Source organism: Stegastes partitus, unplaced genomic scaffold, assembly GCF_000690725.1.
Source record: "Stegastes partitus isolate 25-593 unplaced genomic scaffold, Stegastes_partitus-1.0.2 Scaffold320, whole genome shotgun sequence".
In the NCBI taxonomy this organism is placed as follows: domain Eukaryota; kingdom Metazoa; phylum Chordata; class Actinopteri; family Pomacentridae; genus Stegastes; species Stegastes partitus.
The window spans coordinates 119,773-176,926 of NW_007578051.1; the positions used below are offsets into that span (position 1 = coordinate 119,773).

Below are 57,154 nucleotides of genomic sequence, written 5' to 3' on the forward strand. Positions count from 1 at the left end.
GAGCAGAGAGGACACGAGTTAGAAAACAAATTAAAAAATAAAAGTAGTCAAATATCTACAGTATGTAAAGGCACCTTTTTTTCTCCATCATTGGTAACATGTGTGGAAACTTGGACAATTCTATGTTGATTCCTTTTTTTTTTTTTTTTCAATTTTTATAATATACATAATCAGAATTTTTTTTTTTAATCACTTAAAAAAAAAATTAAGGCATTATAATGGTGTCACTCTGCCCCAAAGACATTCTCACTACTTCTAGCTATTATTGTGCTGTTTCCACAGAGGTGCAGGACTTTATATTGCAGTAAAAAACAAACAAACAAAAAAAAGATCATAGAGGTAGAAGAGTAAAAAATGCCCGCAAACTGTTCAGGATCCAGAGGATAAACTGGGAGTTAGATTTTGGCAGACACTATGTCAAAATGTGACCTTTTCATCAAACTCCAGGAATTTAACAGTCCACACAGGGACTCTGCAGCTACTTCATCATCATTGCATAATATTCTGCAGCTGTGAAGTGTCACAGAGTTAAAGTTTAGTAATGATGGATATGAGAGGTCGGGCTGGGCTTTCACAGTTAAACTGGCAGCCTCTGACTTGAGTGGGTCAGTGTGAGACTTACTTATTTATCATTAGAATTAGGTTTATATCACAAAATCAATACACGTTGCAAAGTAAAATCGACAAACAGCCCAGTAATGATGTCAGCAATACTTCATAATGTGGTTTATTATCAGGCTGAGATTTATTTTGTGTGAGCGCCAACTGGTCCTGTGCCCTTTAGCATATCAAGCGTAGTAACTCTATCAAAAGAAGCAGATACAGAGGTTTGTTCTTTGAATTTGCTCCGAGGATGTTCAGTTAGTGACGACAAAAACATGACACATGTACTTGCAAACCCCAGCAAACAACTCTGCCAGTCTTTTAGCCAGTTCTGCCGTGCAACAACATATCGAACAGGGCGGCATGTATAGTCATGAACTTGAACCCGACTAGAATATGACGTGTTTGCTGGTTTATATCAGGCCAGCACGTCGCCTCGGGTGTCTCTCCAACAGCAGGTCGCCTCTTCTTATGCATAAAGGCAGCAGTGTTTCTAACAAGAGCAACCCTGTCTTTCCACTTCTCAGGAACAGATAAACATGAGCTTTGAATAAGTCACATTGGTTTTCTAATTTAGAGGAGGCTTCACAAAGAGACAAAAATGCAGTTTTCATGAATTGAACTCGTCAGAGAGTGTGATCAAAGTAAACTTTACGTTTAGTTAGCCGGCATGGATGTTGCTGCAAATGTCAGTGGATGTGTAGTTGTGTGAATCTCAGGTTTCTGGGTTAAAGGTGCGTTCATGCAGCCTGACCTCTGGGGGGGAGTCATGCTGTTGATGATATGGCTTCTGTCCTCAGGCACTGACAGCACAAATCAGCTCGCTGCTTCAGGGAGCATCTGATGGATTTCTGTTCATTTTAGAAGCTGTCCAAGGGAGAAAAGTTCAATTTATTCAGGTGTCCTGGTTCGCAGCGAGACTTGAAGTCAGCGAGGACAGAGCTGATGGCATGACAAATGATTTACACAAAACTTGATGTGACTGATGAGAGAAAAGCAGTTGTTTTTCTGACTCAGCAGCAACAGAACAGAAATAGATCATAATTTAAGTTGTCAGAGAGACAGCTAGTGTGTGTGTGTGTGTGTGTGTGTGTGTGTGTGTGTTGTGGGCGTGGATAAGGAGATGTGTCCTTCCCTGAAGCCGTTGAGCTGCGCGCTGCTGCTGCTGCCATACGAGCCCAGTTGCAATAAGCGCACACAGGCGAAAAATCCAATGAGTGAATCTCAGCGAGTTTTACTCACTGACTGGATTGTGTTTAAGGACTGACTGATTCCACTTGACAGCGAGCAACTACTTGGACATTTTTTTGTTGTTGTAATTACGCTAAAACCAAAAAGAATCGCGACAAAAAAATAAAAACAAGACGCAACGATGACAGCCGAGTTTATTTCACCTCGGAGTCACTGAGATCCGCATCCTCCCGCGTTTGCATCCGACCGCTGACCCCCCCCTGGAAAAGATGCAAAGGAGATACAGGATGAATTCGGCTTTCATGGCAGTGTTACTCGGAGTGGTGAGTAGCTTCTTACATAACGTGTGTCAAATGTTTGCCTTAAACTTCACTTGGACACATTCGTCCCGTCACGCTGTGCGGAGAGGACGCTGCGCAATTACGCACCAACCTAACGAGCGGCTAACACGCGGTGAGAGTTTGTAAGAAAGTTTATTACAGATTTTCTTTCCTTTCAGCTTTTTGTGCCTTTTATTTTTTGACAGGAAACTTTCCCTGTAGAGCTTTACGCGTTTCCCTGCATCATGCTGAGATTTGGACGTAAACCTATTGTATGGCAGCTTATATTTTTGTCTCCTCTTGGTGCATTACTCATAAAATAGATGTTTTAGGTGTAGAAAGTTAAGAGTCCGGGTTCTTGCACCTGTCCTGACTTCAGTTCTGGCTTGTCAGTGTAAAGCAGAGCGGATGTATGCAGCAGCCATTCAGGTTGATACTCTATAGCTCCAGTTGCTGGATCTGTAGTTCCACCCTTCTCAGTTACATGTGGCTCTACAGACAGCAGGACAATAACAGTGTCGCAGTGGAGGAGCTCACAAATAGGACATGTGTTATAGGATGGAAGGATTTGTGAATTTAATAGTTTGGTGTGTTTGATTGGCCACAATTTACAGATTTGACTGATGGGATGTGCAGCAGGACACATTCTGTCCACAGATCTTTGATTACATTTCAACAAAAAGCTTCACGGGGGAAACTGAGGAGAGGTTCTTCTTTCAGGTTGTGCAATAGATGTTATGTGTGTAGAAAAGCAACCTGGTAGATTTGCAGTGTGATCCAGGAGGAGCAACTTCCAGGTTCAAATTCCAGACAGGAACTGAGCCGACCACCATAAAGATCTGGAAAACGCCGTTCACGCATACAGGAGAGGGAAGCAGACGCAGAGTGAGAGAGATACAAGGACGACTTGTACACATGAGAGGAAGAGTAGAAATCAACAAGAGAAATCTTAAGAGGATGCATGGAAACTCTGGAGAGTCACAGTTTTTTAATCTCACTGATTTATCTGTAATTCTCTTGAGGCCATGCAGGCCCAGGAAGGAAATGTTTTATATGGGTTTTTTTTTCAGCGCCTTAAATCAGACAGGACGCGGTCAGTCAGTGCCGTGAGCTTGTCAAGGTCCTGGTTTTGGAGCAGGCCGCATCACTGATACATGACAGCTGCTCCCTCCGATGGGCATGCATCCTCTGCTGGCTCAGCACATGTAATATTGATAGAGCCTGAACCCCNCCCCCCCTCATCCTCACTCTTCCTCTCCTACTTTCACTTCATACTCACATCACTCTCTTCTTTATTTCCGTCTCTCTGCCCCCTCCTCTCACTTCACAAGGAGATGACGACTCAGTGCTCTTTGTTGTCACCTCCAGTGGTGCCCACAACAGTTGAGGAGCCATGTCCTGATTAAAATTAGGCCCAGCTTAGTAGGAAGGCTGGTTTAGTGGAACTCTAATGGCTTAACAAGTGCTGACAGCTGAGGTCCAGAGGTTAAGTGCCTCCAACTGAAAATTGACTGGAGCATTAGTAAGATTGGTGGTAGCGCTTGAAGTCGTGCGTCCAGATGCTTCTGCACTTGCATTTGCGTGTGTGATCATCTTGCCTCTTGCTTCTGGGAGATTAGCCGACAAGAGTTGAAGAGGGCAACTGCTCAAAGTCCCATCTAACAACTAATAATAGGAAACGTGCAGGTCGAGCTACAACTTGCTGAACGCTCTGCATCTTTCTTTTTTTTTTTTCAATTCCGCAAGCTATTTGCTCCAATCACATCTGTTTTCACAAGTTCACAAACATTAGGGATGCACTTAAATTTCAGTTTTTGGGTCATTAAGACAGTTTGCTGTTGCGCCCACACCCGGAGCTAGAAGAGGGTCAAAAGGAAAAAAAAAAAAAAGCAGACGCTAAAAGCTGAAACTTGGAGTCATTTCAAAAGTGCCAATTAGACATTTTGGAACAGGTTTGTTCACATGCGATGTTGTTAATGCGCTTGTGCAAATGTGTGAATGTGGATGGGCGTGCGCAGTACGTAAAGGGGGCAGATCAGGGGAAGCAGGGAAAGGAAGAGTGCTCAGTGAATCCTCTTTAAATGAACACTTTTTGCGTAAGGCAAGCGTGAGGTTGAGGAAGGTCAAAGAGGCATTTTAAATGTTTAAAATCGCTGCACAGGGAAAATCATCACAACTCAAATGTTGACTTTTCAAACACAAATGAAAACCATTTTAGTGCACATTTGGGTGAGACCAGAGATCCTCGAACACCTCTAGAGGACAGACGGAACAGATGGACCTCCTACAGAGTGGGTTTTTGTTTCTTATCAGTTTGAGGTGATAAAGCTGCAGAATATTTTGATATCATCAGGCGTGAAAAGTCGCCCCGCGAAGTCACATTCTCAAACATGGGCAGCACAGAGAACTGAATACCAAAGACTTAAAGGTGAATGAGCCATGACACCATCAAGGACAAGAGAGAGTGTGTACACTCGCATGCACACACACACAACCACACATACATGAACATTATCTGCCAGCTGACTCAGAGGTGCCTGAAGGGACACTTGACGTTTTGTAGAGCTCCTCTCTCTTGTCAGCAACATTCCTCACACACCTGAACCCTGACGATTTATGCCGAGTGCACCTCCTTCACACAAATTTCAACATACCCACATGTGGTCGCACACCGTCAGACTGTGTTGATAAATGTGTAACAGTCAGTCGGCAAAAATGTGCCTCACCTAAGAGGAAAGTGACTCAGATGTACCCTCAAAATCCTGCTTCTGGTAGTTTTCAAATGATTCAAACAAGTCTAAGATAGAGTTTTCTTTTGACCTTTGATCTGACGCTTGTCTGTCAAAGACGCCCAACAGCGGGACATCCTAACTTCATAAATGATGGCCTAAAACAACCCCTCCTCGCGATTCTGCAGAGAATGAAAGACAGGCCGCTCCTCGGTGTCAGAGGGCAATCGCTGCTTTTATCGCCGTTTGCTTTGGAGATCAAGGCGTGCGGAAGATAAAAAAACAAAGACTTGGCGTGAGAAAGGAAAGATTTAGTACGATATAATGGTAAATGCCACGCACAGTAGGGAGGACATGCAAACACAACCAGGCTTGGGCATGAGCATGCAAGTGTGTGCACATTCTCATGCATTTATGCATAAGCAGAGACAAGCACAAACATCTGCACCTGTCAACAGCTGAGATAAAGCTCTCAACAGGTTTGAAGAATGTAGCGAAAACCAGCTTTACTCCTGGTCTGGATGTGTGATTTTGTTTGCTTTCATTACTGCAACTTCACACATGCACATGCAGTATTTGTGTTACGGCTAAAATGAGTCTTAAGTGACTAAAGTTGTGGTTTCCCAACCTTTCTGGCATGTGATCATATAAAACAAAGCCGTGCCTTGTCGTGACCTCATGTTACAGGTTTCATGTGTCTACAGACTGTTAGCAGTTCAGCCAGAGACAGAGTTTTGTTCTGCAGATTGTTTCATTTGGATGCTTTTAGAAGCCAGATAAGGAAATTATTTCTGGTATTTCACAAAAGCATAGAAAATAGAAGACTTTGGAAAATGGGAAATTTAGTGTAACTATCTCATTAATCATCTCACAACTGTTTAAATTCATCTTGCTGACCTCTTGCAGGCTCATGACTCCATCAACTGGGAAGCATTGGGTTAGTGAGTCCAAAATAAACGTACTGGAATACAAGATGATTTAAAAAAAGGAAGTAAGAAAAGAATGATTTCTGCTTTACAGAGTATTGTTCTTGCTTTCTTTCTGTTGCCTTTTCTCGTGAAATACTCGTTGTTTTAGCTCTTTCCAGCCTCCAAAAATGGTCCAAATGAAAGAAAGACACTCTTTATCTGAACTTCTCACATAGCACAATGGTTCACATTGCTTCGATTGAGACGATGCTTGCTGTTTGGTTCTTTGTAGATGATAAATATAGTCATTTTTGTCTTTTTGTATTGACAACCTTATGTTTGCTGTTGGATGTAAATGTCATGTTGCTTTACCTTTCTGTACATCGGCAGGTTGGGGCTCTGGCCAATAAGGAGAAGTGTCTGTCGGGCCAGTATACGACCAGTGGAGAATGCTGCAAGCAGTGTCAGCCCGGCGAGGGTGTCGTCAAACCATGTGGAGCCACACAGACAGTCTGCTCTCCGTGCCTTGACAGTGAGTATAACAAAAAAAAAGCTGTTTGTGGACTTACATTCACACATACAGATGGGCAAAGACTGTTTGATGGACAAAAATGCACAATGGTAATATATAAAAGCCCATGTGTGTGTTTAAACATTAACGACGGAGCTGCGTCATGTGAGTATGTCAAATATTTAGCGCTCTGGTCTGATGAGCAGTGATGGTGATTTAGTGTTTCATGTTATTTCCTCTACATACAAATCGTCTGCTGTCCTTGCTGTCGCTGGAGAAGACACAGGATTGTAAATCACAGCAATGGCGCTGAAAAAATAGATTTGGTATGCAAAATCGTTCTGCTAGACCATCAGCAGTCATTTATTCTTGACATAATAATAGCTTTGTGTAGTTTCTGTGACACTACCTTCTATTAGCATGACATTAGTAGCTTTGTTAGGTTGCTGTACAGTTAGTCTGCAGGTTTAAGCCTGCCATTGGTTGCATATTTCACATGGCTTTCTCCCCTCTCCACCCCTATTTGCATGTTACCATTTCAAAATCTTCCTTGCTATTGAAAACAACAACAAATGCTGTTATTATTCCTTTTGTGAAGCCTTTTGTTACATGGTTGAGAAACTGCAGAAGCTAGTTTTATATTATTGTTATAATTACAACCTCGCACAAAAGCGGCAAGCTTTGATCGCGCATTAAGGCAGCCTTGCTTGGCTCTTTCAGCAAATGATCGTACAGAACAACAAACAATATATTTACAGCATTTTTTATCTAACAGAAATTTTCTTACATGTTTGACCATAAGTTCATAAGTTCAAAAGGTTCATTTTCTGAGCACGGTCCAGCAACACAGGTTCCCTCATTGAGCCTATTTTGCAGAGGCTTAGTGCCGCCTAGTGTGGTTGTGATTAGTTTAGGTGAATACAAACAAGTCAGAGCATTTTTTTCTCCCTATAGCAGAGTGATAATGAGTACAGCCAGACTATTCTTCAATACTGACACAGCTTTGGAGATAGGTCGAGCTACTACACTGTGTCTTTCTCTGGTCAAATCAGGTTTTTACTGGTTGTTAAAATGACCACATTGTGTATTTTTACATGTTAGAAGACATACCATGAGCAAAATAAGCCGTCATTTCCACCATGAAACTCCAGTGTACTGATGACCATCTCAGAAACACTGATTCAGACTTTCAGGATCTCATACGTAATAAACCTAAAGAACCATCCTGTCAACTGGTGGGGTGGAGCTTTCTGTATCATTATTCTTTTTCTGACTCGGTTTTACCAGGAATAGATAAATCAGTGAGCTGGTGTTCCTGAGCTGCAGTGAGTGGGGTTGGGGTTGTGGAGAGAGATGATGGGGGCTTCATAGATCTGCATATTCTAGAGGAAGTAACACTGTAGGATTACAGGTAAACCATTTTAAGACTAGGAGGGATTATTTTCAGGAAAAAACATCTACATGTGTGGCTGTGTTACAGAGAGATGAGGTTTTAGAGGTTGAATCTAACACTAGAGAGATGCTCTAATTGTAAGATAGGTTCTTTAGGGCTGTTTTGAAATACCATTTACTCGCTAACATGGTTCCAATGACATTTTTAACACGCTGATGTGGAGCAGGTAACATTTACTATGGTCATACTCTCAGTTTATCAGCATATTAATGCATGTTTATGAGCCATAATAAACACGCAGCAGAGACTGATGGGAATCTCATTAGCATTGCAGGTATTTGAATAATACCCCTACATGATAAATCAGGAGCTCACTGTGAAAGTATGAACCAAATTTCACTGCAGTCCATCCAAACAGACATTTTGTTTTAACTAAAAAAACAACCTCATGGGGTGCGAAAACTAAAATCAGGGGTCATCATTGTCTGGAAGTGGTGAAGTTATGCGACAGATTTTTCACCAATCTGTTGAGAAGATTTGGGGATTTTTAAAAAATGTATAAAACTTTAATCTTCAGGTTGCTACTTGAGGAAAAATCCAAGGATCACCAAAATCCTTGATAACCATCCTTAGGGTCTCTGACTTTAAGAGCATTTGTCTTGATACATCAGCTTGGACTTCAGTGTTGGACCAACTAACTGACTGATACAGTACAACCATCCCTAGAGTCATGTCATGCTGCTAAAATAGAGCACAGTTTGCTTGATTTCCCAACATAACAGAGCTCAACATTGGTTTGGATCAGATTAAAGAATAACAAATGTGGGTGTTCAGCAGTGCATCTGAGGCCTTCACTATTATTGATGTAAAACATCTGTGTTATTTCCTGATTATTATGCAGATTGAAGTACCTAATGTGTAACGTTAGACTGATTCAGCTGCCTGTTTGGAAGTAAACTAGATGCCAGACATAACTGTTTTCCACCATCGCTGCCCTCATCTTGACCTTAACCATGTAGGGAGAGAATCTGTGTCGGGCAGAAAGACTTTATGAGGACAGAGATGCTGAGAGGATACCAGAGCAGGATCGGCTCCAAGCGTTGTCACAGACAAAAAAAACTGCAGCGGAGATATTTCAAGCACTAGATAAGTGGTCGTGTCACAGCGATAGAGATGGTAGGCACTGTAGATTTACATTTAATAAACATGAAGCTGTAACTGAAGAGCTTGAGAAGATATTTCAGGTCTGTGAGGCGCATTTCTACTGGAGTGAAGGGAAAACGCATTGAAGGTTTTTTAGTGTGAGCTCAAAGGTCAGCTTGAGCTTGAAGTGGCCGAGGTTGGTTCACAGCCAGCTCCTGCTCTGTTCCCAGAGTTTTCCTTGTAAGAATTCCATGACTGTCCTGCGTCCAGGCCAGGAAGTAGCTGTAAACCTCAATGGGTCAGTGAAGGATGGCGAACCGTGAGCCAAGGAGCCCCGCAGTCAGAAAATGATTAAGTCCTCAGGGCATGAGAGAAGTCAGAGAATGTGGCCAAGGAGATATTATTTATTTGTACTGGTCGGGCTTCTTTGGAATGATGTACGCTTTTAAAAGTGATTCTCAGCTGAAGAGTTACACCTTGAAAACATATGGTTGCCACATATAGAAGCATTAAGACTGTAAATTATCTTCAGCTCTACTTGTATAAAAACGGATATTTTAGGCTCAAAATGATTTTTACTACGGGTGTCTTTGACGTTGCAGCTTTCAATTGCACAACACAGAGGTTTCCAGCGATGATAATTATCAGTCTTATGGTGCTTGTTCTGCTCAGACATGAACAAACAGACAGTAGCAGCCTCTCAAAACTGTCATGAGACCAGACAGGCTCTGCACTCACTCACAGACAAATGCAACACAGATAGCTGCCCGTCATTGTAAAGATATTTTAAGAACACATCAAACATAGTGATTACATCTGTAATGCAGGTGGATGGAGCATGTAAACAACTTGTTTACAGCTTGGTTATTAATCCCCAGACCTGTCATTTGATCATTCTCTACTCCTGCCCTGAAGAGTGATTGGTAAGGCTTTTATTTATTTTTTTATCCTCTTCAGAAGCAAAGAATCAGTAACAAAACATGCTGATTAAAGGGAGTGTTTGTCTGTTCTTATGTAAGCTGCCAATGTTTGCATGTTTGGCTAACAAGTTTACAGAAGTAACATGATCCAGCATTAATATTTTTCCCAAGGGAGTTTCACAAATTATTTGTGGAGATACAGAAAGTCCCCTTCACAACAAGCACATCTACTGTGTGGTTTTTCGGCACTGTGGTAGTCAGGCCCGATCCCAAACCTAATCCTGAAGCTGTGATGTATTATTAGACTGAAAGACGCTAAAATCACAGGATAACTTTGCCAAACATTTTGGTCAGTCCTTATCCAAAAGCATTTTGTCTTGTAATGCTAAAACTAAAACCACGCTAAAATACAAACAGTAAAGCTGTGGTAAGATTAAGATACATTTATCTTATTTTATCCTTAATATTATTTGATCTTATCTTAATCTTATTTGATCTTATCCTAATCTTATTTTATCTTTAACTTAATCCTAATCTTATCACGTTACAATGATAGGCATCCATTAACTCTGGAATAGCAGTTGGGTCGTACTTGTTCTTGATCATACTTACAACATATTAGGATCAACTAGCTTTAATTTAACCGATGCAGTCTCTTTATTTATATGTTTTGCACGTGGGGCCCCAAGGTGCCAAAATTGTTTGGTCCCATACTGGTCCAAATCCTGGGGACCAGAACAAATGACTTGGCCCAGCTACAGGTATAAATAGGTGACTTTCCACTGCAGGAACTTGGCGTGAGGTGGCACCAACGTTCACAGCCCGTAATCATCTCCTTCAGTCTTTCTGTTTGCATTGCGGTGCAGGATCCGGCAGCTTCAACTGACACTAGTGACACCAACTCTGAGTGTCCCAACGCGATGACAAATATTACTTACTGGACCCAACTCTACTTCTGTCAGCACAGGGGTAATTGAACAATGGAGGTTTATTATGTTAGTCAATATGGTGAAATTTCCGCTGTTGATGGTGATGTTTGAGAGGAGAAGACAGCTACTCAACAAGGACGTCGATAGTACAGAACAATGGCGCTTGTTGTGCTCTCTGAGTTTACCCAATCAGCAGTTGCCTTCTCCAGTTTTAACCAATTAGCATTAAGACCTGCACAGCAGGATGTAGGAGCCACTCAGGATCACCCACCCTGGATAGGTACCCCCCAAAATGGCCCTGGATGAGCTTCTGCAGGGTTTATTCTTGCAGTCAGAACAGGCACAAAAGTTCAGGCTGTCCTAGAACAGTGTGCATGTTCCAGCGTCGGAAAACAGGCTACTGACGCCAAAGGATCGGTCCAAGTACAGCAGCCCAAATACTTTTGCTAAAACTCAACCAGTTTTGTATCTTGTCTAAATTCAGGTCACCACACGTGATCCATAGTTGATCTGAATGTGAGTACCTGCCAATTCTCAGCCAAAACGGACCTAAACTGGTACCTCTTATTGGGCCAAAACGGGCTCACTGAAAGTGAACCACTGCCAGAACCCAGCTGAATGTCGACAATTAGCCTCGATCAGCCCAATTCTCCTCGATCTCTGATTGACATTATATCATGGAAGTTAAAAGCCCTTTGTTTGAAAGATTTTAAAGATCTTGTAGCAGTAAACCTGCTTCTGTTATCAGTGAAAAGCAAACATCTGCAACAGTGAAGGATCGGATTCATCAAAAAGTCTATGACTGTAGATTAAAAGGGTTAAAGTTGGGATTTTCACCAAGAGAGGTTTGTTTTAAGTATCTATTTCATGAACTATAACAATGGAAATATATATTGGCCTTTGTAGTATTTATGTTTTCATCTGAGGTAGAAAAATTAATGTGACAGAAACATTTTATTTCTGACAATCTTCCAATCTAATTCTCCATTAACATCGAGTTCCGTGAACCATATGTCCTCGCATATGTTGTTTCAGGCGTATTGCCCACAGCTGATTGCTTCTCATTGCACAAGCATCCATTTATACAGATTGTGGTTTTTCCACACAGCGTCCAGGCTTCATTTAGCACAGAGAGCTATCAGGGGCCTGGCTGAGGTGCTAAAAAGGACGGCCGGCCGAAACTCATGAAGGAGTTTGGATGAATGAGCAGATAAATGGAGATGAAACAGAACAAGTAGAGCTGTGCAGCTGGAACGGAGACAAGTCGAACTTCTCAGCCAGCAGCTAATGGCTCATAGAGACACACACGTACAAACATGTCCAGGAAAACTCACACACACACACACACACACACACACACACACACACACACACACACCACATGCTGCGCAGTAGCCTGAGCGGATAAAGTCAGGAGTCCTTTTATGGGTGTCGAAAACAAAGCGAGGGATTGAGCAGCAGCAAAAGTACTGCTATGATATGATATGCTGAGCCAGGAGAAGACCGCTTGCACTCCCCTCCCCCCCTCCTCCCGCCCTGCTGCAGGCTAGTGTTATTAATGTATTGACTTGCATTATTGATGGATGGCATTATGATAATGGCTCTGAGAGCACTCATGAGGAGGGGGGAGAGGGGCTCGTCTGAGTGTGTGTTTGATGGGAGGGAGGGAGGATGCTGCAGGACATAACGCCGTGGGGGGTAACAGCACAGAGTGGACGCCAACGGGCCCACGTAGACTAGAAGAGACGACGCTCAGTCCACGTCTAATTAAACAAAAATGTGAAGAACCCACATTTGACACCATTGGTTCAAGACAGAACTGCACACACGGATTCATCTCAAATGACACAGTGGCTGCTTTTCTTTTCTTCTCTCCGTCTGTCTGTGTCTCTGTCTCGGTGTCTATCTCTCCTCATCTCTGTTTTAATCTCTGCATCATCAGAGCGTCCACCGTGGTTGGTGGGCCGGTGACGCAGACCCAAAACCTGATACGCTATGAGACACTGAGCTGCAGAGGGTCTACATGGAGACTGCATGCCAACAGCCTCCTGTCTCCTACCACACACTAGTTTAGTTTAGGTTAGAGCTGAAAGAAAAACTGAAATTATCATAATTTACAACAATTTTGATAGAAAGAAATCCTGATTATAATCTGACATGAGCTTCAGAAATGTGAATATTTGCAGGTTTAAATGACAATATATCAAATGTTTCAAGATTCTGAATAGTGCAAAGATATTCTTTGGGCTCTGGAGGATCGTGATTGATGTTTCTTTTACTGTTTTCTGACATTTTACTGAGAAAACAGTTAGTTAAAGGCATAATGAGCAGATTAATCACCAATTAAAATAGTAGCTGCAGCACCAGTTTAGATTAAAGAGGGACTCTCCCACTTTAACAGTAAATACTCTAGTTTAGCTTAATTTAAAGTTGGGCCGCACTTACTGATTGCGTTCATTGTTGATCATTCTACAGATTATTTTCTTGATTAATCCCACAAGAAGAAACGAGTGAAAAACGCCCTTTGCGATGTCTTAACAATCAACATTGTCGCAACGGATTATACGGCTTTCTTAAACTAACATTAAAAGACTTAAGAGATTAAGTTTATCATCACATTAGACAAAGAAAAGCAGCCGATTAACCAGTCAGAGGCTGAACAAAAGAATATTTAGGCCTTTTTGCCCACAGAATATGCTTGTTCACAATTTGCACACACTCTGTTGCAGAGATTTATTTTGAGGTCATACTTTCACAGTCTATCGCCTACCTCCCTCACACACACACACACACACACACGCACACACACGCACACACACGCACACACACGCACACACACGCACACACACACACACACACACACACACAGAGGCTGCTGCTCTTACAAATGGGTCTGTTGCATAATTTAGTGTGTTTCCCAGTTCTCTATCCAGCCGAAATACAATTCCATAAAACATGCAATATTGATTGCGCCCTTTGCAGATATATCTGTCCTAGGAAGTCTTGCAGGTACACAAACCATTTATGAAACATAGGTGATGTAATGATGTTCATAATCATAAAAAAAAATACTTTCGAAACAGATGTTGTGGTTGCTGCTTGTGCGTGCTCTCGGAATCGTTTCTTTTTCTGAATGACCTCTTTGCACCTGCATAAGCACATGGGGAAATGACCCGAAAGCTACATTCCTGTGTAATTTTAGAAAACTGAATCCACTGTTGGGAAGAGAAGCCAGCTGTTTCCATGATGAGAAACAACATGCTTACTAATTAAACTTCTTGACAAAACAAAATACATTAAAACATTTTAGAAAATCTAAAATGCATTTCAAAACAACAAGAAACAAAGTATCATCTAAGAAGGTGTGACTAGTGTTGTTCAAAACAGATTTTAAATACTTATTTAGACACTTTTATAAACTCTACAACTAAAATAAAAATGCAACCTTCAAAACATGTAAAAATAAAGGGAAAATCTTCCAGACAGAGGTAAATTACAATATCCTCTGTCTCAAGCTAACTGTTCAAAGAACACAATCGGTCCAGTCTGACTGGGACTTCTACCAAAACAGAGAGACTTTTGGGTGGAAGTTAAAATAAGCAGAATAGGAGCATGAAGTGGCTTAATGCAGGAAGGTTTTGTGTTTACTTTCATTGAAATGGGACAGTTGAGATGAGATAAATGCATGTCTTATCTAAATAATAATAATAATAATAATAATCAATATTATTATTGGAAATTATGTTTTTTTATGAGAAGGTTATTATCTTTTTTTGGGGGGTACAATTTTGGTGCCTCAGCTGCTGGAATATTGCTGTTTTGTTCTTTCACTTTTTTGTAGCATTTTTTTTTGCCAGAACTGTCTCGTTTCTATTTTTTTATATGGGTATTTGACTAACACAAATCTCTAAAATGAGAAACCCATTGTTGCATTTAAATACCCATCTGAAAACAAACAAAAAAAAGATTTCTTGCTGAGATGTGTTTTGTTTTACACCAGCCATGACGGAATATGGTCCATATGCTGTAAATGATCTCTACGGGATATTAAAGAAACAGCACTCATCTCTTGGACAGTTAAAAACGTTAACATCCGTTTCTCTCTTCCCTTCTTTTAGGCGAAACCTTCTCAGAAACCTTCAGCCACACAGAGAAATGTCAGCCGTGCACCCAGTGTACAGGTCTGTACCGCATGGACACGCCCTGCACCGACTCCAACGACGCCGTCTGCGTGTGCAAATATGGCTACTACCTGAATGAAATATCTCAGCTGTGTGAACCCTGCACCAAATGCCCTGAAGGCCAGGGAATGCTGCTGAGCTGCGAGCTCGACCACGACACGGTGTGTGAGGAGTGCACCTCGGACACCTACTCGGACCAGGAGAGTTCCCGAGATCCCTGCATCCCCTGCACCACCTGCGATGACGAGGAGGTGTTGCAGGCCTGCACCCCTGTCAGTGATACAGTTTGTCAAGGTAAGACACAGGCTCATATTTTCACAGTAAAGAACATAAAGTACCTGCATGTCCTGTCAGAATAAGGTGCTTATATACTTAATAACAAATCATCTGCACGAATATCGGCCAAGGTGAAATGTTCCAGCATGTGTATTTGGCTTGTTGGCCACAAAATGTATGTCGTACGAATTCTTGCAGCAGTGCAAATGAGCGAAGTTTAAGCAAAACTTTGACATTGTAGGAAATACAGTTAGTTAAATGAATAGATTGACGCTAGTTCTAACATATACAGTAAAAATGAAGCTATGTGTGGTCGTCTCATAGGTTAGGTTAGGCATAGTAAGCATATTTCCTGAAATGTGAGAATATTTCTTTTACCTTTAGCGTACAAAATCATCACAATCTCACATTTATACCCCTATATGGAACAAAAACAAGGAATTGTGCTCTATGGGATATTTACACTAACAACTTTTTTTCAGAAACATCCTTTTGCCAGTGAGTTTTACAGATTTTTTATTGGTTCAATTCTTTTGGCATTTTTGGTGAACTGGACCTCATACAGTAGGTTACCAAGTTCAAACTGCAAAGGGATGAAGCATCCATCTTTGTGGTGGAAGGAGGAAAGTAAAGTTCATCAAAAACTGATCCATTCTTCTAACAAGACAACTATGGTCTTGTTCAGAGATTTATTTTTCCGCTGTGTAACAAATGGCTGTGGGATGACCCTATGTAAACACTGGGCAAGTTTATCATGAACTTCTGTGCAGAGTAAAGTTGAGTGATGGGGTGCGTTGCCTAGGGTCAAGACGGCCTCAATAGAAGCACATATTGACTGTCCGGTGCTGGACGGACAGTACAACGTGCTGGACGTCCACTTTGTCAGTCACATAATCGGATCATCTCAGTTCCACACTATAGACATTGTTGGCCCATCGACCTAAATGCCACGTCGAAGCTGAAGTCTCATTATCTTCACCGACTCATCCCATCCAAAGATACAAAGACCACACTCTTTCTGTGGTGCGGGTTTAGTAGGAGGTCATATCTCTGAACAGGGTTCTGAATTTCTTTTATATCATTGCACCCTGTGGGTATCACATCCAAAATCACGAATTCCTTATGACTGCAGTCACTGCTCATTCCAATGATCTGATGCCTCACAGATTAAATCAACGCTTTTGTGAGATGACAATAAAAGAAGTCTGTTGATCAGCTATGCAGTCTGTTGGGGCCGCGGTTTGAAGGATGTTGTTATCACAGTGGTGAACACAGAGCTGGTCTCAGGCTAAAGGGACTCTTTTGTACGTCTCCCATGATCCTGTTTGGCCTACGAGAGCTTTTGGTTTAGCCCATGGGGCTACTTGACGCAGCTAGTAATGACTAAAACAGACAGAGAAACTAATGTAAACTTAATTCAATTTACTACATTTATTTCTGGGTCTAAACACAGTGATCTGATTTTTGTTTCCTGTTTAATCAAAGAATGTCCTGTCCTGATCTATAAACTTCAGTCACACTGGAGTAATAAAGGCTCAGATATTGAGATCTTGTGGATATCAGGCACAGTGGGCTGCTTACACTGATCTAACTGAATAATATGTTAATTATTTGATTTTTCAAGTACCCAATATTGTGACCAAGACATAAAAAGATAACTACCACGTGGAGTAATGCAATGTACAGACTGCTGTTATACTTGTGTAGGGGATCCTATTGGAAACTTCATGTGAAGAACCTTTTGATTCTTCTTTCAGATCAAACAAATAGTCAAAACTGAACTAAGAGCTTTATCCAATGTCAAACCCAACCTTTCCTTCACAGATCTTGAGAAGGTTGTGTTTTTACCACCAAAGCTGGACTATTTCAATGATTTGTTTGTTAGAATGATCCAGACACTAACATTCTGGCTGCAAAATGCTGCAGCTCCACTCTTGATTGGTACTTGTAAGCAGAGGCATATTTCGTCTATCCTGCAAACCCTACGTTGGCTACCTTTTTAGTTTCAGTCCAGTTCTAAAAATGTTTTATTGTCTAGAAGTGCTTGAATAGATCTTATGTGTCCTGCTTAGGTCATTAGATCTGTTCGTCATTCTTGGATGTAGACTGGCGCTAATCTTTCTCCTAAACTTTGGAACAGCCTCGCAACTCGTCAACTTCACTACCAGTTTTCCAGTCCCAGTTAAAAACATATGTTTACTGGCTGGCATTTCCTGTTTAAATCCACTGTCACATCGTCAACGTTTTGTTGTGTTTGAGTGTGGTATATAGGTCAACTAACGTGACTTAAACTTTCAAGGATCTGCGAGAGTCAGAGCAATATAAATTGAATTATCAGAAGGTTAAAAAAAACAAAAACCTTGGTGTCATATTTGGCTTTTCTTTTAAACCAGACCCGCAGATCAAACCAGTAGTCAAAGTCAGCTATTCTCTGTTTAGAGCTTTATCCGTAGTCAAATCCTTCCTTTACTTTAAAGATCCGAGAAGGTCGCTAATGCTCTTATCACTTCTACTATTGCAATTACTTGTTTGTCGGAGTGGGCCAGGCACTAACATCCTTGTACTTGGTGCTTGTTTATAAGTGCTTAAATGCACTGGGCCCAGCTTATCTGTCAGAGCTGTTAAGGCCCACGTTGCCTGCTTAGGATATTAGATCAGAATCTCTTAGTACTTCTTTGTTGGAGTCTGACACTTAAGGCCGACTGGTCTTTCTCAGTGGAAGCTCTAAAAATCAACTTCACTACTTGTTTTTAAATCCAATTAAACACATATTTTAACTTGCTGACTTTTCCCAGTAGATCAAATTTATTTTTTCCTGTTCTGGTCTGTTTATGTAAATCCCTAATGACAGCTTTGTTTTATACAATACAATGATTTAGATTACTTTTGTTGAAGTGTTTTTATTGTTTAATGGCTTTTATTGGACTTATATGTAGACGCTGATCTCCTGCACTTATGCATGTATGAATGGAACTCGTCCTCAAGCAGACTAGATGGTCGTACAAACAGGAACAACTACGTGTCCCTGTGGTCTGTAGCTGTCCATGTGTGTGTCCGTAATCGAGTACAACCAGGCCCTAATAAATCGTTCAGTGTCTGCCCAGGTTTTAAAGAACCTTAGAAAATACACCACAGACAAAGAAGGTTATTTGATAAGCAAAAGTGGACACAACGTAAATCGATGTTTTCTTCCCTGCTGCTGCAAAAACCATCCTCTGCTGAGGATGACGCTTTAGAGGAAGCTTGATTGAACTTGTGGTCTGAATAGGAAGTGTGGTGTTCGGGGGAGATGATTCATTCGAGATCAAGATATAAGGAGCCAGAACTCCAACACTAAAACATCCTTTAGATAACTAACAAAGTGTACATCATGATGAATGTGAATTTGCTGTGTTTTCCAGGCCAGATGATTTACAGCCCACCGTACATGGGCTTCATTGTCATATGTTATTCTTCACTCTAACCCAATCATGCGCCATTTACTTCTAATGTAATCTTTTTACCGAAGCACAAGCGTTATCAGCGCGTACAAATCTGTAGCGCTGCCAGACGTCCGTATCCATTAATGCTGTGGAGTCGGGCGACACAGGCCCGAAGGCTAAACACAGTCAGGAAGGTGGAGGGACTGAGAGGAAGACACAGAAGGCCGCTGCCCATGAAAAGACGAGTTGTAACTTGAGACGTAATTTAAACAGAGGCTGAAAAGGACCAGAACATCACCTTGACTATAATGTAGGTTATTTTTAGAGAGAAAACTGGATTTAAAGCTTTACTGTTCAGATTATGTTTGAGTTTAGGATAACGCTGAATTTCCCTTTGTGATGGTTTCACAGCTTTTTATGTGGATACAAGCTCAGCTGTTACATGGGGTGAAAAACCAATTTCCTCCAACTCTTCTAAAGGGATTAATTCTGTTGTTTTGAGTCTCACAAGTAAAAAAAAAAAAACTCACTCTCTTCAAGTCTCACTGATGGTAAAACATGCTAATACTGACCAGATTTTGTCAGGCTCGACCCACGGAGTTGAGGATTTGAAGGCAAGATGCTTATCTAAAGACGCGTGATATGACTTCTACCGTCCTGCAGGCCAGCCAGCAGGGCCAGAGGTCGAAGGTCATGGGACCCTCGTATGTGAAGGGGGTGTTTGAGGGATGATCAGCTCCTCTTGGGGATGTGCACTGAACAACATGATATAATCCCCACAATCCTTCCTGGGGTCACAACAACAGCGAGACAAGCGAAGTTGATTATTAAACATCCCATCAAAGTGGCATCTATCATGTTGTTATAAATCAGCAAAGAAAGCCAAGAAGTTATGTGCATATATATACCCAGCTTATGTGCAACTGCATATGTTTAGAAGAAAATTTCATGCTGGCCAGTGTTGGAAAAAGTATTTTTCACTTAACCCTTTAAGCCCGAGAGACCCCCAATTCCTCATCGTACCTTTATCTGCACAAACCCGTGTGTGCTCTGAATCCGCCACAAATCTCTTAACAGTACGATGATCACGCTTAAGTTTTTGCGAAATATCTAAGGTGTTCATACCTTGTCCAAGGCATTCAACTGTTTCACACTTTTCGACAGCAGAGAGATCCTTTTTCTTTCCCATATTGCTTGAAAATGGTGGTCTGCTTAATAATGTGAAGCGTCCTTCTTTAGTAGTTTTTCCTTTAATTGGGTTTACCTGGCAAACTAATCATCACAGGTGTCTGAGATGGATTTCAGTGATCAAAAGAGCCCTGAGACACAATACTATCCATGAGTTTAATTGAAAAACAAAAAATGTAATCTTTATGACACTTACATACAATTTGCATAATAATTTGGAACACAGTGTTGAATGACATAAAATACTAGTAATAATACGATTAAATACATGTAAAAATCCTGCATGAAAAATCCCCCTCAATTAAATGCACACTACATACCAGTGTAGTAATGCAGTGAAAGTAATAAAGGAAAAGTACTGGTTTGCTTCCTCTGACTGATCTATTATTATAAATGACATCACTGGATTATTAATCGTGAATCATCAGTGTGTCAGCAGCATGTTGACGGTGCTGCAGGTTAAGCTAGTTTGAACTACTTTATATCCAGTTTTATGTACAGAGAGCAGATAAATCTGAGGGGGCGTCAGATAATTAATGTGAGAGAAGAAGAAGAAAAAACAAAGCCCTGACTTTTTCTCCAAACTTTAATTTTTTGGCTTAGACATTGGATCATTTGAACATTTCTTGAAATTAAACTATATGACAAGTTTAGAGGGAAAAATCTCCATTTGGTAGTGCTTTGAACACATTCCTAGACATGTAAAATGTGACCCCGACTACATGCTGCTTTTAAGGAGACATCAGAAGCTAAAAACATTGGAAACCACTGGTTTAGTCTTTAAACAATTTTTTTTTTTGTATTTTAAAATCTTGGTATGGTATCAATTGGGCAAAATCTCCATCCTAAAAGTAACTAAAACTGTCAAATAAATGTAATGGATTGGAAATATAAAGTAGTATAAACTGGACAATCTCAATAAAGTATGAATACCCTAAAATTGTATGTAAACACTGTACTTGGATAAATGTTCTTAGTTACTTTCCACCACAGAGGCTGGCAGGGCTGTAATTTTGTAATAATGTAATCTGGTAAAACATGAAATGTCCAAAATCTGACTGTCCAATACACGATCCACTCACAGCACCGACAGCATTGTTAGACAGCTTTAAACACTCAACCTCCATGTACTGTAGAACGTACTTCACTAACTCAGCCAGCAAATGTTTGCAAAAACAAGTTAGTGCTCTCTAAATGAGACAGGGTTGGTGTGAGTGACTGTAATTACCGTCATCAGAGACACAGTGGTTTGTTTGCCAAACACAGATATGGTTTGGGTTTGAAGGTGGCATGCAGTCTGGCTGACAGGATTGCTTACAAGGTGACGCCCATCAAGCCCAGACAGATTTATTTCCAAATGCATTATCAACAGGAGCGGCCAGCCATGCTAACACACTGTGACAAGGTCCTTTCGTACCACGGGTAAAGCCGAATGAGCAGTGTTTGAGTTTGACAGAACACTTGCTGCCTGCTGTTATCAGCCTGAGGTTTTGGCTAAAAGCCCTCGAGGCTGAACGGAGGGTTTCGATCCGTGACCCTGTTCTTCCTTGAGATTGTACCCAGCACTGAGAGGACACATGTGGGCCGACCTATCGCCCAAAGCCTGGTTCTGTGGCAGCGAGGGCAACATATGCAGTTGTATTATTCATGCACATACACAAAGAGAGAGTTGAAAGCATTACTTGAATATGAGTCACAAAATAAACACAAAGAGCGTGTGTGTGCTGACGGGCAGCGATAACTTTTATGCGCTGATTAAAATCAATCAGATAGGACGCAACAGATCTGAGATTGCATATATAGTTAAGAAGGCTGGGGGTTGCATCAGAGAAACAAGAACGAAGGAGGTGATCGGGCCAAGTTAATTTGGTTACTGAGTTGATAGGTGAGTAGGAGGAGGGAGCTGTTTCCTTCCTGAGTTTGGTTGACCTTAACAATCGACAGGCTGCCCTCCAGGAATCAGAAAGCACGATCTGCTAACCAGCACCAGCACTCAGGGCCTGACCAGAGAGGAGGACAGAAGACGGGAAAGCATGGAGGGACTGTAGAAGGAATTAAGGGAGGATGGGAATCAATGAGGAGGGGTGACTTTCTTTTCCCGGTTTGTGTCTACAGCTTGTGTGCAGTTGACCGTTTGACACTCAGTTTGCTCAATAAAATTGTAGATTCTGGCAGATTGAATAAGCTATAACCAGCTCGATGGCTGGTTTCACAAACTGGATGACGTCTCTAAATACATGTAAGCTGATTTTAAAACTAGAATCTTGTAACTACACACCTTGATTGCTACACGTCTAAGGCAAAAAATTGGTATCCTTTATGATGAAGTCATGCCAATTAAAAATCAGTTTGATATGACCCTGTTTAGAGCTCGAACATTTCGCAGGCAGACAGAAATTAAACTAAAGCTTTGTTTATCACATTTGCAAACAGCATGTTTCACTTGTTATTTTTCACAATACAAATGGACTGACCAAGCAATGGGTTTAGTTCATGTTGCTGCAGTATAAACTTCTCTAAACCCAATCAGAAACAGGACAGAGCTGCTAGGTTGTAGCCTTCATTCAACACAGTGGGTAACTGCATAACCATAACTCCACATTGTATGAAATCTTCCTTGCCTTTGGAAGTAAGTGGGGTTTTGCATTATATCAGAATTATATTTTTCCTCTTGTATTTTTTGCTTTTTGAAGGTGAAAAAAGACACCACTTTGCTTTAAATATCAATTTTCTTGAGCAGCACATGAAGAAATCCAAAGCTTGACTGGCTCCCCATGCATAGTTGTCAATGCTAAGCTATTATCAATGCTAAGCTAAGATTGGACGATCCTACTGCGTGGGAGGGGTTTGATCGATGCCAAAAAGCATTTGACAGACAGATAAAGAGCGGGAGACAAATGGGGAAAAAGATAAAGGACAAAATGCCATCGACATTCCTGATTTCCTGTGTCCAAAGCAGGAACGCAATCCACATCAATAGCTGCGAAGAATCCCCAACTCCAGGCTGACTAACACTGCCTTTGTGTTGCACAGTCACTCATTGTGTGGCCGAAGCTCGGTCCCGTCACATCTACTGACTTATATCTCAACTGAGTTGGACTGGATGACCACAACTGACCTTCTCTCTTTAACCCGTTTGCTCCCTGCTCCACACAGTACGAGCATTGTAGCCATGAAGGAAGTTTTAAAGTCGACTGTGTCTCGGTCTCCTGAAGTCGCCTGCCATCCCTTTAGGAATTTGCCCCCCGGCATTCCAGGGAAAGTTTTCAGAGGTGCTTTGGCATGAGTGAGCGATTCTGGTGGCAAGGGTGACCACAACACTTGCGCTTTCGCTCGTGCCGTCCATTCACTGCCAAAAGTTCCGCTCGGGCAGTCGAGGTTTTGCCCTCGTGAAGATTTACGGTATGTGTTGGGGAATTGTGCCTTTGCCAAGTCAGGCCTCTCTCACTGATATTATCTTTTAATCTGCCACGGCTGCCTGGAACTGAATTACTGCACGACAACATACAGAAGAGGGAAATTCATGGAATTTTGTGATGCTCGTTTGTTGCGTTATTTCCCGTCAAAGTGAATGACAGCTTAACAGTTTTCTATGCGTATTGTCATTCAAAATTCTTTACAGATTATAAGATTCATGAAATTAGGATTTAATTGTTAAGTGGACAGCAAATGCAAACCGATCATACAGAGCTGCTTCTTTCTTCTTTCTGGTTAATGATAACAATACGAATAGGCAACAGTTTAAACTATATGATCATAACTATTATTTAGCCCATATGAGCTTAGTTTAGTTTTCACATTGACATGTTTATTTGTATTAAAAACTAAAGTGAAAAACAATTGATTTTGATTCTGCACATTTCAGTTTCAGCAAAATTTGTGCTGTGTTTTTGTTCTTGCAGTTTCTAGATATTTTTTGCTCCTTTTTTTCATCACTGTTGTCTCACTGCAATTTAAAGTCCTGCATCTCAGTGGAAGCAACACAACCATGACTAGAAGTAGCGAGAACGAAAAATGTCTTTTGTGCAGTGTGACACAGTTATAATGTCTACTTCTCAATTTACCTGCACCAGGAAAAACAGCATGCAGCTCAGTTCAGTTCAGCCGAAACATCCTGAATTTTGGTCACATGACTGTTGCTTGCAGCTACGTCACGAATTACTTGCACTGAGGAAAAGCAGATTTTTTTTTGTTTTTTTTACAGAATCTGGTTCGAGCAAACAGTTTATTTTTGGTACATTTTTAAGTGAGACATGTAGAATAGGGAGATTTTAAAGACTTCACGATTTTAAGCTTAGTCATGTCACGTATGGTAAGTTCAAGGACTGCTGGAAAAAAGAAAATCCATTGATCTTTGATAAATGGGGTCATTTTGGCAATTTTTTGAAGATACCTTTCAAACTTGCAAGTGGGTTTTGAGGTTTTGGGGGTCAAACATGAGGCTTTATTGATGCCTGATGAACTGCTTATTAATGCTTCCAAAAACATGTTCTTACTGAGGGTTCATAGCTGATCTATAAGGCAAACAAGAATCAATAGTTACAAGAAATACATTGTTTACTGAAGGTCTGTTATGGGAAAGTGGTGCATAAAAAATGCAGCAACTGCAACTGTACAAACTGTACAACAGAAGCTAAATGACAATAAGAGCAGCGCACATGAAGGCGAATAGAGAGCTGCAGAACAGAAAGAGATGGAGAAGAAAGCCTGTGAGAGTGGAGAGAGGGAGCAGATGCTGAGAATGTGGCCCGGTCGATAAAAGCGATGGAGTTACTCCTCTGCACTCTCGGGTTTCTCTGGTTGACCTCTACGAGTGCTGATCACATTCTGCCGCAGAACAGACACACACACACACACACACACACACACACACACGCAGCCTGTATAACTTCACGTACACATTCATACACATTTAGGGGTGTGTCTGAAGCACGTGTGCAGAAAATCGAGATGGGTCACGTAAGGTAGGAACCGATGTGGGGGGGACTCAAGGGGAAGAGTGTGAGAAAGAGAGAGGTGGTGAAACAAAGAAAATCATCAGAAAACAGATAACAAAATGGTGTTCACTAATGTTTAACGTTTATCTTTTCATTTGTGCTTGTTGTAACAGAGCATAGTTAACATGGGGAACAGTATAAAAATTCCTCTCACTGCTGTAGGCATTCCAGGTTTTGTTTGGCACAGACTGGCAGTAGTTGCAGCTGTGCTCCAGTTTAATGACATGTAATTAAAAAACACAAGCTCCTCCTTTCTCTGCGTGTTCGTCAGCCTTTAAAGTACACGGTGTTGAAACAGCAGCAACACCTGTTTGCAGGTGGCTGGAATGACGAGTTCAGCTCAGGTGTGGTCGCGGCAGAGAACCTCACACATACACAGTAACGCTGGCTCACCTTGAGCACAGTTTACTCACACAGTGCTGCTGCCTACACTCCTGCAGGGGCACAGAAGAAACAAACTCTTTCTATATAATTACTCACTTTTGTTAGTCAGCACACGTGTGCTCGGGTTTCCTGTCACAAGTTAATCATTATCAGACAAAGCTGGGAGGAAAATTCCAGTAATTTCTCCAACAACCCGATAATGCTTAACACTAAATATAATGGATGTTTTGTTGACAGGAGCTACACTTGACCAAACCTGTAATTTTGTCAGTTCCACTTCGTTCAGTTTTTTTAAAATGATTTTAACGACAGGCTTCCGATATTCTGACCTGAGCAACACCGACAACATTAGACGCAGTGCCTCCAGATTTGAGCTGTGTGTGTGTGTGTTTGGGTGTTGAGGTGAGAAAATGTTTTATTGTGATAAGACGTGATATACAGTATGAAAGTTAGCGCTCATCCATCTATCCATTATCTATACACTGCTTAATCCTCACTGCGGGGGGCTGGAGTCTATCCCAGCTGACTCAGGGTGAAGGCAGGAGACACCCTGGACAGGTCACCAGTCTATCACAGGGCTACACTTAGAGACAGACAACCAAGCACACTCACATTCACACCTACGGACAATTTAGAATCACCAACTAACCTCAACATGTTTTTGGACTTGTGGGAGGAAGCTGGAGAACCCGGAGAGAACCCATGCTTCACGGGGAGAACATGCAAACTCCACACAGAAAGATCCCGGGTGTCCTGACCAGGACGTGAACCCGCAACCTTCCAGCTGGTGCTAACCACCGAGCCACCTTTAGGCCCAAGTTAGCGCTCATGACATACATAAATAAATGAAGACGAGGTGCACACAAAGGGAGCAATGACATGTAATATTCAAGTTGTTGCTGTCCATTGTCAAGTGTGTATCTCAAAAAGTCTTTGTTTAAAGCTTTGTGTGACGTGGAAGTATCGTCTACAAAGGAGGCTTTAATTGGTCATCAGAAGTCAATTCCACCAAATATGGATTATCATGGCTTTCACTGGACAGACACACAGAGGTGACAAAAATGTTCATTTATTTCAATTAACCAGAAGGGGGCGACTCCTCTGGTTGCAAAAAGAAGTCTGATTGTACGGCAGTCTATAGGAAGTGAATCTTATCTCACTTGATTTTTTACATCAATGAAAATTCCTAATGAGTTTATGGTCTCAATTACTAGTTTCAAGTCTCCTTCAATACAGCAAGATGTTCATTTTGTAAATTGTGGTCGCATTGAGAGTAAAACAGACACTAAAGCATGCTTGTAAATGACTAGTCACTACTGTACGGTCAATTGTATGTCCTTCAGTTCTCAGTCAGATACATTGCTCACTCGTCAGTCCAAACCACACGTTGATGACCTTCAAACTTCAAAGTAGTGTTGAACCCAATTTTAAGCATGTTGTGACAGAATTAATTTTAAACAATCTTTTTGCATCACATTTCTTGTCATCTCAGAGTTTGAATTCTATAAATTGACCTCTCTATGCACATTTTCTCCTTCTCCTTGAGTTTCATGAGCTTGGATGCATCTCCTGCTTTCTTGCTTTATGCTTTTTCCTAAAATGCATGACTTTGTGTGTTAACTGTCACATGTGGATGCATATCATTCCTCTTTTTCTTTCTTTCAAATACAAGCAAATATTCACCCATGGGTACAATATAAGGAAACGGCTGCTGCGTTGATCATTAAGATGTCTCTGTTTTATAACTCTCTTTGACTGAGGGCACTGGTCCAGTAACCACTGAGTACTGGAAACAAGCTGAGCTCAGCAGGAGAAGGTCACTCCCCTCTGAAGCCAGAGCATCTTACATGCGAAGGCCGAGCTAGTGGTTCAGTAGAAGCACTCAGAGGCAGTTTGTTATTGCTGATCATATGAAGAGAGAAAGGGAAGGAGAGCAAAGTAATGGTGTGGGGCTGTAGAGAGTGAAGGGGATGATGGATGGATGAGATGGACGCATAATGAGCTAAAACAATTAAAGATTTAACCAGGCAGGTTAGACAAGATCGATATTATGTGAAAAAGGGAGGTTAAAGGGATGAAATGGGGGGGAAGAGTGCATTCTAAACAGCTGAACAAGTGATTGACAGAAAAGGAAATGCCTCATAGGAGCGAGCAGGAGCGTAGCCAGAGGTAAAACGGGGAGCGGATTGAGGGACGAAGAGAAAAGATGGGGAGGGGACATTTGTGCTGGACAAAGAGGATCTCTGTCAATGGATGGGGTCTGATTTCATGTGTGTGTGTGTGAGTTGGAGGGTAAAATATAGCTGGGGAGAGACAGACAAGCCATGGTGGCAGTGGTGTGGATGTGGCCTGTGTATCTGTGTTTGTCTACATAGTATTGAAGAGGGCGGGAAGCAACTTGATATGTTCTAGTAATTCATCTCCAGCCTGTTTGTGTGTAATCTGTTTATTAGACGCTTCACCCAAAGATAAATATATTGACTATATACTGTAAATAGCATCTGCCAGTTTATAACACTGTCAAACACACAATGGAAAGTTTAAGAAAAAGCCTAAAAACTGATGCAGCAGAAGCGGACCTATGCTGCTTCGGTTTTTCTTCAATGTCAAAGCCAAGGATGCATTGTTAACCCTCTGAACCCCAAAACCCATCAGCAGGTTATCTTTAAAAAAAGAAAAAAGAAAATTGCACCATATATCACAACCTGGACTATCAATGTATGATATGCAGTTCTGTCAGAAAACGTAACCAAATATAGGCTTAGAATCACCAATTAACCTCAACATGTTTTTGGACTGTGTGGGAGGAAGCCGGAGAACCCAGAGAGAACCCACGCTGCACGGGGAGAACATGCAAACTCCATGTAGAAAGATCCCGGGTATCCTCACCGGGACGCGAACCGGCGACCTTCTTGCTGCGAGGCAACGGTGCTAACCACCGAGCCACCTTTCAGCCCCATGACAAAAATGTTTCGACTAAACTTGGCAGAACTAGGCTGAGCTGCAGGCAGTGTATACATAGAGCAGAGGGGACACAAGTATGGAAACAGAAAAAAAGTAAGCTGTAAAATATCTATAATATGTAGAGACACCATTCTTTTCACAGTAGTGGTAACAACTGTGGATAATTGGAAAATGTTTTTACATTTTTGAAAAATAATCAAATAATCAGTTATTTCTCTTTAAGAAAAAAAAAAAAAAAAGATTTATAGCTTTTATATGGCGCAGAATACATTTTGAGTTCTCGCTACGTCTAGGCATACTTGTGCTGGTTCCACAGAGATACAGGATTATACCAAATTGAAAAATGAACATACAGTAAGTAAAATTGTGTCAGGAATGTGAGCAATATGACAAAGAAAATGGGCCCATTTATATACCGTATTACAACACAGCCTCATTTAGTTTTTTCCTATTAGCAGTAAGAAAGAAAATATAAGATTATTAGTAATATAGAAGAATTACACAACAAAAAAGTATTATTCATTTTCATTAGCTTTGAGCCACAAGTTTTAAGCAGACATTAAACTTGCAGCCTTCAGCCACAACCGACACTGAATCTCTTAAGGTAGTTGATCAGATTTCATGCAGCTCCCTCAGGTGTCACAACGACCTTACTTATACATGCAATAAAACTTCCCAAGATCTTTGTATAAACTTTAGTGTGTTAAATCGGTGCACTTTCCCATTAAATTTACAGCTGACAATACTGACTTTGGCAGTAGGAGAGAGAAGGTGTGAAGACAGGAAATGTTACGGCTAACCTTTTATAAAAGTAGGTTTTTGCTGTGCATGAGTGAACTGAAATAACCTGGAGCTTACTTGACATGAGCACATGGCTTACTGAAGCGAGCAGGATGCGGCTCAGTGATCTGGCACTCAAAAATGTAAAGCTGGCTAACGACCAATGCTAACAACGTAGCAGGAAGACAAACAGTGACAGTTCTGAGGACCCAACACTTAATAAACACTGTGCAGGAAACAAATTTATTAGCCACCTGTCACATGTCACAAAACTGGCACAGTGAATTAGATAACCCTGCAGGGCAACATGTTTCCCGATCCACTTCAGGTCAACATCACACCAACATCATCCTAAGAGAAGGTCATAAAAATAATCACTGGCCTTACAGGGGAAGGATTAAGAATGACAGACGTAGCGCAATAAGTTGACAGGATGTTCGGTAAATTGGTGTCGCCATAAAGCACTCATCACGTCTTCAAAACAGCTCCAGCTAAAAACCCCCACGACAGCTCTGAGCATCCATCTAAATAAGATCTCATTAAAAATGTTTTCGCCTCATTACTGAAAAATGGCCGCTTTGCACTCAGTGGCTCTCCTGAGGTATTTAGAGCCCTTGTGAGCCAACAGGGTGATTTCCTGTCAATGATGTGAGTAACTGTAAGTAAGTGACAGGCGAGGATAGGTTTCCACATCCGCGGTGAGGAGCGAACATGTCTGCTAATGGTGGGAGGACTGTGGGCAGAACTGGATGGACAAACTTGCTCTTACCCTGGTTAATGGCTCCCCGGGGAGGAGGGGAAATGACCGAGTGTATGCGGGATGTAATGTGTGTGTGGGTGCTTGTTGTATTTGTCAGCATGACAAGCATTTATGATTACACTTGATTTGGTGGGCAGAAGCTAAAAAAAACGTAAAAGAAGCTTGAAGATATGTGACCTGTCTGTCTTTTCTGTTATATTGACCATGTTTACGCTTTGGAAACAGTTTTCCAATCATATCTCTAAACCTGGAAATATCCTGATCAAAGTCAGAGTAGTATATGAAGAGGTACCCTTTAGGCATAATTTTCCTGAGGCATCCCTCCCCAGCAGCATTTTCCAGTCCGTCCTGGGAGATTCCAAGGTGTTCCCAGGCCATGAAGTTCTGGGTGTACCCAAGGTCTCCTCCCAGTAGAAGAACCTTTCAGTGAAGGTAATTAGGAGATCAGATGCCCAAACCACCTCAGCTGGCTCCTCCCAACATGAAGCAGCAACAGCTCTACTCCAAACCCCCTTGAGATGTCCGATCTCCTCCCCCTTTGTCTAAGGTTGAGCCAAGCTAACCCTATGAAGGAAACCATTTCAGCCCCTTGTATCTGCGATGTCATTCTTTTCTCACTCTCCAGAGCTCATGACTATTGGTGAGGGCTAAAACAAATGGCCTGCATTACTGCTGATGCTGCCCCTATCTGTTTGTCCATCTCATGATCCATTTTCAAGTTACTCGTGAACAAGACCGTGAGATACTTCTGGGGTTGCAACTTACTTCCAATCCAGGAGGAGCAATCCACTCGTTTCCAGGCAAAGAACCATGGCTTTGGACTTGGAGGTGCTGACTCTCATCCTGGCTTAGTTGCTGAAGGTCATCACCTGATGAAGCCATTGAGTCATCTGCAAAAAGTAGAGACGAGGTTGTCAAACTGCACACCTTCCTCACCCTTGAGATCCTGTCCATGAGAATCACAAACAGCATCGAAGACATGAGATTCCAAGATATAAAGTTATTTTTTGAAATTCATTTATTTTGTGAGTTCAGATTCAAGAACTAAACATATTTACTGCAATTTACTCCAAATATTAACCAATGCTCAATTTTAGAGAGTGGCTACACAGGTTGAAGCTGCAAATCTGCTTGTGCTGCTCGACAAAAGCACAGAAAATTATCCTCCGACTCTCCAGTTCTTTTCACCTCTACAGGGGTTTTTCATGTCTTTTAGTTACTTCTCTGGTTTGGCTCATTCTCACAACTCTTATTTGGGTCGTTGCCTCACTGGCGGCTCGGGAATTAGTCGAGCTAAAAGGAACATGAATATTGAGTTGATTTTTGGTGGCCGGAGTGCTTCATGTTTATTGGGTCTGGAAATTAACAATTATTTGCTTAAGTCATAAAACTGCCTCAGATGTTGTGTTTACCCCAAGTGACCAAAAACATATTTAACTAGCCCTTTCGTGCAATGCTGCTTTGTTTTCACATGTTGTGGAGACTCATAAAGATTTTTTCTCCTTGCCTGTTTGTCCTTCACAGTCCAGTACTCCTCAATGTTTCCCACAATTATTGGATCCTCCACGACCACTGATGTAGTCCCCACCGAGGACCCTGCAGACAGCACCACCACGACTAAAAACACTGACTCCCAGGAGCGGCTCTACCAGGGTCTGAACGATAAACTCATCCCCATCTACTGCTCCATCTTGGCAGCCGTCGTCGTCGGTCTTGTGGCCTTCATCATCTTTAAGAGGTAAGAACACAAGAGAGGTGAAATAGGAATCTGATTTCAAGCACATAGCAACAAAAATGACGCTTCGTGGTAAATGATGACATACTGATGGATTTTAGACCAAAACTCTGTTATGCTATCGATTTGACTTTTTTAAAATTATTGTTATTATTGTAGGCTATAAACATTCTTTATTCATTTAGCTTTGGTCCAAGGAAACAGAGCATCTATAAAAAGCAGTCACCCTACTTTCTGTGTTACTTTGTAGAAATCTGTTTTCACTTTGACACGAAAAATTCATGTAAAAAAAAAAAAAAAAAGCCAAGTTAAACTGACCATGATTAAAATTGAAAAGCAATGAAAGGGGGAAACTTCCAAAGGGGATGAATACTTTAGGGACCGTAAACTTTAAATTATGTATGGCAATGAATCTTGACTGGAACAAAAACAGCTCTTAAAAATAGGAAATGTAATGGTCTCCACTCAGATTACAAGAAAAGAAAATTTGAGAAAAGGACTAAAAATTATTAGTGTAATTAACATACATGTTATACTTTCTTCATTGTCTTGTGATCTCTAAGATTGAGCTTTAGACCCCATTTGTGACCCTGTATGATTTGACAACCGTTAGTATAAGGAGCCAATCGTACATCAAAAATAAAAATGTGAAATTCTGCTTATTACATGTACATTTGGACAACAAAATCCAAACAGACTCCAAATCTCTGCAGTTTCATATTTAATGAAATCATCTGCTGCTTTTCTGAGCACGCTGTTGTCCTGTGGGTGACAATATGGTCCATGTGCTTTCTTGCTAAATATTGAATATACAATATGTTTATTCCACTGTGCCGTATAGCAAGCCAAGTTTACATAATCACACACTTCAAGACAGATCCAAGGCCAAACTCTGAATCAGCAGTTTGACCAGCTGGTTAAAAGGCTGCTCTTCAGACTGCCCTTATTAACATCCTCAGGAAAGTCTGACGAATTCACCTCAGTTATACCCTATTTTCATTACCATATCGATTGTCTAATGTTCTTTTAAAGCTGGCGTCAGAGCACTATATTGCGGGTTGCTCATCTGTTCTTGGCAGAGCACCCAACCACAGTTCTTTATAAAGTTATACACCTACTCAGTAATTGTAATTATGTGGGTTAATTCCAAGGAAGTGTCTTCTATTTCTACGTCGAGCTTCTCTTTATCGTGATCTGAGCATACAGACATGTTAAATGCACGGTTGATTTTTATGTGAGGTGAGAGAATTCAGCCTTCTTGCCCAGTCAGTTAAAGGTTCATTTGGTAAAACCAGCAGATAAGACTGACAAAATCCATCAGGTGGAGTTTGCAGTCAGCTGTGTTATTGCATGGTCCAAATCTTTGTCAAAGGTTTAAATTTTCAGTGTGCAAGTTACAAGTTCAGAGGTATTTGTTTGGTAAGGGGAGTGAAAAGCTGTGTGAAATGAATAAACCTAAAGTATAGATCTAGTGAGTCAGATTAAGTTGCACCTAATGGTGACTCAGCAAAACTCAAGGAAGCCACAACTCCCTGTCCAAGTGGGGTGAGAGAATCTACAGTGGCTGTCAACTCACATGTCTGCAGAAACATGGCGTTCTAACAACTCCACGGAAGAGAACCCGCTCAAGTCGTAGTTACAGGTGTTTAAACAATAATGAAAACTCAAATTGCATTTCTGCTAATATATCCACTGATATGCTACACACTGGTTCTTTAACTAAGATGACAACACTATTGTGCGGATTTTCAATAGTGGTGAACAGTGATGGATTCTGCAACTTTTTTTCTCATCTTTTTCGTGTCATTCTCGTTCAGGTGGAACAGCTGTAAGCAGAACAAGCAAGGAGCCAACAACTGCACAGCCAACCAGAACCAGACACCATCACCTGAGGGGGAGAAGCTGCACAGCGACAGCGGCATTTCTGTGGACAGCCAGAGTCTGCAGGAGCAGCAGGGCCAGACTCAGGCGCAAACAGGTAACACCGACACACACAACACCCACAATACACCTGCATGCTGCTCCTGTAATAATCAAAACACAAAAACCCTCATTTATCAAACTATTGGGCCAAAATTGCGTGCAAGCAACACAAAAGTCAGCATTTATCTTGTACTGAATTCCTCCAGTAATGAGTTTCTTCTAATCCACGAATAAGCCTGATGGATAGCAAACCTGAATTTTAGGTTTCAATGAATGTATGTAAACTGCGGGCTGTAGCCTGAACTGTCCCACCGTGTCAGTCAAAAGAATAGAATTTCCCCTCAGGAATGAGCTGCCTCCTGGCTTCATCGGCTCCACCTTGACTATGACCTTTCAAACTTACTGTAGCAAATCAGCAAACAAGGATTACAACAGTGACGGAGCCTTCGGTGTTTGTTTTCTTTGCGGCAGCACGTGCTGCTGCTAGTTTCCAGTCCTGTCCCGACAAACCAGTTTCAAAGAATTCAGGACTTTTAAAAACACAGGTCTACCGAGATAATGGTAAAGGGAAACAAACAAAGTAGTGCAAACAGGGGAAATAGTGTTCAGACAGAAGTCCTGTCTCTAGGTCTGTAATCTTAACGCTGCAACGATAGATGCTGTTGACTGCTGACAGTCAGACGTAACGCCCAAAGAAGCCTCTTTAACTTTGATTTTCTATCATGATGTTTTAATGGAACCACAAGCTATTGGCGCTCTTGCAAAGCAGCTGTGCAGCACTTTCCAAAACAAACCAGTGTATCACTACATCTTTAATAGTGTTTGCAGCCAATTGAAAAGCTCATGAAGATGTTGTAAGTTGAATCTTTATCGCAATACATTAGTCAGTCATAATACAGTAAAAACTTATGTACAATATGGAGGGTTTCTCAGAAAATTTCTATTATGTAAATCAAGTCATTCATTTATGAGAGAATTCAACATCTGGTAAAAGTTCAACATAGTGACACGAATGATTTCTGACAGAGAAATTAGTTTTGTTTAATGAAATCATCCATACAACCTATTTTGAGCTGGGGTTGTCCAATGAGAGAAGTTTCAGTCATTTGCATGAATACACCGTGTCCACAGGTCCACAAAACTAAATTCAATGCAAACCAAACAGAAAAATGGCATAAAGTCAAGTTAACTTCTACACTTGATTCAGATGGGACCAGAGTAGATTTCCAGATGTTTGGTTGACCTCTGTCAATAGATTTCCTATCTGATTACTGTATGTGTGAGCTGAAATAAACATAAAAGAATTGAAAGAGATCTAGAAAAACATCTGACCCATCACTGCATGTATATGACTGCATAAATATGAAGAAGTTATTTGTGACTGGTGGCCAAACATGTAGGCAAGGCATGATAGAATCACTTGCTGCTGGAGTTAAAGGCGTTTTTTTTCGTTGCTTCTGCAGTTGTCACCATGGATGAAGAGCCTTGCTTGCTGCTTCCTCTCCACACTAGAGAGAAAGTAGAGAAGCTGCTGTTCAGAGGCAGCGAGGGAGAAAACTGCAACCACATGCACGACAGCGACTGGTGCAACCTGGCAGGTCTCCTCGGGTACGAGGAGGAGCGCATCGCCACCTTCCGGCAGGAGGAGCATCCTGTTCGTGCGCTCCTGTCCGACTGGGCGAGCAAGGACTGCGCCAGCATCGACACACTGTGCACGGCGCTGCGCAAGATCAACCGTGACGACATCGCGCAGAGTCTGGTGCTCAGCCCGAGTGCCGCGAAGCCGACCGCCACCTCTGTGGTGTGATTTTGAACTGTGAGCAAAACTTTAACACCTGAACCTTAAACTTTACAATATTCTAGAATCGCTTGAAACTATTCCCCCATGAAGCCACCGATGACGAAATCCGACAAACCACGTTCAATCAGGGGAGAAGGCAAGAAATCAGACACTGAAAGAATATCAATATACATAATCAAAACAACGCGAGGTAAACCAGAACCCTTTACCGAACCGTCAGGATGTCCTTGCCTCCGTTTATTCTCACATTTTAAAATCCACACAAAGAAGCAAACATCACGATAATCATTCCATTTGGAGCTGGGATATCTACCTGCCTTTCCACACTATTTGACAGTCAGCTGATCTAATTAACAGCGGAGCAGCAGTGGGCTGACGTTATCGTAGATACCTGGCTCCCTCTTTCATTCCTCCAACTTCATCCTCTGCATCTATATCATCAACATCTCTAAACATTCATAGCCAGTGTGGCCCTTACTAACAGCCTTCTTAAGCCTGTGTTGTACTTCTAAATGTTTAAAACGCTACCAAAGAGGAATGTTTTCAGACCATACCTGAGATTACTTACATGCCACGTTAGACTGTCTGAATTCAAGATAACAAACGGCTCGCGTCTGTCGCTGCTGCTGGATGACGCCTGCATACATCAGACTGTCTCTACAACTATGGCAACCTGAGGAAGGATGCTTGGACACATTTCAAATGTAACAAAGGCCACGTCCAGCTATTTACTCTTACTTTAAATATTTGTATTAGATTTAAGACGTGGAGCAGCAGCGCACGTGGACTTTATCTCAACTTCAGCTTCGTCTTAAGTGATTCCTGCAAATGCTTCCTTTTTTCCAACAAGTGCTATAAGAACTGCTGGCTGGACTTTGCCAACTAGGTGGTCTGTGGGGCAGCGAGGCAACATGACTCCAGTCTATGTGCTCGGGCCTATCTGCATAACACAGAAGCTCGCACACAGACTCCTTCATACTGACCCAGAAAAGGGAAGGAACGTGGAACTTAAGTTACCCAGTGACAACCATGTATACTATATGTACATAGTGAGACAAGTGCACACACCAAATACAGACATACATATAAATACACACCTACAGTATGTAGCCATGCATGCATGTACTGTACTATCCAAACACAGACACACACACACACACACACACGTATGCATTTACATTCTTATTCATTGTAGAGGACACAGAAAACTTCACATCCTGCCATGTATGGTACGGAGCACTCTCATGAGGGGACCATATACTGTTTATTGTCCATATTAGTCGCCAATATAACGTTACTCTGTGTCTACTTATGTCTAAAACCATATGATTTGAAATGTGTGCTGTAGACGGTGAATTGCTATCTTGACAGTAAACAGCATGCAGAATCTAGCAACTCATTGTCAGCCAGTGCACAGAATTTTAAGTTTAAAAAAAACAAAAAAACCCACAAACTGTAGCAAACGATCAGGATGCAAACAACTATCCAGGGTTTTAAATCTTTTTTGCTTGATTTCTCAGGGCCTCTCGAATGATCGTGTCAATACACAAATATTACACCTAATATTGCACCATCTATGATTAACCGAACAATCTGTAATTGTTCAAAAGCCACTGTGTTTTTCCAAAGCAGCGACTCTTGCGACTGACAATCCTTCAAACAGATGAATAAGAGAGAGAAACGGGCCACAGAAAAGAAAGGTGGTGTCTTGTTTCTTCTTTGTTTGGAACAATGACCTCTGAATAAAAGGCCAGTCAGTGGAGACATAAGTCCGAAAGGATGTGAGATGAATTCAGACAAGGGAGCCGGAAGAGTTTTGGATTACTTCAATGTAAAGGTAAAACCCAGGAATCTGCATTTACATTAATCAGCTTGTTTAAGTGTAAGCATGTGTTCCTCTCCTCATGGCAGACTGTGCTTTCTACATCGTGCTGTGTTGCACCTACTTGGTTTATCAAAGCATCTTCAGCAGTGTTAGCGTTGACACCATTATGCTGACAACTAAGGACCTACAGGTTCTACACTTTTTGTTTTTCTTCACTGTTAATGGAAACATATTGAAGGATGAAGTAGTTTTCTATGTTAAACTTGATCTATATCACCAACTCCAGCTGTTACTCTTGAGTACAGGTTGCCACTAACCACTAGCAAACTGAGCTTCATGCTGTAGTGTTACTTTAAATGAAGGTATTCTTACTACTCTATAAGGGTTGTTTGTATTTTAATTCCCAAATAACAACTGTAAATGGTATTTTTTTCTGTTTTTGTCTTACATTGGAGCACTTAAATGTGTAATTATGTGTCTTTTTTGCATCACAAGTGCCTGGGAACTATTTCAGGTGTCTGCTGATGTTGTACATTGTTTGTTTTTAGCTGTTTTGTAAGAATATCTTTTTTTTTATTTCCTGTTAACTTGTAAATAATTTGTCTTTTTTTTATTTTTTAGATTTTATTTTAGTTAAAGCCTTGAAGGCGCCACTGTACAGTATCTACGTAAACAGGCCTTTGTTACACTCTCAGTACTGTCAAGGAAAGAAGGGCAAAGGGAAGAGCGTTCACCATCAGGTGTTTTTAGATAATGGGTCATTAACAAAACTCAATTTAAGATAGCTTTAAGATTAATCAGATATGGAAAAACTCTAAGTTTGTATTTAAAAAGCACCATGTGAGTAGAAATCAAATTCAGTCAGAAACATTACACTTTGATTTCAGTGCGTATATTTTAAGTCAACCTCTTTCACATAGTTTGACATTTTGGGAAACACATTTATTTGCTTTCTAGCTGAGGGTTACGTTCAAAGAGCAATGCTGCTGTCATTTCTATCTAATAAATGAAGCTGTAACTAAGTCTGGAAACAGTTAGCCCCTGAAAAATGTATAAAAATGACCAGTTGTGGTCGAGGGCTACAAGGACGACGGGCCCTTTCAGACAGAATGCGCTCTGAAACCTGTCATTTTCAATAGTTTGCACTACACAACCACGGTTTGTTGCTGCGCTGAGCAGCTAAAAGCTTAGACAGGTCAACTTTGGCTGCAAATATTTGTCACACTGACAAATGCTAAAGCAACCAGCAGAACCAAGACCTCCAGCCGGGCGTGGAAGGCAAAATGTAGGAAAAGCTGATGTATGCCTGAATTCCCCCGATTATACCACACAAGTCTACATTTGTAATGAGACCTCAGGAAACAGGTTTCTGTCCAAGTAGGCTTATCAGGTGTGTTTTAATCCCATTATGTACAGTCAATGGTTTTAATAGTCAGCTTGGTTTATGTGTTCCCTCTGAAAGCTTTACAGACCCATTAAAGCTTCTTAATTGGGGTAATGAGGTTTAATTTCCATTCAGAATAATTTATTGATTTAGTTACGTGGTCTTGGAAGAAGTTTTGAAAACTCCACCTATTTTGCAGTGTGCTCAACATAGTGACGGCCACAAACCGTGCTGTGTCTAAACGGGCCTTATTTCCACCATTACCTTCAGATAGAGCCCAGCTAGCTGCTTCCTCTTCTCTATTTTAACGTAAACTAAGTGGCTGCTGGCATGATACGACAGGATCCTCAATTGTCTTTTCTTCAAATAAGCGTATTTCCCAAAATATCGGACTGAAACACCCCAATAAATTTCTACATTTGAGTATCATTTTCAGCAGATGACAGTCCTATCAGTCACTCTTCATACAGACGGTATCACGTGTCTGTAGCATGCAACACATTTCAACATACTTCTTTAACAAACATGTTGCAGGTTGCCTTGTAGGTTAAAAGATCCACCTTCTTGTGAATGTCCAAAAAATTTGCACCAGCATGATTTTAAGTTGCTTATCTGCTAGTTGAAGCTCTGTGCCTTGGACCTGATGAGCTTTTGTGACCGATAACAGAACGAACAATCACATAAAATCATGTTACTCTGTGTTACCGGACGCTTGACACACTGCAGGGCTTCTTCTCCACTTTGGTTTTATGATGCCCCAGATGATTATTTTGGTTAATGGTTGTGTTCAATAATCTCCATCACTGCAGAATGACCTTCCCTGAAAGCCCTCAGTTCATTGCACCATGGGACAGTAAACGCGATCTCTTTAGGGTCTGTCCTCCTGTCAGAAACTGCAGCTCAACACGGAGGCTTTTCTTCGGACAGTATTTCTTTAGTCTTAGAGATTTAATTGAGTAACAGACATCGATTTGCTTGTACAATGAACCGATTTGAAGGTGAACGTGTCGTGATATTGCACTTGGGAGACAAAATACAAAGTAATCCTGCAAATTGGGGTTGGGCTCAGGGGTGGGAGGTAAAAGACTGTCTTCAGAGGGTGTGGTTTTAGGAAAAGCCCTGGTGATGTAGCTCACAGTGGCACGAATGACAGTGCACCAGGACTGAAGTGTACAGATGTGAGAAACACTGAATGTTCCTTGTATACTAATACATATACTGTTCTATACTTAATGTGAATTTGCTAAATTCCTACAGCAGACAAGCAGTAAAATGAATAATAAAGCTCTTGAATCCAATCATTCTCTCTATTGATCCAACAACACACAAATATGCATGAGTATGGAAACACAAAGTGGTCAATAAACACATGAGACATGAAGGTGAATAAATAGTAAAGTGTTTAGATCAGCTAATAAATTCTGAAATAATACATCAAATTGTTAAAATGTATTATAATGAAATGTTGCTTATTCATTCTTAGTTTGTGTTACTGGAATATTCATTTAATCACATATTTTAAATTCAAGATGGTAGTTTTAATTTTGTGTTTTTTTATATATATAAAGTCACATTTTTATTATTCGGTGGTTATCTAACAATGGGATCACCACTTCTTTACTTTTAATGTTTTTTTAAACAACAAAATACGAACAATAGCTAATATTTTCAAGCTCGCACAGCAGTCTTGCTAGCTAGCCATGAAATAATGACTTGTGAAATATTGTTTGATACTGAAGCTAGAATAAAAGTAAAAAGGTTCACTGAGGGTGAAGTGGATGGAAGGATGGTGTTGAACATGTCGAGGCAGTTTTAGATGCTGAAATCATTTTTCCAGAAGAATATAAGAGAGAACCTGTGAGCATGAGTGTTCCTGGCCACAGAAGGAGCAGTTAAAAGGTAAGAACAAAAACTCCAACGAGTGACATGAGGGAGAATCAGTCGGTACACTACCAGACACGGTTATCTGACAATCTGGCGAGGCGTGACTTCAGGGCCGGTGCCTTCATAATGTGGAGGACGATCGGTGGATCAGGATCAGGTGAGTTTGACAGCTGAATGCAGCGCAGGTGATGAAGCAGCCAGCCGGAGGAGGGACACACCTCCAGAAGAGCGGTGAGAGGGGGAGGGAGGCAAGGAGAGCAGAAAAGAGACACAAAACACTCTTTAAATACAGACATCACAGCAGTTATCACGACCAACATTATATCCTACAATATTATAGAAACTGATACACACATTTATCAGACTAATTATTAATAAAAAATATTATATACTTACAAATTACCTGAATAATGTTGATGTTTTTAGGTTACATTATATGTGGAAAACCCAACAAGTCCAAGGATTCACTATGAGCAGCACATTGGTGACGTTGGAGAGAACCTCCAGCAGAACCAGACTGAGGAAAGACATCTGCCCCGACTGGTTAGAGTGAAGGAAGAGAAAAGAATAGCAGAAAGAAACAGACAACAAACTGAAGAACATAAACACTGGACAGGTTGGTGTAGCTGATATAACAAGATAGAGGGCTAACTACAGCTTTAAGCTAAATAAATGGTTACTAGCTGTGTCTGTATATTGTGTTCATTCACAGCAGCTGTGTTTAGTTGGTGGATTCAAAATTCAGGAGAAATTTGACATGAGAAGTCCATTTATGGATGAAAAAATAAATAAATCTTAGCAGTAAAATGATTAATGTGAAAATTGCAATGATTCAATAACATTTAAGAAACAATAAATAAATTCTTTGATGATTTACAATTTGTTGGCAAGTTTCGATCCCAACATTTGGGGCTCCACATGTACAGTCACAGCCTGGTTTGATCCTGAAACAAGTTTTTTTTTTTTTTTCCTTCTTGTATTTTGCCTCAGGATTGAGAAGGTCTGTGCATTTTCCCCTCAAGAGTCTCTAAAGTCCTTCTGACATGTAACTGAAGCCAAATGAGACAGACTGATTACTGGAGGCTTCAACAGTTTCAGCACAGTGAGTGAAGAAAAGAGGAAAAGAGGGGCTTAAAAGGGGGCAAAAGCAAAGAGGGCAGGATGGACCAGTTCCTCTTTAGTTTCATCAAACTGTCTGCATGAATTATGGCGCATTGCGTGTGGTCACTGTAGAAATGGTAACACCGCACTAGCATAACAGATAGCATCAGCCTGTCAACACAATGAAACTTATTTTGGTGAGTGATATGGTGATATAATAGTGCATGAAATAACATGTGCCTGCATGCTGGCTCCCACTGGCTTCATATTTTTATGTCACTGTGGACTTCACTCAGTGGTCGTGTTACAAGTGTGAAAACACTCTGATGGATTAGTGTAGTTTACAGTCAAAACAATTGTTTTTGGAGGAATTCACACATGTGCTATAAAAACTTAACTCATTGTCCACAGATTTTACAACAACATGACGTGACACGACACAATAACAAATTAAAATGACACTTGAGAGCCATTTACACAATACACATATTGATATATGTGTATGTTTACATAGAGCAGATAGCTGTATTAGCTGCATGTTGTGTACTATCTGTACAAAGATAATTAATCTAATATGTCAAAGATAATTCATCCAATATTTCAAGTTCCGAGGCCTTTCTTAGGTAGAATTGTAATGCTTATTTGCATAATATTAAGTGGAAAGTATATTAAGCATTCAGCAGTAATACATATGTACATATTAGAATTTATATGTAAAACATTTCTTCTTTCTTGTGTGTCAGTAAAAAATTACATCCAAATTGTCAAATATTCCGCTTTTAAAAAGACAAACCACCCACAACCTTCTCCTCTGACATCCCCAATCCAATTAAAGTCGATGTAACCGTCTTTACTCAGCGTCTGCTTCTGCTTCTGCTTATTCAGATCAGAAATGGCATCAGCAGGTTCTGAGACGGTGCCAGTACCCTGTATCAGTTTCTAAGTGAACCAGGGTTCAAATGGAAAACACATTGCCGGGCTGACTGCCGCTAACCTCCAGTGAGTCGTTAGCGAGGAATGCTGGATGTGTGAAGAGAACCATGTGTGCACAAGTGACATGTGGTGGTGAAAGAGGATCAGCCACGTTGAGTTTAGGTGACCGGTTTGAGTTTTGGCGTGAAGAAATGCTGCAGTCGGCTCTGTAGGCGCACCACTTATAATCTGTTTATGTATTAACATCTTGATGAAAACTTACAGGAGCTCCTCTTAAGGGCTCACCCCCCTATGTGGTTTATGTCACAGAAAGATGGACCTGACAGCTTCTGAAATTTTGCAACATGTGAAGTTTAAACATTCAGCTTCCATTTAAAAAAATGCAGCTTTAATGATTGGGTGGAAAAAATGAAGGAAAAAAACCGAGATGAGAAATCTGTCTTGCAACAGAAGCAGCAGGTAGATCAAAGTGTCCTTATAGAAAGCTATAAATAAGAATCAAACAGGAAAAGAAAGGAGCAATTAATTCAGTTACAGGTGTGGGAACATAAGAAGGTGATGAACTTGTGCGGTTTACTCGGCTAAATTACAACATGTTACGGTCAGTTTTATGGCTGAACCTCAGCGTGACCTAAGAATAGCATGCTTATTTATTCTACAAATCACCTCTGGGATGAAACGAGAACGTGGAAACGAGACTCCCTCAGGACTGCAGAGAAATGGGAAGTTGTGAGACCTTTGCATCCAACAGAACCTGTCCACAGGTCTGCAGAAAGAAAAAAGCAACAACAGCAGAACAATAATAATCCCTGAAGAACGATGATATCTGTGGGGAACAAAAAAAGGATTCAATCACTTAGGTTGGTGAGCAGGTGATAAAATATACTGATCCAGCCTTCAAGCAATAGTTAATTTGCTTTCTTGCTAGTTAGCTTAGCTTAAGCTTGTTAGCTTAGCTTAGCTTACAACAAATTTGTGCAAAGCATGTGTAAAGCTCACAATCAAACACTATTTTCATTTTTTTTCTACAGATCAGTGAGCATTCAAAGCTGGCTGGACCCTAAATCTAAATGTAAAAAAACAAATATTTGCCTGGGAAGCAGATTTAATAACTTAAAATTTAAGGTTATTTGTATTTTAGACGCTCATTTCTTTAACACACTGTTATCAGAGAGCTTTTCCTGATTTTATTCAGTTTTAAGTCATGTTTTGTGGCTTCTTGCTCTATTTGTGTGCTTTTTATTTTGCTGTGGGTTTATTTAATTTAAATTTTAATTTATTTCATTGGAAACCAACTCATAACATTTGTTCTGAAAAGTGTTGTAAATAAAAGTTATTATTTTTATTATAGACTGACATGAATGATCAAGTAGATTTTTAAATGTTTTTAAAATCATCTCTAACCATTAAAATTATGAAAAAACAATCTAATCTATATTTAATCTAGACGTCACTAAAATGTAGAAAATCTCGCATTTATTTGCCTACAACACAGAATATCTCTATAAAACTCTCTCAGCATGCTGCTCCTGAAACATTCATGCTATTTTTGCTCAGAATCTGTACACGGCCCACGAAATGTCTTCACGATCAATTTCAAGTATTTAACCCCAATTACGAAGCCTTCACGCCTTTTGTGCCCCGTACCATACAAGCTAACACAACCTTCTTTAAAAATGCAGTCACTGAGCTGAAAGGTCAAAGGTCAGAAGCGGCTTCATTTTTACGACCAAGCGACAAACATCTCAGCAGACGTTCATGATGATGAACGACTGACTGTAACAAGTCTGCCCGTCATTCCAGACGAGGGCACACGTGTTCTCTTTGGTCACGCTGGACCGAAACAGGAGATCAAACACAAGGCGTCGCTGGGTGGGACAGTAGAGAGGAGGTGACTGATCTCCTCTGAGGTCAGAGGTCAGTGTGTGACAAGGTAATAGAGGTGGAGCAGGCTTTTTGTCTTTCTAATTTACAAATGAGTGCGAATTGGAGGATCGGTTTCAATTTGTGTCCTGTTTTGTAAACAATACATAAAAGGACGGTTTGAAACACAGTCCTCCAAACATATCAAATGAATTCAGACAGTTTCTCCTTTAACATGGACGCGTTAACCCTCTGAACCCAAAGCAGTCGCACCACATTTTTTTTGCTTCTGTCCTCAAGCATTTTTCACTGCAATGTAAAGTCCTGCACCGAGTTTTCATAGGTGTTGAAAATACAGGAGAAAAAAACAATGACTCTACATACTATAGATGTTTTACTGCTCACATTCCTAACAACCTTTATAAACCAGGCGTTTTTCAAACTTTGCACATCAACTCTAAGAAAGATATAGCGTCATGCTGAATGTGTCTTTCAACAACGTGCTCCTCTGTGGACCATTTCTGAGCCATGATGCATTTATTTTGTTCAATCAAGAATGTTTTTTTTTTTACCTGTCTACCTTTTTTCTTTTACAAAATCTGGTGCACATGATTTATTTTAGGCAAATGTTTAAATAAAACATGTTGACTGAGTTGATTTTGATGAAATACCGCAATTTTAAGCTTAGAATTGGTTATTTTTTTAATGAACTGTATGTCACGCAGTTAACTCAAGGACTTCCAGAAAGCTAAAAATGTAATGACTCTCTCTGTTTTTACAGGTTCAGTCTCTGATAAACTGCTTAATTTTGGCAATTTTTTAGAAGGGAGAACACTTTTCAAACCTACCAGTGGGTTTTGGGGTTCAGAGGGTTAATAAACAGGACGAACCTAAGCTGGTATTAACATGCTTTTACATCAACAATACAAACTGTTGGCCAGGACAGATCACTTCCATTTTCTTTTCTTAACGTGACACACTCAGCTTATTTTACATTTCAAGGTTAATTTAGTTTATCTCATTGAGCAGACTTTATTTTTTCTTATCATTTCATCTCATCTGGTGAAGTCACTCGTGTGTAAATAAGGCAGTGATTATCATACGTCTTCATTAGCCTTGTAGGCTAACGATGTCTTATATTTACTTGAGCTCAACACAAATATTTAAATCTGCTGTAAATCTATCTCACACTCTCTCCTGTATGACCAAGTGTTTCTCTGGGATCCCGCTCAGCGTTCTGCTGTGTTTACACTTGACTGCTCAGAGGGGACCATGTAACCCATCGCTTTTACAAGCTGTCCATCTATAAAAATGAAGTGATGTGGTTTCCCACTCTGTTCTATTATTCTGCTCCTCTTCCTCCTCTCCCACCTGCCTGTGTTTGCTGGAACAGAGAGTCGGGCTCTGCCAGCAACGCACACAATTAAGTGAAGAGTGATGAAATTATATCTCTGCTATGAGCAAATGGAGGCATGAGGGGATGGGGAGGCAGAGTGGGAAGGAGGGAGAGTCCATTCTGTTTTCCTCTGGGAGCAAGGGAAATTCTATTAGGCCCATAATAGAGCCATTTTTCACCTCCTTCCACATCAGTCTATTATACAATTCTTCCTCCAGTCCTTTCCTCTCTGCTCTCTCCTCCTCTTTAAAGACAGCACAGCCCCATTTAGAGTCTTATGTTCTTCCCTGTAAACTGCCTCGTTTCTCTGAACTCTATTTGTGTTCATCTTTTTTTAAACTGCCACGTGATACGAATAAGAAAAAAAAATGTCCTAAGTGTGTTCTCAGAGTATTTAGAAACTCATGAAAAAGTCATTAAAGGTCAAGTACATTCTAATCCTGTTAAAGCTGCATTAGGCAGAAATCTGGAAGAGGCAATTTAAAAACATCTATCTGGCCTAAGTCCCTCCCACCAGATGAGCAAAGAACTTCAGATGCACAGAAATAGTCAACGTTCATATTCAACTTGTAACAGGATTCAAACCTAACTCTTCTGACTGAAAGTCCTCTGTTTAAACCAGTCATTATGGATGTTATACCATCAATAAGCATTTTCATTGCACATCATTGCCAAACATATGGGCCAGTCGGGACCTCTTTCCCCTTCTAGTAAAGTTCACAAGGCCCTTTAACAGCTCATTTAATGCTGGTGGAGCTGCAATTCTGCACTAATAAAGAGGAACAAAGGCCCACATTTGGAGGTTGGAGGGTTAGTGGTGGTATAAGTCATTGGACTGTGAGCCAGGAGACTTAGTCCCATCTCAAACCATTCTAATATTATTTCTTGACTCACATTTGTGTTTTCATTCAACTCTTTTTTTTTTCATTTTCTGTTTGCTTGCATTTTCAGGCAGTGTTTGGTTAAGTCTGGAAGAGGTTCATGGTTTGAGTTAAATTACATCCTATTGCTATGTACAATTTGCACATTTCCAGGGTAATGACTCCACTTGAGATTGGATTGGGTTGCAGCCTATCATAGCTGACTCACGGCCACCAGTCTATCACAGGGCTACACTTAGAGACAGACAACCAAGCACACTCACATTCACACCTACGGACGATTTAGAATCACCAATTAACCTCAACATGTTTTTGGACTTGTGGGAGGAAGTCGGAGAACCTGGAGAGAACCCACGCTGCACAGGGAGAACATGAAAACTCCACGCAGACAGATCCCAGGTGTCCTCACTGGGATGCAAACTGACGACCTTCTAGCTGCGAGGCAACAGTACTAACCACCGAGCCACCTTGCAGCCCAGTCTAGTTTCTTCTTCCCATGAATTACAATATATTGAAAGGTTAGTATAGAATATATCCTCCAGATTGTGGTCATCCTAACAGCGTCAGTAAAAAAGCAACGGGACGTAAACGTCTTCAAGAACTTTAAAAAGAAATTTAAAAAAAAAACTGAGTGACTGTGCAAGAAAGGACAAATGAGGGCCACCAAGACAGCTATGACTCCTCTAAAGGAGTTACAGCTTGACTTATTTTGCTCGACATGCTTTTAATTAAACATTGTAGGAGTTCGTATGGAATGTCTGCCCAATTATACCCCCCAAAAAATACTGCCTACCCCAGCTTTAACTTTTTGACAGATCAAAAACTTGAGGCATTCCTTAGAAGCAACATCTTGTTCACTGTGGGGTTATAAAATGTCTGCGGCCTCAAAGCAGGTGATAAATCTTCGTGGTGGGAATGTGCTTTGCCCTAATTGTCTGCAGTCATTCCATTTTCGGTGATGATGCAGCTTTAATGTGTTTAGCAGGATGTGACAAAATAACAAACATTGACACAATCCCCACAGTGTCTTTCAGGAGCTCGTAACAGAGAGGAATTCCTTCCAGCGGCTTTGCGGTGAGCGGAAAAGGATTTATTTGTTTGTCACATAAATCGGGGGAAATGTCATTAAAACTTTGCTGGTTTCAATGGCATTTCGTGCTAAGCCACATATGAGCACTGTTTCTATTTGTGTCCCTTCCCTGTTCACCAGGTGCCGCATGACACATTCAACTGTGCCATTAGAAAGTTTACAGCCAGGAAAGTGTTTTGAAAGAGAAAATCTCTCCATTAGTCACTACAACAACCAGCTAAAGGCAGGGAACACTGTGCAGAGAGTTGACTTGGCTCATCTCACGTTCATGCGAATATTTTACATGTTTCCTCCCTTTGATTCTTTTGTTAGCTCGTCCTGACAAGTGAGTCACTGAACCAACAGAGCCGTCATGTCATAACAGAAAAAAGATCTACAGCGCGGTAACAATCGCTCCAAGACAATCAGGCCTGATCTGCACCTAGAGGTACAAATCCCCCCCGCCTGAGTGACACTGATACTCAGAGCCAGCTGTACATTTCAAAGAAGAGCAGCTTGAAACCCTGTAACCACTTAACATGAAATGATTTATGTATGATCATTGTTTATGTTTCACTAGATGTCATTTAGAAAATCACATTATATCAAGGAGATACACTGAGAACATGAGCAGGTACTGCAGAGCAGAGGCAGCAAGGCTCCACGTGAACGTAAAAGCAACGTTTGTCTTTTGTCTACCTGTCGATCTTTTTTAGGTTGATTAGACTGATTGATGTTTCTGTGTGTTTTTTGCAATTGTCTGGATTTATTACTCTACACAACCTTCTAGTATTTTCTAGATCTGTGCCTTCAAATGGGGAAAACTATGGTCCTGAGTGAGTAACAGGGACTGTTGTGTAACACTGCATGAATCGACAATTTTCCTTTGTGGCACTGAACACAACACACAGCCTTATGGTTACGTTGCCCTGTGAGCGTCTGGGCTGCCTACAGTAACCTAAACGCCCTTAACAGCGTGTCCCCTCCTGCAGCTACAGCCACGTACCTGCATTTCTCACACCTCAGATGTCACAGGTTAGCCACAAAGGAACTTCTAGGTCAAGGGGCAGGCTTGGCTTGTAAAACCTGTCACACCTAAATATTTCAGGTGTTTTGTCAATCAAGACAGACAAACAGGATACCTCTCCACAGCACATGATGGTTTTATTTCAATGTAGTGGTCTAATGATGATGTTTTTAAGGCAACTAACTCAACTGTAGCCTGAGAAATTATTGGAAAGTCAGTGTGCCATTATTTAATTAATCACCACTTGTCAGCACAGTGGTTGCAGGAAGTAGTTGATGCCACGTCAGTCTTTGTGATCTCAAGCGAGTTTCAAGTCAATGCAAGGTCATTATGATGTAATCAAAGTGCTGCCTGCAAAGTAGAAAATCTAAAAAAAGAAAATGAAAAAAGAAAACACACCCAAGACTCTTAAGTAAAAGCAGCAATACAGCAAAGAAAAAATACATTACAAGTGACTTTCCTGCAGGAAAACCCTACTTAAGTAAAAGTGCATCACTACTTAGAGCAAAAGGTAATTAAATATTTAAGGTAAAAGTGCTGGTTTGGTCCCTCTGACTAATATATTATTATGTAATAACATTTTTAGATCATTAAAACTAAATCATCAGTGTGTCAGCAGCATGTTACTGGTGTAGCTGCTGCAGGTGGAGCTAGTTTGAACTAATCTATATACGGTATTATGAAAAGCAGATATATTTGAGGAGTTTCTAGATGAATAATGGCCAACAGTTGAAAATAATCATTTTTGATTTTTTAGTTTGGTGACATTCTTGGTAATTTGGGCATTTTTGAAATGAAAACATTTGAAAACGAAGTCTTTATTTGATGGAGCTCTGAAAGGCGACCCAAACTATACACGGCTTTCACGACTTAAGCCGCAAAGGTTGGAGCTGGTTTAATCTTTGACGGTGCATGAAATTAAAAAAATAAAAGTACAAGCACCTTAAAACTGTTCTTAAGCACAGAACTTGCAGAAATACTTGATGGGTGTTGATAAGAAGATTTTGTTATCTTTAAACGTCCCATATTATTCCTCTCGTAGAATAAATTATATGTCCATACGATGCGTCTTTCAGCTTTTCTGCTCAAAATACTGCAAAGGTGGTTCTTCTCACCACGACTGTATACCAGCTGGTTTTAGGGCTGTTATGCTCAGAAAACTGGTGACCTGTTTGAACTGTTGGTTGGTCAGGTGTTAAAGAGCACCTGAGTCAAATTCCTTCTCGCTTGTAAAGCTGGGAGCTAACTAGTTGTGGAGAGCCTTGAAGAAACATTTTCATATCTTAACTTTTGCTTCACACCTTCAAGTTTATAACAAAACACAACAAAATATGGTTTTCACCACATGGCACCTTTAAAGAGTGCCAGGCTAGCTCTGATCACTATACGTGCATTTCTAAAAACTGCCAAACATTGTACCTTGTTTGCCAAAACGTGGTAACCAGCAGGCTAGTCTGCTGTCTGGGCTGTATAGATAGCATAGAACATACAGGAAACTGAACCTATGCCCCCATATTCAGCTCCATGAAATCTGATTAGTCTTCAGAATAGCCAAGGACAAGCGCTGATGTTCTGCATCTCATATAATACACAGGCTTGAGTTTCAATCCCAGCCTCCCGTCTCTGTGGTGAATGCAGGTATAGAGTGATGGTCATGATGTCACATTGATATGGCCTCTAAATAAAGGAGTGATGTAATGTTGCACTGTGGATGTGGAAAAGGACACAGGAGCAGATTATTGTACTCCACAAGATAATACAGCTCTCTAGTATGACATGAACCTTTTCCCACATTTATCTAGACATCCAAGAAAGAGACAGCCTGTGGGTTTTGGTACTTCATCCCTGTGTATTTTTTACCCAATGAAGATACTGATACTACGCTAAGAGAGTGTTTAATAGCATCCTGCGAATAAAGAAAACCATTGTGCAAAAGACAGAGAATAGAAAAACCCCCTCCTGATCTGTCACAGATACAAATTATAGAAAAATAGCACTTGCAATGTACCTATAGGGGTTTGAAATGCGCCTCACAATCCTTCAAAGTAAAATTTTTTCCATTAAAGACAGACAGTTTAAGGCCTCACATAGGTTCTTTCCACTGTATTGTTCAGGTATGTTCATGGTCCGTGATGACAGACAGGCTCCCGTTCGATCGACATCAGTTTTAGTGCCGACCTGAGGCAGAATGTGCCGCAGCTTGTCTGTTTGTGATGTTTGCAAAACTGTGTGGAGGATCTTGAGAATCGCTAAGGCTGCTTTTGAGTGTTTCTAGGAAAGCAGAAAAGTCCTCGGTGACATTTGATAAGCTCCGCTAAGCACATACACAGAGAAACAAACGCACCTCGTTGTGAGAATGACTGCAAGACAACGGCTTCATCACACCAGAAATACAGGGAACAAATGTCTTTGAACACCCCTGTGAATCCCGAGGGATTTTATGGGTAGCCGCTGTTTAAAAGGCTTTTATCTCAATTTAATTCAAAGAGGCTCAGATTGCCTCAGTCAGCCAATGACAGAGCTTTGCAGGTAAAGCTGGTGGGGCCCACCGGCAGCACCTGTGGAGGAGCAGCCATACAGACTGCAGATCCACTCCGAAACATCCCTTCAGGAGGAATACAGCTGTCAAAACTGTTCACTCCACGTCAGAATAACGTCTTTAAACATCTTCTGTGTGTCTTTGGTTCTCTTAAATGCAACAGCAAACATCATGAACCACAAGAAAACTTTAGGTCAGTTTAAACCAAACAATTTCTGAGCAGACAACTTTCACTAATTAGGACATATCAGTCATCAATGCTGCTAATGAATGGTGAGAATACTGAACACAAGTGTTTCATGAAATACTAAATCTAAATCCCAGGTCTTCTGGCCACCAGGCATTAACCGTCACTGCATGTGAAAAACATTCCTGTCTGTGGGATGGCCTCAAATCCTACAGTGTGACTGCTGCACCAAACCACATTTCACACCAACTAAATCATAACCCGGCATGAAACGACACAACAAACAGTTGAAAATTCAAAACATGTTGACCTCAAACTTATTTTGCCGACTCAGCATTTCATTCTGTCCTTTTCATACTGACAGATTGGGTCAAGACCTTCCTCCTGATATTTTAGTTTGACACAGACTGAGGCCAAGATTTTACTCGTCCCAGACCAGAGTCATAGCGGGGCAGAGGGTTTACTTAGCATACTCTGTGTTAATTCATCTTAACATCCAAATAATTAAAAAGAAAATGTCACTTTATAACCATTTGAACTCCAAAACTTACCGGCTTCTATAAAAAGGTGGTTTTCTATTTAAAAAATGCTAAAATGACACCATTTATCAGAGCCAGAAACAGAAATAACTCCAGATTCCCAAATTTCAGATGGTCCATCAACATAGCATGCATGACATAAAGACTTAAACCTTTTTTTTTTCCCCCAAAAGCAAAAATAAGACATTTCCACGAAATAAATTTTGCAAAAATCTAAAAATGCTGTGCTCCTTAGTGAAGACATTAGTGGCTCAGCTGTGGCCAACAGCAACATGACCATAATTCAGAGATTTTGCCTACAATGGGATCAACAGCAGGCTGCATTAATACACCTGCATTTACGAATTTTGTTATATAAATAATCAGAGATTCAACTTTTTGAAAATTTCATTCTAACTGTTTTATACTGCACATATAACATTTAGAATTCTCACTATGTCTAGTCATGATTTTGCCGTTTCCATCAAGGTTTAGGACTTTATATTGCAAATAAAAATGCAATAAGTAAAACTGTGACAAACGGTTCAGGGGGTTAAATTCTGATAAAACATATAAATGCCTGATCATTGTTGCTTTTATTTTCTGAGCTTTCTCTCTGATTACTTTCCTCAAGATAAAGGCTTATCCTGATGATCTTCACCACAACAATGTCAGGACCTGGTTTGTGAGTCCATCTGTCCATTACATGTTACAGTAGCATATCTTAAGCTAATAAGTGGATGCTGAAGATCGTCTCCTCCATCGTTTACAAGAGTGCCCTGCTTGGTTCGTGGTTATGATAATGCAAATACTGATACACTATCCCAGATGACAATTAAATCAAAGTTAGATTTTCTGAGTCTATGTGACTGAATGAAAGTGATAAAAACGTCGGGGGATGTTTGTTTACCCTCAGGGCTTCTCTCCTCTTCAGTACAGGCCGTGACCTCTTGTGCTGAGTTTAACCAAGAGGGTCATCGTGTCTGTCTGGAACACAAAACAACAGATACTCTGGCATTCAGCCTCGCTCCTCTCAATCCCATTCTCCTCTTCCCATTCCAGATTTCTACAGAGGCAGCGCCGAGTGTCAGGTTCAGCTACGGTGTCGGCTGTCGGGAATTGGAGTCAGATCAAAGTAGGACAGTGAAAAGAGTGAGATCCACACCCCAAACTCCTAACCGTACAAAGAAGCTAAGGAGCAAACCCCTCTCCTCCCCCGGGAGTTGTAATGGGAGCGGCCGATTACCCCTGTGTGCTGCAGCCATTTGGGCCAACCCGAGGGAGCTCCAGTGGAGGACAGCGTACAGCCAGGGATGAGGCCCTGCAGAGTGTCGAGCACAGGTGGATAATCCCTGACGCTGGCAATATTCTCCTCCAAATAAGTTCGTCAATGAACTCAAAGCTCTCTAAATTTTCGCATGCACAACTGCTGTGCTGTCTCATCACAACATGTGGGCTTTCTCATTACTTGGAGTCAATAAATGCAGCACACCCTGCACCCAAACGACCCACATTTGCCCCATTCTTGTCCGTGTTGTTCCTATCTGCTGCATCATGAACAACTATCCTCCTCTCGCCCCTCAGAAACCAAGAGCAAATCGAGTTAGGACCGATCCGCTGCCCAATTTATCTCAAATCCTCGCCGATGCAGATCTAATTTCAGCCTCTTAGTACCACAAACAGGAAGAAGACGGGAGTCGATAAACAGCCCATGGTCACTGCTGAAGGGAGTGAAGTTGTGGTGGAGCGGGGCGTGGCGGGGGAAACAGAATATGGTGACACAGTGGAAAAGGGAAGTAGGAGGGTTGTCATTATCTTTCATCCAGTCCATCACTCAGTCCATCAGCCTCTGGCCTTCTAATTCCTGGGATAAACCTAATTAGAGCATGTAGGCAAATTAGCTAAAAGCTTTTTAAGCAAATTGAAAATAGTCAGAAAACTGTGTTGTGGTCAGACCAAGTGACTGGAAAACTGGGAATGAGATTTTAATTTTTCTCACTACACATTTGTTACTGTTGTGCATAGCAAGAATTGAGTATTTAAAGGAACAATAACAGTTTAAGGAGATGACTGAAACTGTTAGCTTCATATAAACAGTGGAAACAGGAGAACCAAGATGTTTTTTTGAGGATGGTAGCACTAAAAATTGTAACAATTTATGGAAAATGTTATAAAATTTGCACTGAACTTGATTGAAAATGTCATAAAACCCCAATAATGTAGTAACTTGACCAATAGTGTAGTAAAAGGTCTAGACTGGAATGATAATAACATTTGTACCAGTATGTTTAGGTTTTTTCTTATCCTTGAAACTGATAGTTAAAAACTTTTGATGCATTTTGTACTACTGTATTTATTTTCTGTCCAAACTTCTACATTTTGAGAATTAAGAATTTTAAATGTTTTAGTTTGGAACAAAAGAATGACTATTCGGGTAAAGTGCAAACTTTTAGCATCAAACAGCGACATGCACATCGACAGAAACTCAGACACATGCAACAACATCATGGTCTTACTGAGCGGATGATGGACTTGAAAAACCAGCATCTACGAATCTAGATTTCCAGGTCAGGTAAGCTTCTGAGCAGCACTGAAGGTAGCTGTTCGCTAAAGAGTCATTACGTCACTTTCAGTATCAACTGAAATAGTTTCAGACTTTGTATTGCATTATTTGCATACTTGTCATTTTATTAGGTTGTACTACATTTTTGATTGGGTTAAGTGTGAATTTAATATATTTTCAATAAATTAAATAGATTCTTGGGTGCTATAAGGATTGAAAACAAAAAAGAAATACACTACAAAACATCTGAACTAGTGAGCTGAGTGGTTGTTGGAAAGTGATTTTGTTTATTCAAACAAAACCAGGCGGACTGTCTTAATGCGCAGCTAGAAGTAGCTGCTGGCACAAATGACACATTTTCCATGCAGATGTGACATTGATCTCTCCTCTGCAACAAGACCAAAAAGCAAATTTAAAAAAAAAAAAAAGCCAAATGAGTACTTTAATGGAAAAAATGTTTGTGTAGATTCTTAGTCATCCAGGTCGTAGTAATCTTAAGAGCCTCATTAGAAGACAACTGGACTTTCTCTTTCTTGTTCTTGAAGATGTTTCACCTCTTGTTAAGGTTCTAACTGTGACTCCAAAATCACACCTATAGTGGCTCATTAACAATCCAAGATTCAAATGTTTTGAGGTGATCATGGTGATGCTTCCTGGGGAGGGATTGCTAAACTGTGTTACAAGTACCTGATAAGTGGTGTCACTGACCTCTCTCCTCTGTTTAAAAGTTGCTGTTTTAGTTTACCATTGATGATTTCCTTCACTTCCTTCTCTTACTTCAGCGGAACCTCAAAACAAGTAAAAACCTACAGTGTTTAATCAAAGCCCATTTCTGATGCACATTCCTGCCCTGCGGTTGAACTGATGCCAGAATCTGAATGTTGTCTAGATATAAAACCTTAAGTTGCACCGTGAAGCGTGAACTGGAAAAGAAACGGAACATGTGAAGGTAGTCGGTGGCTTCTAACAGAACAAGATGAAAATTACACACTTACAGACATAATTCACCACATGCGGTGAGAACACTTTAGAGAAGTTAGACACAAAAAGGCAATCTGTCTGTATCTTTAGCAGGACACAAATCTGCACAGGTCTGATGACTAAAGGAAGCAGTCATGGGTGGACAGTAAACCAGATGGTAAGAGGAAGCCCTCTGGTAAACCTCTGATCTAATATTTCAAATGGAAGGCTGATGGAAACAGCATGTCACAGACAACATAATTTATAATTATAGCATTTTTATTGTAATGGATTTTTATGGAATTAATTAATGGATAAGCATGGCCACATACACTACAGTACCACTAGGAAAGAGGCTGAGAAGCAATGATTAGATTTTAGTGTTACAGTATTTCAACTGGAAATGAACATGATAGCTTTAATTAAGAAATACATTACAGCCACTGTGGGGGAAAAAAGCTATTAAAAAAACTGTTATTACACTCTGGTGACATATAATTTTCAGGACGGTAAAGATGTCATGCTAAATCCACAGAGAGCTCAGCATGGATGAACGTCACGGTGCGTATATTTCACTTTACAAAGTGTTGATATTTCACACATGGTTTGCTGAGTCAATTTCATGACTTCTAGGATTGCAGCTTCGGTCCCGAGACTGGCCAGCCTTCTCAGGAGTATAGAATTCACCAGGGAAATCTAATTACTCTCAACAGAAACAGCTAGATATATCTTTACCGAGAAAGGGTCCACCAAAACAAAAGGCGCTGTGAACAACAAGGAAACAAACTAGAGTTCTCACAGATGTCTGTGCAAGCAGGATATGAATTACTGCACAGAAGTGGTTCAGTTCTGGCATTTTCCCAACGTGGCAACCAGAAAAAATCTATCACATTTATCTTCGAAGGTTAGATCTGGCTTTAATTACTGAAACGCAAAAAGCAGTCAAACAATATGTGAATATCTACACAACCAAATCAAATAAAGCAATTAATATTAGGCTGATGTAAAAGGTTACCGGCTGTAAGCATTTTGGAAGCTGCAAAATGTAAGTATGAAAAGCAGTAACGGGGCAAAGTGCACAAACGAACTCAAGTTCAGAACTAATTATGCGTTGAGCTGCAGTGCAGAAGTGGTCAGTGGTGTTGACGTGTGCACTCGGGGATTCGGGCAGGTCAAACGTCAGATGGGACCCTTGCTGACCCCACCGACTCACCGCACAGGGGACTTCATGAGGGAATCCAATTAAGCCTGCTGGGCCCTCAGCGTCTTGTAAAAGTCAACAAGCTGCCACTCACATTTCCCTTCTTCCCTCATCCACCACCGTCTGCTTTCCTCTATCCATCTTCCCCTTCAGTCTGTCTCCCGCCTTACCTCCTTCCTGGGGATACAAACTCCCCCGTCAAAGCACCGGCCTGCTTCTAAAAACAACTCTAAGACGGTTTGACGGCTTCGAGGACTATTTATATTCTTCCACATGTAATGTAGTCCACCGGCTTTCTGGCTTCTTGTTATCTTTAACCCATCCAATGCCAATGCAGTCTGCTTAGGAGCGGTCGACATCAAGGAGAGTGGGGTAAAGTGATTGTATGACAGCAGTTTACGAATCAAAGATAAGGTATGACTCACACATATGGACGTTATTAAGTCTGACAGATGTGAGTGGCACCAAATCTGTGCAGTTTCAGAAAATGCATTTAGTTAATTCAATTCGCTGCAGGATGGATGACTTAAAGAAGAGGAGAGAATCCATGAATGAAAAGAAGATATGAGAGGGTCCAAGGAGGGATTAAAGAGCTATAAACGTTTCACCAGAATACATTTTAGCTATATTTGATTTTAAGAGGAGTGATTTCCAAAATGCTGATTGGAGTCAGCTACTGTTCGCTCTTTTTGTCCAAACTACACTCAGAAAAATAGCGGTTCTGAAATGGTTCTTCAGAAGGCTCTTTGGTTCTTAAAAGCACCA

At 40.8% G+C, this 57,154-nt stretch overlaps 1 protein-coding gene across 1 annotated transcript; it reads left to right on the forward strand.

The window, feature by feature from the left end:
- Positions 1-1,778: 1,778 nt before the first annotated feature.
- ngfrb (nerve growth factor receptor b) lies at positions 1,779-39,565 on the forward strand. The gene is made up of 6 exons (XM_008283577.1): positions 1,779-2,117; positions 6,142-6,283; positions 14,766-15,122; positions 31,124-31,337; positions 33,152-33,312; positions 34,721-39,565. Exons 1-6 carry the CDS (start codon positions 2,064-2,066, stop codon positions 35,062-35,064), a joined length of 1,272 nt encoding a protein of 423 aa, XP_008281799.1. The 5' UTR covers positions 1,779-2,063; the 3' UTR covers positions 35,065-39,565.
- The last annotated feature ends 17,589 nt before the right edge of the window (positions 39,566-57,154 follow it).

Coding starts and splice junctions, on each gene's coding strand:
- ngfrb (XM_008283577.1), top strand. CDS start 2,064: ATGCAAAGGAGATACAGGATGAATTCGGCTTTCATGGCAGTGTTACTC. Junction 6,284..14,765: donor CTGCTCTCCGTGCCTTGACA/GTGAGTATAACA, acceptor CCCTTCTTTTAG/GCGAAACCTTCTCAGAAACC. Junction 15,123..31,123: donor CAGTGATACAGTTTGTCAAG/GTAAGACACAGG, acceptor TGTCCTTCACAG/TCCAGTACTCCTCAATGTTT.